Below are 72089 nucleotides of genomic sequence, written 5' to 3' on the forward strand. Positions count from 1 at the left end.
AACCCTCTGAAACGAGTGTACACGCCCAAGTGAAGCTCCCCGAGCGAGGAATCGAAGACTGCTTCGCCGGAGAGGCCAGTCCACGGTCGCCGGAGTTCTCAACCCCGCCGGAGTACGTAGACTGGGTAATCCACTCAACCATTTTCCGATTCCTTGTGCACACGGTCACTAAGTTACCCCGTGAAGCTCACCGTGCCCTTGGATTGAACCAGATCACCGTGGTTTGGCCGGTACACTCGCCGCCGACGAGAACACCCGCCTGCGCACGTGGACCGAGCGATTCCGGCCATCACCGCCGTCGAGCCGCACCTCGCTGTGACCGCCAGAGCCTCCCCGAGCCAACCCTGCCCTTCGCCGGACCTATCTCGCCGCCGGTAAGCCGCGCCACCCTTTTCTTTCCCACGGGTACTGTTTACATTGGGGGAAGGACCGCGGGTGAGAGGAAGAGAAGGTCAGGGGGCTTTTTGAACTGTCAGCGACCCAGGGGAATAGTGGCGCAGGGGTAGATTTGTGCGGGTTGATTTAGTTTAAACCCAGGGACCTCGGTGTAAACTGCTTTTCCAGAAAACCTTTATTAAATCTGAATTTAAATTTGAACAGAAACTTTAAAAACTCATAACTTCTGTTTAGTTCATCTAAATTTGGTCAAACCAATTTTGCCAGACTCTAATTAATGTGACCTACTTAAGAAAAATATAAAACTCCCTAGGTACTATCAAAAACTTTAAGGTTCTGATTTAATTATAGTTTTAGCCAAAAGCTCAATAATAGAAAGAAAAATAGTTGTACTATTTGACTAGGGTTAGAAAAATTTGGAGAAGTTTATATCTACCTACTGACCTAATTAAAAATGCTAAACCTCTCTGACCAACCCATTAAGTTAGTTTTTACCCCATATTTTAAAATATGCTTAAGGTTAAGAAAAATAGAAAATGTGATTTAAAGAATGAACCAGAGGGCACCCCTATTTTTGTTAAGGTACTTATTCAATATAGTTCACTGGAAAAATCTATCATACCCTGGTTTAGTATAAAATAAGTGGGATACCTTTTATTTGAATAAAACAAGGAAAACTTAGAAAAACCCTACAAAAATAACCCCAAGGTGAAAACACCCCCACTCTTGGGATAGTTAATGTTTTGTTATTAAGAACTTAGGAAAAATATTAAATCTGCTGTTTGACATTTTTCAAATAACCATGTAGTGGAAAGTGCCATTTAGGCATTAAACTTTAGAAAATCATAACTAAATAACCACCCCTTGGCTTTCTGTGATTTTTGGCACAGAAGCCTATTTTTACTGTTAGATGCCAACAAAAATAACCTTTAGGATAGAACCCACCTCTAATTAAGAGTTGTAGTACAAAGTGGCCCATTTACCCAACTTTTATTATTTTTGTCTAAAGCACAACATTTTTATTTTGAACCTCAACTTCCTAGAAGGGGCTATAGTGACCAATGGCAACCCACTGTAATTTTTACAGAATTTTTGGAGAAGATTAAACTACTGTTGTAGTTCAAACCCCCACTAGAATTCATAAATAGAAATTAAAGAAAGGAAAATGAATAATGGAAATTAGTGCCATCCTATAACCCTTGTAAATTGTCCACTGAAATATATAAATACAATACAAATCCACTATGTTTATCCTCAATAAAAACCTAAGCCTAAAAAGTAATAAGCATAACCCACTGGAAGCCCCGCATGACTAAGAAACCCTAAGTTACTTCTTGACTTAGTTTCTTTTTAGCATAATGTTATTAAATCCTGCATAATCATGACATACATGTTCATTGCATTTCGATAGACTGTAACCTTGCTGACGGAGAGTACATCCTCGTGCCGGAGCAAGGAGCTGCTCAGGAGGTAGCCCCAGATCCAGCACCAGAGCCTGCACCAGAGGACCTGCCTGCCACTGCTTTGGAAGGCAAGCCCCGGTTTTATGCATAACCGTTATATATGCTATTTTACTGCACCTAAAGTTTGTAGGCTTGTATTGTGCACTTAAGTGTAGGAGTTGCCTGAAACCCTAGTTCTATTACCTCAGGATTTCCTTTGAGATGGATACTAGTATGCTAGGTCGAGTAGCTACTTCGCTAATTAGGGATCTCGGTAGAAGTCGAGTGATTTTTCTAGCACTCGTGCGAGGTCAGGAATTGGTTGTATCCACTTTGATAACATAATGATGATGGTCTGTGGACACGGGTCCATGGGGACGCGTGGTCTACGAGACGGAAATTGGAATAAGGATTAACGTGCGGATACCTGTGTCAAGCGTTTGAACGTACTAAACATATGCCGAGAAATATGGTAAATCGGTAAGCCTAGTACCTGATTGAACCTGGCAGTGGACTTTACCCCTCACACGACCTGAGACGTGGTCTCCCATTCCGGTTATGGTGGGTACAAGTGCGGTCACTGCACGACGGCAGTCGGGGTCAGTGAGGCATTGTACGCCAAGGCGGTGAGCCCTGATCTGCTGACGGGGAATTGATGGGGACGGTTGATATGTGTGGGGACGGAGTGCCCCTACATGTCGTGTGTTTAGGTTTACCTTGCAAGGATAAAAAAACTCGATTCGAATCGTCTGCTTCTCGCAGCTAATGAGACTGCTTGATCCATTGTACTGCATTGAGTAACAAGTGGAAATATGATGAGTTGATATAAAATGTTGATTTCTAATAATGTTTGCTACTATGTCTGAGTAGATAGTACACATTTAGCCTTAAGAGAGTCACACTTAAATTGGCAAGTTAAAACTTGACTTAGAAACTCAGCTAGTGCTTTTGGCAACCAAACCCCACAGCCAAACAGCTGTATGTCTAGAGGTAGAGGAGTAGACTCCTCACACCGGGTAAGTCTAGCTGAGTATTAGTATACTCAGCCTTGCTTGTGGCATAATTTTACAGGTTCTCTGGAGGACTGTTGAGTGGGACCCCGCCTCGGCTGAGGAGGAGCATGAGGAGTGATGGGACAGGCTTCCCCATCCCTCTGTTTATTTACCATTAGTTTTATTCCGCTGCATTTCGAACAATGATGACTACTTTTGCAAAACTCCGATGGTGATGTAATAATTTTAATACTCTTACATGCATGGTTTTATGCTTTATTGTATTTGCTCTGTGACTCACCATCGAGTGAGATTGTGGTACTTGATCCTGTCAGTGGCCGTGTCGGACTAGATCCGAGGGATTGACGGGTTATTCCCATTTAAGTGTGGTCTAGCCTATAAGGCGGGGCTTAGGCACTTAAGTTGGAATAATTCGGGCAGTTCCGCCACAACTGGTATCGGAGCTTGTACCACCACAGAGGAATCAATAAAATGTGAATACCATCATTTTCCAAAATAAAATTTGATAGAAACAATGTTGGATAGATAGTAGGACGAGCAGGATAGACCTAGGACGTGAAGCCTTAGGGTGATAGAAGGGTAGCTAGGTGGCTACGTAATTAGGCCCTATAGGCCACCTTAAGGGATGGGAGTTCTTCCCTATCCCCTTATATTGGTGAGGTCGTTCAGGACGAGCATGCATGCATTTCTAAATTAAACAAATGGATAATTGAGTAAAGACTTAAAAACAAGATAATAACCAACTAGGTTCCCAGTACCTTTTTATTTAACTAGAGAAAGGCTGAGTTTTATTTTTCTTGTTCTTTTTATAATTTTTTTCTTTTACTTACGCTTAATCGTACACAGATGACTTCCCACGGATCCTCAGAGGACGGAAATGCAATATCCCACACTGACGGGCTTGCACGAGAGGGCTTTCCCCGCATTTTGTGGGAAGTACTTCAGGGGGCTGGATACACGACACCCCCTCAATACACGGTGCAGCAGTTTGAGAAGCATAGAGTGCCCCGCTGTAGGGTGAGGATGACATTGGAGCCTCATCCCCTGCAGCCAGGCTGGCGCTCGCTGGACTCTGAGTCTTTTGGATACCGAGCTGAGGACACGATCGAGGCGATCGCTCTGCATGGGTTGACCACTTTCTGCGGATTCCATCCTTTGGAGCTGGCTACCCACCCCATTGGCTTGTTCCCCGCCGAAAGGGAGGACGACCCAATGTGGAAGGATCGGGTGGAGCATGCCAAGGATATTTGGGCCATCTACCCAGGACAGACTGCGCACTTGACCTAACGATGCATGAATGCTCTGTACCGTCTGCAAGTGATGCGCGGCGAGGCGATGTCCCATCTGATGGCACTATTGGAGGCGACAAAGATTACGTTGGACAATAGGCAGGAGCTTGTGGTTGATTTGTCTACTGAAATGGTGGAGAAGGACTTGCAGGTGGAGCAGCTATCCAATGATGTCCAAGAGTTGGAGGAACTAGTGGGCACCAGGGAGAACACCATTGAGGTTCTCGAGGATCAGCTCATTAACACCCAGCAGCAGCTTGCCGAGGCTAATGAGCACCTGGATATGCATCACCAGGAGATCCAGGACATGGAGGCCAACGAGGACGTCGACATTGAGGGAGGAGAGGAGCCTGCCTCCAGTGTGGACACTGCTGGCTCGGGGAGACCACCTTCCCCCGAGTCGAGTGTTGCCTCGTTCGCTCACTAGATGTCCGGGATAGAGTTAGACGTTGGTGATGGTAGGACTCCTCGCAGCTAGCTTAGCTTTTGCACCCTTGGGGTACTAGGCTAGATAGAGTTGAGTCTTCTTGGGACAAATGGTGTAACCGTGATAAACTCTTTTGGAAGCATGTTTGATGGATGTTGTTATTAGTTTTAAATTTGGAAGGAAAAATTTATGCCTTTTTAAATCCTTTTGTTGAAGTTGGAGTCTATCATTTTGCTTTTGACTCTTTTCGCCGCGATTAAATCTTGAACTTGGAGGTATGGTGCTAAGTATGTATGTGGTTTTTCAGATGGCCGGGAGGCAGCGTCGTGGCCAGAATGAGCGCGCTCCTCCACCGCCGCCACCGCCTCCCACTCTGCAGGAGCTGATGGCTCAGCAGAATGAGATCTTGAGGCAGCTAGCTCAGCGTCAGCCACCACCTCAGCACTATGGTGGTGGAGACCATCAGCGTCACCCCGCGGCAGCTACCTACGAGGAGTTCCTCAGTACCCAGCCACCATTGTTCACAAGGGCAGAGGACCCACTTGATGCAGATGTGTGGTTGCGAGTGGTGGAATCCAAATTTCCGCTACTCCATGGAGCTTGCTCAGAGGTCACTAAAGTCAGGTTCGCCACCCAGCAGCTTCGCGGACCCGCAAGGACTTGGTGGGACCATTTTCTTGCCATGCAGCCAGAGGATCGAGAGGTGGAATGGAGGGAGTTCAAGGCAGCTTTCAGGGGACACCACATACCAGCCGGGATTATGGACCAAAAGCTCAACGAGTTTCTGGCACTCGCTCAGGGCAACAGGACAATGTTGCAGTATGCCCAGGCTTTTAATGACTTGTGCCAGTATGCTGGATATCACGCAGATACGGATGAGAAGAAGAGAGACAGGTTCAGGAGGGGGCTCAACACTAAGCTCCGTGATCGTCTCAACACCGTCAGGGCCAACAGTTACAATGAGTTGGTCAACATGGCTATCTCCCAGGAGGACTGCATTACAGCTTGACAGGCAGAAAAGAAGAGGAAGACCCCTGTGGTAGGACCCTCAGCTCAGCCACAACGCTTCAGGATTGTGTCCGACACTCAGAACAGGGGACCCCAGCAGCAGCAAGGGCGATGGGTGATCCGATCACAGCAGCAGCAGCAGCAGGCACCCAACCGCACCTAGTTTCCAGCTTAGAGGAACAATCAACAGCAGTAGTACCACCAGGCGAATGACAACAGGTGTTTCACGTGTGGCAACACCGGACATTTTGCCAAGAATTGCCCCCGAAACCAGCAGAGGCAGGGGCAGAATGTCAATCAGAACCAAGGCAAGAGACAGAAGGTGCAAGTGAGGCAGGGCAGGCTAAACTTCACCACCATGGCTGATATTCCAGAGGGAGCACCCGTCATGACTGGTATCTTTACAGTTTTAAATTATCCTGCTATTATTCTTTTTGATTCTGGTGCGTCGCATAGTTTTATCAGTGCCAAATTTAGTGCCAAGTGCCAGTTGCCTTTTCACCACACCAATGGGGGTATCACAATTTCAACACCAGGAGGCAGGGTTGCCACCTATCAAGTCAACAGGCATGTGCCCATAAAGTTTGGTAGCCTTGTAATTAAAACCACCCTCCTCATTTTAGGGTTGGATAGCATGGATATTATATTGGGAACTGACTGGTTAACCAGGCACCAAGCAGTTATTGATATTGCAGCCAGGGCCATTGAGGTGCACTCACCAACTTGTGGTGTAACCACACTATATCTGCCTGACCAGGGATGCACCCGTTCTTGTGCCTTTGTTATGATAGAATCCCCAGTGGAAAAGATCCCAGTGGTCCGTGACTACCCGGATGTGTTTCCGGATGAGTTGCCAGGGATGCCACCTGACCGAGACATTGAGTTCGCAATCGAGTTACAACCCGGGACTGCTCCTATCTCCAAGAGACCCTATAGGATGCCTCCCGCGGAATTGGCAGAACTGAAAAAGCAATTGCAAGAGTTGTTGGATCCGTTTTGCAGAGCTAAGGAGGCAGCTTGTTTATGGCTTAATCATATTTGTAATAGTGCGTAGAATCATGGGCATGCAGGAGATTGCACTCTGCGCACCATGACCACGTCAAGGGCCACTTCTCCGTCATGCAGCCCAATTGAATCATGGACAGACAAAACAGATACACTGATTCTTGCAGAATGCAGATGTCCTTGAGAGCTCATCCCACACGGTCCAAGAGAGCGTCGAGGCAAACTCGAGCCTGGTCAGCGTGATTATCTAGCATAAGCTGAAGGTCGATGGGATCATGGGAACCAGAGTTCACCAATCCGATCCAGTGGAGCATGCTAGTGAAAGCCCAAAACTGTGATTCTATTCTATTGTTTTAAAAAGGATCAGCAATTAATTGAATTGGACTTGGTCGGAATGGACTTCCCCCCACTAAATTTGAGCATTTCCCAATTGGAATTAAATGTTTTAGTCCATTGTTATACCATTTTTCATTCATGACAGTGCCAATACAATAAAGAAATGGGGACATGCTACAAAAGGGTTGAAAGATGACTGACAAATGAATCCTGCTGTGAGCCCATTACTCAAATTGCACATTTGCCCAATGTCTTACAGATATATGGATAAGCAGAGAGAGGTCTATTTTTAATCCAACTCTACACTTATACACAACTATATATGAAGAAAATATTTACCTGCTGCTGTAGAACCTTGGATCAACGTTGATTGTTTGTTACGACTCATCTAAAAATACAGAACATTAGAAGCTTGTTCCATTAATTACATAAATAAAATACAAGGTTGTAGTATTACCTTGTTTGTTGGCCATGCAACGGGCATAAAAAGAGCATCCCCCATACTCTCTACACCTAAGTATGGTCGTGGCAGAGTACTTTCCCTTTTTAGCACGCGAGTCACAAAAACTTGTGTGAACTCCCTTCCAAGAGGAACATCTCCCACCTTAGTGGTTGGGTCGGTTGAGATAATATTTGCTATTGCAACAGGAACTTCAGATCTCATCATAGAATATAATATCACTTCTTTACCAACCTAATAAAATATGTGAAGTAATATTACAAAGTTTAAATAATGAAACATAAATATGAAGTGATAGATGAGAAAATTATAGGATTATCATCTGCATTTTGAGATGATCCATGATTTCTTTGAGGTACCATTGTTGCAATGTCTCGCCTGCGACTTTGCTCTTCAATAGTATTAACATCTTCACGATTCCTTGGACGACCCACAGTGCTTGCAACTCGCCTAGTAAGTTGCAAGTCATCTTGAACCATATTTTGTGAATGGTCATTACCATTGTAATCATGTGCCACCTCATCTGAACGATGCACCCTTAAGTTCTAAAGAAAAATAAAAATAAAAAGTGTTAGTGAGATAAAGGAAACAAGCCTAATTAACATGATAGACGCCGAACTGCTCGATATATGCTACAAAGGCTAAATATATACAATATTATATCACCTGTCAAGAATTAGACCCATGTTGTGATGGGCTTTCTATATGTTGCACCCCTTGAGATGCTACCAGCATTTGACAAATTTGATCCATTTTATCTTTCATCTGATTCATATCCTGTCTTAAGGCTCTAACCTCTTACTCAGAATGATTGCGAGCTTGCAACGCCATTTGAAGCTTTGTTGATATTTTCATTTGAGTTCCAGGGGTGCCTACATCTTGTGGAGTTGGTCCTAAGCCTAAACCACGAATACGACCTCTTGGTTCTTTCTCTCCAAAAACATGTGCATATAAATCACCATCTTGAATACTTCTATCCTTCAATTCTGGCTTCGCAGCAAGAACTTCTTCAAATTTATTCTTAAGAGAACCACATATATATTATCTTTTGTTCACCTATATTTTAATTATTACAGGAATCATAAATAAAAGTACTCACAATAAATATTTCTGCTCCAGGTAGAGGTACAATATCCCCTTCTTTGTTCTTACGCGTGTGTGTTTTAACATATATTTCATCTCTTCTCGCAGGACGTCCTTGTTGTTCGGCCTACAAGAAAAAATGAATTGGTCAAGTAATTGACTAGATTTTTCATAAATAAAACTAATGATTATACAAACTAGTGATTATAAGTTTTTTACCAGTTCATGCCCCACACGAGCATAACTTTTGCTGCCAGCTGCATGTGACATAGTCAACTTTGAACGGTTATCTTTACCTCTGTTTGTACGAACCTACAACATAAATAATAATCAGTCAAAACAATAAGACAAATTCATTCGTACAACAATGTAATGAAGGTTTATATATCAAAAAAGCAATTAAAAACAAATTAGCACGTACTTCAGCTTCTGGAGACATCCAATAAGTTATCAACCACTCCCAATCAGATTCTTTCACCCTTTGATCCCTTTTAGCAATAAGCTCTTCAAAACTCAATGTTTCATCAAAGTATTTCATCTTTAGGTCAGCCTTAAACTCTCTCCACTTTTTTGCTGCAGATGTTATAACATAATCTATACCAGATTCATCCAACTCATAGTATTCCTATTTCAATAAAATTGTAGTTGATTACCAAATCTACTCATAATAGGCTAAGTCAAATTAACTCAATAAATCAGATTACCTTCACTTTTGTCCATAACTCGAACTTCTTTTTAGAATCAACTAGTCTCCAATCCTCAGAAGAAACCGGGATATTTTTCCTCACCAAAGTTCCTATGAAATTACCAAACTCTTTGATGTTCCTACCAACAGGTTGGCCATATTCATTAAGGGTAATGGAGATTTTAGGCCCACCACTATTTGAATATATGTTCTTCTTCAAGGTTGGGCCCCTTCCTTTCCTTATATTATGATGCCCAGTAGGTTGCTCTGCTTATTGCATGAGATAAAAAAGATGAAAACATTTCTTGATAACTATTTTCAAAAGTTATACAGTGAATTTAAAGTTTGTTTGATTGTTACCTTCATCATTGATGGGATATTTAGATTCTCCATAACTATTTTCAGAAGTACTATCCTCATGGTTATCGTCAACAATATCCCTTTGAGTCCTTGATCGCAAAGTAGGACCATTAGTTGAATATGCTAATTTCCTTGTCTGCACTCAAAGAAGTTGAAAACATTCAACATACAGGTTCAAAACATGAACTTATTAAATAGGGGAATACATTAACCTTGTGTTTCTTGCTGGCTCGATGTGATCCATTTGCTTCATTAACCATAGTACTAGGTACAGGGAGATTAAGAGATCTCATCCTCTTCATATTTTCTCTTATGTTGGCAGCCCTCTGTAGTTCATATTCATTGACCTCTGTTTCTTTACCCATTCCTCTTCCTCTTATGAACTTTACTCCTGAATCAAGACATAAAGAGATTACAATCACACATTATAATGTAAAAATGAAACATTTTTGCATACAAAAAAAACATATCTTACTTGCTAGGTTGGTTTTCGTCAATCATTATTCCATCTATATCAGTCCTAACACAACTACTACCACCAATAGAAACATTAACTTGTGTGTTTGCATCCAAATCTGGCAAGAAAGAACTTATTTCTGTACTATTGCCTAGCCTTTCATCCATGTCATACATGTCACGTTGTTTTGACTTTAAAACAGTAAACCAATCAGCATCAATAGGATCTTGCACATAGTAAACTTGAGTTGCTTGAGATGCAAAAATAAATGGCTCATCTAATTCGTTGTCACCAGTATTGAATAAATGCTTGAAGTTGACCATTGTCACCCCAAAATTGTCTATTTTGACCCATTTGTCTCGTACTCGGTTATCAATCCAATCACATTTGAACAATACTAATTTTCCTTGGTGATGGTAGTTCAGCTCAAGAATGTCTTTTATAACACCATAATAAGTTTTGCTCATTGATATTGGGTTATTGTTGTTTGTCCCATCAAAAATTGTTGCATGTGCAACTAGGGCTACACCACTACACTGCACTGACCTACCCACATCATAAGAATGTATATGGAAATTTATCCCATTTATAGTATAACTGTCGTAAGAATGTGCAACCATGTTAGGCTCCTTAGCTAATATTGTTATCTCCTCAGGTACTTCCTCACCCGTTGTTTCCACCTGACGATATTGAAGATTGTTATTGCACTACAGAAATAATGTGGAACTAGATGTTGTATAAACCATTTTCATAGATACTTACGTGTGACTTAAACCACTCGTGAAATGTCTTATAGTGTAAACGACTGATTGTTCTTTGATTTTGATGGCCAGCCAAATGAAGATATTCTATATGTTTACTGAACATACATTATACTTTAGTAATCATGAAATAAATGGATGATACTGATTATAAGAAATATAATGGAAAACTTACTTCAAGTAAGGCTCTATATGGTCATAGTTGAACAAGACATATCTATGTGCTTGAAGCCATGTTTTGTGGTCTAATGTGACACTATGCTTACCAACTAATCCTCGACCTACGCTATGGAAGAAAGGGGTGGTATTGATTAAATCAACATCCAAGCCATCATCATTTCTTTTTTTCCGGTTAAATCTAGTTTCACCATGTAAATAGCGAGAACAGAATGTGAGACTTCCATCAAATAGATAGCTTTCCGCAATTGACCCCTCTGGGTGACTCCTAGTGCGAACATAGCCCTTACATCTCATTAAAAACCTATAAAGGAGAATGCCATATATGTTAAACCTTCCTATGAGTAAAACTAAGTTTAATTTGTTGCTAAAATATATTAAAATTTACCTCTCCACTGGGTACATATTACGAAATTGAACAGGGCCAGCAATTCTGACTTGAGTAGGAAGATGAACCATTAAGTGTACAATAATATCAAAAAAGGATGGTAAGAATATAGTCTCAAGAATGCTTAGAGTCTCAGCTATTTCTGACTCTAGCTTATGCATATCGCTTATATGAATAACTGGCGAATAGATTTGCTTAAAAAAATTGCTCACACGAATCAGCGCACCACTAACTTTTTCTGGTAATATCCTTCTCACGGCAAGTGGAAGCAAATATTGTAACAAAACATGGTTATCATGGCTCTTTAGCTCAACAAGCTTCTTCTCCTTCACGTCCACATTGTTTCTTATATCTGATGCATAACCATCAGGAAATTTTACTCCTTTTAGTAGTTCACAAAATAATGTCTTCTCAGACGCACTCATAGTATATGATGCTGGTGGTAAATAAAACTTGTCACCCACTGGAACAGGATGAAGCTCAGTTCGGATGCCTAGGGACTGAAGATCCAAACGATATTTCAAGTTATCCTTGGACTTTTGGTGAATGCCTAGGATGGTGTTGACAATGTTGTCACACACATTCTTCTCGATATGCATGACATCTAAATTTTGTCGTAACATTAAATCCTTCCAATATGGAAGCCTAAAAAAATAGACCTCCTTTTCCAAATGACAGTAGGCTCCCCTTCCTTATTTTTTGCTTTCTTTTTATGTTGGCAACCTTTCCCATGCACTGCGTGCATATTCTCTGTTTGCAATAAAACTTCCTCCCCAGAAAGTGGTCTAGGCGCTGGCCGGTCCTCAACTTTACCATCAAATGAATTTGGATCAAATCTATATGGATGGTTGGGGTCCAGGAATCTACGATGTCCCATATAACAATTTTTTGTACCTTGTTTCAATCGTAGAGAACATGTATATGAGTGGCATTCAATACATGCTACTTGACCTGATGTAGTACATGCTGCAATGTACCCTAGGCCTGGATAATCAGATATGGTCCATATTATTGCAGCACGCAATTGGAAGTACTCATGCTTTGCGAAATCATAAGTCCTTACCCCTTCAACAAACATATCCAACAGATCATCAATTAGTGGCTCAAAATAAATATCTATATCACTACCAGGAGATCTACGACCTGGAATCAACAATGAGATAATGAAATTTGTTTGCTTCATACACAACCATGGTGCAAAGTTATATGGGATGAGAATAACAGGCCAAATGCTATAGCTAACATTCATGGACCTGAACGGATTAAAACCATCTGTAGCTAAAGCAAGTCTAATGTTGCGACTGTCAGAAGCAAACACTGGGTGCTTTTGGTCAAAATCCTTCCAGAGAGGTGAATCTACAGGATGCCTTAGTAATCCATCTTGTATACGCTCCTCATCATGCCACCTTGTGTCACTTGCTGTCTTAGATGATACAAATAACCTCTGAAGCCTTCTTTTTATTGGAAAATAGCGAAGAACTTTGCATGGAACCTTGTGTACACGTTTTCCATTTAAACTTCTCCTTTTTGATTTCCAGCGTGACTTTTCACATGTGGGACATGCATCACAATTAGCATACTCCTTCCTAAACAAAATGCAGTCATTTTCACATGCATCAATTTTGATATACCCGAGTCCTAGACACTTAATTACTTTCTTTGCTTCATTGAAATTTTTTGGGAATGCCAAGCCATCAGGGAAAGCCTCCATTAGTAGATCTAGTAGCATATCAAAACTTTTATCTGTCCACCCTCCAAGCAATTTCAAGTGAAGAATTCTTATTAAGAAATGCAACTTTGAGAACTTCTTACACCCTGGGTATAGCTCTTGGGTATTATCTATCACTAACTGATTGATGGCTTCTAAATCTACATCAGTTTCATCTAAACCATCAGATACTTCAAAATCCCCTTTATCATCTAGACCACCAGCCATGTCTTGAACCAAATTGGCTATGTCATCTTCATCTGAATTGTTTGCAGCCTCTATATCATTATAGTCATGACTATTAATAGGCATAGAGTATGTTTCTCCATGATAAGTCCACCTTTTGTATCCCTCTTGAAAACCATCACATATCAAGTGCGAACGAACTTCATTTTCATCTTTCCATAGAGAATTAACACATTTTCTACAAGGACATAGAATTCTATTTCCACCTATAGAATTGCTAAATGCAAACTCAATAAATCCAGCTACCCCATCTATGTAGACCTTTGTGTGCCTATAAATATTAGGTACAAAAACGATATGTTGGTCAAAGGTGATTACTACAAAATAATGGTTTATAGTACATTGTCAGAAATATACCTAGGTTCATTCATCCACCTTTTATCCATGTTGTACCTTAACAAATAATAAGATGAAATAATGACACATATAAACTCCATTTAAATACAATAATTACAATTTAAGTAAAATTGACTTAAACAAGTGGTTACTTATTCATGGAAATGATATGTATGTCTCAGCGTTCAATTCAGTTGCTTTCAAGAATAATAGAATGATTTTCTAAAATTAAATAATATTACGTTATTGCATATATAATCAAATACAATCAATGACAACAAACTATTTGTAGCCGCTACTAGCAAACAAGGACCAGCAGGCTAGCACTACAAGCCATAGCCCCTACACCTCTACCTGTAGGCTGCACCACGAGTACACATAGCTAAGCTAGCACATGAGGCAAGAGCAAGAGGAAAAGCTAGAGAGATGGTCGGGAACAAGAAAAAAACGGCGTAGTCGACTGCTGGACTTCTAGATGAGCTCGTCTAAGCAGAGATGTTGCGTCGCGCTAGAGCCCTACGAGTACCTGGAGGCTGCAGGCTGTAGGTCGCACTCCACGGCGTAGTCGCTTGCTCGCCGCACGCCGCCGCTTGCTCGCCGCACGCGTCGCCTCTCGCGTCCCTCCTCCGTGCCACCGCTCTAAACCTAGCAGGCTCAGCCGCTCATACGCATGATACATGACCGAGGAAGGCAAGCAGTTTTCATGATGTAGGGAGTTTTTTGGGCCGACAATAATACCTGGGTATAGCATTTTTTGGCCCATGAGTAGGGCCCAGGAGTAGCATAAAGGAAACCATAGGGATAATAATTTACATTTTCTAGGATGCAGCTGGACGTCAAGTTCACTTGTACTACGTACCGGAAAGAATTTTCTTGTCTCATCCTAGCTAGTATTCACGAGTGAAGCATGCAACTTGCATGGATTTTAAAATAACAAGTATACTAAATACAAACAATCTGAATTAATGACATCGGTAGATATAAGCAAACAAAACATGTTAGGCAATGAGTGTGTTCTAGATTATACGGTGGGTTGTGACACAATGGACCTTGTATACGCACTCCTAAGATTTTTGCCAATAAACTAATGAAATAAAAGTTTATTAGAAAATATACCGAAAATAGAGCATATAATCCTCACTAGTGCAATGGAGATGTGCTCCTTTTTCCAAAGGGTCACGAGTTTGATTTCTCGTAAGCTCACATTAAAAAGCATTTTCACCTGGCCGGTCAGGACATCCATTTGCCGACAAATGGTCCGATGCACATTTTTTCCGACAGACGCTGTGCCACGCATAATCATTTATGCCGACAAATGGACTTCCACGATAGTGCGACATTATTGCCGACAGATTGTTTGACGCCAACACAATAAATACCGACGAATGGTGCGATAGTAATATTTTGCGACATAATGGCTGTCGCCACAAGTCTTTTTTTACCGACAGATGTTTGACGCTAATTTTGTGTCATGGTGTAGTGTCTAAAATATGAAACATTGGGCTTTTTATCGGTTAGGAGTTCATAAGATGTCTTCTTGAGGATTCGGTGAAGATATAACCGGCTGATGGCGTAGCAAGCGGTGTTGACCGCCTCGGCCCAAAACCGATCCGAAGTCTTGTACTCATCAAGCATGGTCCTTGCCATGTCCAATAGAGTTCTATTCTTCTTCTCCACTACACCATTTTGTTGTGGCGTGTAGGCAGAAGAGAACTCATGATTGATGCCCTCCTTCTCAAGGAAGCTTTCGATTTGTGAGTTCTTGAACTCCGTCCCGTTGTCGCTTCTAATCTTTTTGATCCTTAAGCCGAACTCATTTTGAGCCCGTCCCACGAATCCCTTTAATGTCTCTTGGGTTTGTGATTTTTCCTGCAAAAAGAACACCCAAGTGAAGCGAGAATAATCATCCACAATTACAAGACAATACTTACTCCCGTCGATGCTTATGTAAGCGATCGGGCCGAATAGGTCCATGTGGAGTAGCTCAAGCGGCCTGTCGGTCGTCATGATGTTCTTGTGTGGATGATGAACACTAACTTGCTTCCCTGCTTGACATGCGCTACAAACCCTGTCTTTCTCAAAATGAACATTGGTTAGTCCCAAAATGTTTTCTCCCTTTAGAAGCTTATGAAGATTCTTCATCCCAACATGGGCTAATCGGCGATGCCAGAGCCAACCCATGTTAGTATTAGCAATTAAGCAAGTGTCGAGTTCAGCTCTATCAAAATCTACCAAGTATAGCTTACCCTCTAACACTCCCTTAAATGCTACTGAATCATCACTTCTTCTAAAGACAGTAACACCTAAATCTGTAAAAAGACAGTTGTAGCCCATTTTACACAATTGAGAAACGGAAAGCAAATTGTAATCTAAAGAATCTACAAGAAAAACATTGGAACTAGAGTGGTCAGGAGATATAGCAATTTTACCCAATCCTTTGACCAAACCTTGATTTCCATCCCCGAATGTGATAGCTCGTTGGGGATCTTGGTTTTTCTCATAGGAGGAGAACATCTTCTTCTCCCCTGTCATGTGGTTTGTACACCCGCTATCGATGATCCAACTTGTGCCCCAGGATGCATAAACCTACAAAACAAGTTTAGGCCTTGTTCTTAGGTACCCAAACAGTCTTGGGTCCTTTCACATTAGAAACAAGCACCTTGGGTACCCAAACACAAGTCTTGGAGCCCTTGTGTTTGTCCCCAACATATTTGGCAACTACTTTGCCTGATTTGTTAGTTAAAACATATGATGCATCAAGAGTCTTAAATGAAATGTTAGGTTCATTTGATGCAATAGGAGTTTTCTTTTTAGGCAATTTAGCACGGGTTGATTGCCTAGAACTAGATGTCTCACTCTTATACATAAAAGCATGATGAGATCTAGAGTGAGACTTCCTAGAGTGAATTCTCCTAATTTTGTGCTCGGGATAACCGGCAGGGTATAAAATGTAACCCTCGTTATCCTGAGGCATGGGAGCTTTGCCCTTAACAAAGTTGGACAATCTTTTAGGAGGGGCACTAAGCTTGACATTGTCTCCCTGTTGGAAGCCAATGCCATCCTTAATGCCAGGGCGTCTCCCACTATAAAGCATGCTACGAGCAAATTTAAATTTCTCGTTTTCTAGTTCATGCTCGGCAATTTTAGCATCTAGTTTAGCTATATGATCATTTTGTTGTTTAATCATAGCAATGTGATCATGAATAGCATCAATGTTAATATCTCTACATCTAGTGCAAATAGTAACATGCTCAACGGTAGATGTAGAGGGTTTGCAAGAATTTAGTTCAATAATCTTAGCATGTAAAATGTCATTCTCATCTCTAAGATTGGAAATGGAAATATTGCAAACATCTAAGTCTTTAGCCTTAGTAATTAATTTTTCATTCTCAATCTTAAGGCTAGCAAGAGAGGCATTCAATTTATCAATCTGAGCAATTAAACTAGCATTATCATCTCTAAGATTGGTAATTGAATCATCACATACATTTGAACTCTCAACCTTAGCAATTAATCTAGCATTTTCATTTCTAAGGTTTGAGATAACATCATGGCAAGTACTTAGCTCACTAGACAATTTTTTCACATTTTTCTACCTCTAGAGCATAAGCATTTTTAACCTTAACATGCTTTTTGTTTTCTTTAATTAGGAAGTCCTCCTGGATGTCCAAGAGTTCATCCTTCTCATGAATAGCACTAATTAACTCATTTAATTTCACCTTTTGTTGTATGTTTAGGTTGGCAAAAAGCGTTAATAAATCATCCTCATTATCACTAGAGCTAGCCTCATCACTAGATGTTGCATACTTAGTGGAGTATTTAGATTTTACCTTCTTCTTCTTGCCGTCCTTTGCCATGAGGCACTTGTGGTCAACGTTGGGGAAGAGGAGGCCTTTGGTGACGGCGAAGTTGGCGGCGTCCTCGTCGGAGGAGGAGTCGGTGGAGCTCTCATCGGAGTTCCACTTTCGACAAACATGGGCATTGTTGCCCTTCTTCTTGTAGTACCTCTTCTTTTCTCTCCTCTTTCCCTTCTTGTCGTTATCCCTGTCACTATCACTAGACAAAGGGCATTTAGCGATAAAATGACCGAGCTTACCACATTTGTAGCAAACTTTCTTGGAGCGGGGCTTGTAGTCCTTCCGCCTCCTTTGCTTGAGGATTTGGCGGAAGCTCTTGATGATGAGCGTCATCTCATTGTCGAGCTTGGAGGTCTCGATGGGGATCCTACTTGTTGTAGAATCCTTCTTTTCTTCTTCCGTGGCCTTGAATGTGACGGGTTGCACCTCGGGTGTTGAGGTGGAGCCTTGCTCAATGATTTTCTTGGAGCCTTTGATCATTAATTCAAAGCTCACAAATTTTCCTATTACTTCCTCGAGAGACATTAGTTTATATCTTGGATCACCACGAATTAATTGAACTTGAGTAGGGTTAAGAAATACGAGTGATCTAAGAATAACCTTGACCATCTCATGGTCATCCCATTTGGTGCTCCCGAGGTTGCGCACTTGGTTCAACAAGGTCTTGAGCCGGTTGTACATCGCTTGTGGCTCCTCCCCTTGGTGAAGCATGAATCGACCGAGCTCCCCCTCGATCGTCTCCCTCTTGGTGATCTTGGTCACCTCGTCTCCTTCGTGCGCGGTCTTGAGCACGTCCCAAATCTCCTTGGCGCTCTTCAATCCTTGCACCTTGTTATACTCCTCTCGACTTAGAGAGGCGAGGAGTATAGTGGTGGCTTGGGAGTTAAAGTGTCAGATTTGAGCAACTTCGTCCGAGTCATAGTCTTCATCCCTCGGCGATGGTACCTGTACTCCAATCTCAACAACATCCCAAATACTAGTGTGGAGTGAGGTTAGATGGTGCCTCATTTTGTCACTCCACATATTATAATCTTCACCATCAAACATGGGTGGTTTGCCTAATGGGACGGAAAGTAAAGGAGTACGTTTGGAAATGCGAGGATAGCGTAGGGGAATCTTACTAAACTTCTTGCGCTCATGGCGCTTAGAAGTGACGGACGGCATGTCGGAGCCGGAGGTGGATGGCGATTGTCGGGGACCATAATTAGGGGTACCCTCAAGACTCCTAAATCTCAGCTGGTAACCCCCATCAGCACAAAGCTGCAAAGGCCTGATGGGTGCGATTAAGTCAAGGATCGATCCATTCGAGGGACGCGATCGCGCCTCGCCCGAGCCTAGCCTCGGGCAAAGGCAGCCGACCCCGGAGGATTTACGTCTCGCTCGAGGACCCCCTACGGCAATGAACACACCTTCGGCTCGCCCGAGGCCCAGTCTTCACCAAGAAGCAACCTTGGCCAAGTCGCCACGCCAGCCGACCAAATCGCACGGGCATTTAATGCAAAGGTGGCCTGACACCTTTATCCTGACGCACGCCCTCCAGTCGACAGAGCCGAAGTGACCGTAGTCACTTCGCCGCTCCACTGACAGGCCTGACAAGAGGACAGCGCCGCCTACGCCACTCCGACTGTCGTGCCACTCGACAGAGTGAGGCTGACAGCAGCCAAGTCCGGCCTCAGGCGCCATAGGAAACTAAGCTTCGCCCGACCCCAGGGCTCAGACTCGGGCTCGGCCCCGGAAGACGACGAACTCCGCTTCGCCCGACCCCAGGGCTCGGACTCGGGCTCAACCCCGGAAGACGACGAACTCCGCTTCGCCCGACCCCAGGGCTCGGACTCGGGCTCGGCCCCGGAAGACGACGAACTCCGCTTCGCCCGACCCCAGGGCTCGGACTCGGGCTCAGCCCCGGAAGACGACGAACTCCGCTTCGCCAGACCCCAGGGCTCAGACTCGGGCTCAGCCCCGGAAGACGAAGAACTCCGCTTCGCCCGACCCTAGGGCTCGGACTCGGGCTCATCCCCGGAAGACGACGAACCCCGTTTCGCCCGACCCCAGGGCTCGGACTCGGGCTCAGCCCCGGAAGACGACGAACTCCGCTTCGCCCGACCCCAGGGCTCGGACTCAGCCCTGGCCTCAGCCGACGGTCTCCGCCTCGCCCGACCCAGGGGCTCGGACTCGACCTCGGCCTTGGAAGACAGACTCGACCCCGACCTCGGAGGAGCCTCCACCTCGCCCAACCCAGGGCTCGGACCGACCACGTCACAGGAGGCGCCATCATTACCCTACCCCAAGCTGACTCAGGCTACGAGGAACAAGACCGGCGTCCCATCTGGCTTGCTCCGCCAAACAAGTAATGATGGCGCCCCGCATGCTCTATGACGACGGCGGCTCTCAACCCCCTTACGGAAGCAAGAGGACGTCAGCAAGGACCCGACAGCCCCGACAGCTGTCCTTCCGCCAGGCTCCGGCGCTCCTCCGACGGCCACGACACCACACGAACCGGGTGCCAAAACCTCTTCGGCTGCCACGATGGCATGTACTTAGGGCACTAGCTCCCCTCCGCTAGACACGTTAGCGCACTGCTACACCCCTCATTGTACACCTGGATCCTTTCCTTACGCCTATAAAAGGAAGGTCTAGGGCCCTCTAAGAGAGGGTTGGCCGCGCGGAGAAGGACGGGACGGCGCTCGCGCAGGGCCGCTCGCTCCCTCCCGCGTGGACGCTTGTAACCCCCTACTGCAAGCGCACCCGACCTGGGCGCGGGACAAACACGAAGGCCGCAGGATTTCACCTCTCACGCCCGTCTCCCTCCGGCTTCTTCCCCCTTTCGCGCTCCGTGTCGCGCTGACCCATCTGGGCTGGGGCACGCGGTGACAATTTACTCGTCGATCCAGGGACCCCCCGGGTTCGAAACGCCGACAGTTGGCGCGCCAGGTAGGGGCCTGCTGCGTGTTGACGAACAGCTTCCCGTCAAGCTCCAGATGGGCAGTTTCCAGCAACCTTTCCAGCCCGGGACGGTACTCCGTTTCGGGAGTCTTGAGTTCATGTCCCTCGACAGCAGCTACGACATGATACTCCTTCTCCCGCCGCGCGACAGCGACAATGGCGGCCGACAACCCGCCCGCCGGCGACGGAATCGACGACGTCTTCCCCACGAGGTGGAGGAACAATATTCGAGCTTGTCCCGTCCCCTCCCCCGCTGACGGAGGAGGAGGCGGGGCAACCGAGGCCAAGCAGGAGGCGGCACCTCATCGGCTGTCGAGCGAGTCAATGGCGTCGGCGCCCCAACGGGGGGCACGTCGGGCATCGACCTCGCGTCTAAGACGAAGACGAGCGCCGTCTCCCCGCAACACGCCAACCCCAAGCAAACGGACGGCGCCAGCACGCTCGCAAAGGACTTGCTAGGCGTCACCCTCGTACCTGAGACGGCGGTGCAGTCTACCCCTGACGTGACTTCGTTACCGACCGTCGACCAAGAGGTACCGACCGATTCCCATCTCACGCCTTTTGGATCCAGCATCAACCCACCAAGCGACTTCGCTTTGGTGGACGCTCTCATAGAGGCGAGTCCAAACCCTCTGGGGTATCGTATGCGGTCACCCTGGGACCGACTGACGGCCGTCTTGACCTACGGGCACTCGGGGTCCGAGGAAGATGACGAGCCCGACTTCTGTTGGGATTTCTCCGGAATGGTAACCCCAGTGCCATGTGGGACTTTATGACCGCGTGCGACTACTGCCTTTCCGATTGTTCCGACGGTAGCTGCAGCCTCGGCGACGAGGACTGCGGCCCAAGTCGTGAATGTTTCCACGTCGATCTAGGGGGTCCCGACGAAGGCAACCATCTTGGTATGCCGGAGAACGGTGACCTCCCTAGGCCTGTGCCTCGCGTTGACATCCTTCGGGAGCTAGATGTGGTCCCCGTCCCGGCTGGGGGTCATGACCCACAGCTCGAGCAAATCCGCGAGATGCAGGCCAGGCTCGACGAGGGGGCAGGAACACTTGAGCCGATCCGCCGGGACAATGGGCAAGAATGGGCGGGCCAACCTCTGGCCGGAGAAGTGCGTCATCTACCCAGGGCATCTAGCACCGCGTCGCCGACGATGTCAGGCTAAGGCCGCCACCGGTTTCCAGTGGGGTCGGCCAGAACCTGGCTGCAGCGGCAATACTTCTCCGCGCGATGCCGGAGCCATCAAGCACCGAGGGGCGGCGTATCCAGGGAGAGCTCAGGAATCTCCTGGAGGACACCGCGGTCCGATGAGCCAAAAGCTCCGCCTCCCGAAGGCAGGGGTGCCCCTCGGAACATCGCGCCTCGACTTCCCGATTCATGCGGGAAGCCTCGGTCCACACCGAGCGCACGCGCAACACAGCACCTGCGGCCCCGAGTCGCCTCGGCAACAAGCACCAACACCGCAACCGTCGGGCCCACCTCGACGAGAGGGTGCACCGAGGCTACCACCTCAGGCGTGGGGGACGCTACGACAGCGGAGAGGATCGGAGTCCTTCGCCCGAACCACCCGGTCCGCAGGCTTTCAGCCGCGCCATACGACGGGCGTCGTTCCCGACTCGGTTCCGAACCTCGACTACTATCACAAAGTACTCGGGGGGAGACGAGACCAGAACTGAGGCTCGTGGACTACCGGCTGGCCTGCCAACTAGGTGGAACGGACGATGACAACCTCATCATCCGCAACCTCCCCCTGTTCCTTTCTGATACCGCTCGCGCCTGGTTGGAGCACCTGCCTCCGGGGCAGATCTCCAACTGGGACGACCTGGTCCAAGCCTTCGCCGGCAATTTCCAGGGCACGTACGTGCGCCCTGGAAACTCCTGGGATCTCCGAAGCTGCTGCCAGCAGCTAGGAGAGTCTCTCTGGGACTACATCCGGCGATTCTCGAAGCAGTGCACCGAGCTGCCCAACATCACTGATTCGGATGTCATCGGCGCGTTCCTCGCCGGCACCACCTGTCGCGACCTGGTGAGCAAGCTAGGTCGCAAGACCCCCACCAGGGCGAGTGAGCTGATGGACATCGCCACCAAGTTCGCCTCTGGCCAGGAAGCGGTTGAGGCCATCTTCCGGAAGGACAAGCATCCCCAGGGCTGCCCACCGGAAGACGTCCCCGAGGCGTCAACTCAGCGCGGCGCCAAGAAGAAAGGCAAGAAGAAGTCGCAAACGAAGCACGACGCCGCCGACGCGGACCTTGTCGCCGCCGCCGAGTACAAGAACCCTCGGAAACCTCCCAGAGGAGCCAACCTCTTCGACAAGATGCTCAAGGAGCCATGCCCCTATCATCAGGGGCCCGTCAAGCACACCCTTGAGGAGTGCGCCATGCTTCGGTGCCACTTTCACAAGGCCGGGCCACCCGTGGAGGGTGGCAGGGCTCGCGACGATGATAAGAAGGAAGATCACAAGGCGGGAGAGTTCCCCGAGGTCCATGACTGCTTCATGATCTACGGTGGGCAAGTGGCGAATGCCTCGGCTCGGCACCGCAAGCAAGAACGTCGGGAGGTCTGCTCGGTAAAGGTGGCGGCGCCAGTCTACCTAGACTGGTCCGACAAGCCCATCACCTTCGACCAAAACGACCACCCCGACCACGTGCCGAGCCCGGGGAAATACCCGCTCGTCATCGACCCCGTCATCGGCAACGTCAGGCTCACCAAGGTCCTCATGGACGGAGGCAGCAGCCTCAACATCATCTACGCCGAGACCCTCGGGCTCCTGCAGATCGATCTGACCTCCGTCCGGGCAGGCGCTGCGCGTTTCCATGGGATCATCCCCGGGAAGCGCGTCCAGCCCCTCGGACGACTCGATCTACCCATCTGCTTTGGGACACCCTCCAACTTCCGAAGGGAGACCCTCACGTTCGAGATGGTCGGGTTTCGAGGAACCTACCACGCAGTGCTGGGGAGACCATGCTACGCCAAGTTCATGGCCGTCCCCAACTACACCTACCTCAAGCTCAAGATGTCGGGCCCCAACGGGGTCATCACCGTCGGCCCCACGTACTGACACGCGTACGAATGCGACGTGGAGTGCGTGGAGTACACCGAGGCCCTCGCCGAATCCGAGGCCCTCATCGCCGACCTGGAGAGCCTCTCAAAGGAGGCGCCAGATGTGAAGCACCACGCCGGCAACTTCGAGCCAGCAGAGACGGTTAAATACGTCCCTCTCGACCCCAGCAGCGACGCCTCCAAGCAGACCCAGATCGGCTCCGAGCTTGATCCCAAATAGGAAGCAGTGCTCGTCGACTTTCTCCGTGCAAACGCCGACGTTTTCGCGTGGAGTCCCTCGGACATGCCCGGCATACCGAGGGATGTTGCCGAGCACTCGCTGGATATCCGAGCTGGAGCCCGACCCGTGAAGCAGCCTCTGCGCCGATTCGACGAAGAAAAGCGCAGAGCCATAGGCGAGGAGATCCACAAGCTAATGGCGGTAGGGTTCATCAAAGAGGTATTCCATCCCGAATGGCTTGCCAACCCTGTGCTTATGAGAAAGAAAGGAGGGAAATGGTGGATGTGTGTAGACTACACTGGTCTAAACAAAGCATGTCCGAAAGTTACCTACCCTCTGCCTCGCATCGATCAAATCGTGGATTCCACTGCTGGGTGCGAAACCCTGTCTTTCCTCGATGCCTACTCGGGGTATCACCAGATCATGATGAAAGAGTCCGACCAGCTCGCGACCTCTTTCATCACACCCTTCGGCATGTACTGCTATGTTACCATGCCGTTCAGTTTGAGGAATGCGGGCGCAACGTACCAATGGTGCATGAACCATGTGTTCGGCGAACACATTGGCCGAACGGTCGAGGCCTACGTTGATGACATCGTAGTCAAGACGAGGAAAGCCTCCGACCTCCTTTCCGACCTTGAAGTGACATTCCGATGTCTCAAGGCGAAAGGCGTGAAGCTCAATCCCGAGAAGTGTGTCTTTAGGGTTCCCCGAGGCATGCTCTTGGGGTTCATCGTCTCCGAGCGGGGCATCGAGGCCAACCCGGAGAAGATCGCGGCCATCACCAGCATGGGGCCCATCAAGGACTTGAAAGGCGTACAGAGAGTCATGGGATGCCTTGCGGCTCTGAGCCGCTTCATCTCGCGCCTCGGCGAAAGAGGCCTACCTCTGTACTGCCTCTTAAGGAAGGCCGAGTGCTTCACTTGGACCCCTGAGGCCGAGGAAGCCTTCGGGAACCTGAAGGCGCTCCACACTAACGCGCCCACCTTGGTGCCCCCCGCTGCCGGAGAAGCCCTCTTGATCTACGTCGCCGCGACCACTCAGGTGGTTAGCGCCGCGATCGTAGTTGAGAGACGAGAAGAGGGGCATGCATTGCCCGTCCAGAGGCCAGTCTACTTCATCAGTGAAGTACTATCCGAGACCAAGATCCGCTACCCACAAATTCAGAAGCTGCTGTACGCGGTGATCCTAACGCGGCGGAAGCTGCGACACTACTTCGAGTCTCATCCAGTAACTGTGGTGTCATCCTTCCCCCTGGGGAGATCATCCAGTGCCGAGAGGCCTCGGGTAGAATTGCAAAGTGGGCGGTGGAAATCATGGGCAAGACGATCTCGTTCGCCCCTCGGAAGGCCATCAAGTCCCAGGTCTTGGCGGACTTTGTGGCTGAATGGGTCGACACCCAGCTCCCAACAGCTTCGATCCAGTCGGAACTCTGGACCATGTTTTTCGACGGGTCGCTGATGAAGACAGGAGCAGGCGCAGGCCTGCTCTTCATCTCGCCACTCGGGAAGCACCTACGCTACGTGCTACGCCTCCACTTCCCGGTGTCCAACAATGTGGCTGAGTACGAAGCTCTGGTCAACGGGTTGTGCATCGCCATCGAGCTGGGGGTCCGACGCCTCGACGCTCGCGGTGACTCGCAGCTCGTCATCGACCAAGACATGAAGAACTCCCACTGCTGCGACCTGAAGATGGAAGCCTACTGCGATGAGGTTCGGCGCCTGGAAGACAAGTTCTATGGGCTCGAGCTCAACCACATCGCCCGACGCTACAACGAGACTGCGGACGAGCTGGCTAAAATAGCCTCGGGGCGAACAATGGTTCCCCCGGACGTCTTCTCCCGAGACCTGCATCGACCCTCCGTCAAGACCGACGACACGCCCGAGCCCGAGAAGGCCTCGGCCCAGCCCGAGGCACCCTCGGCTCAGTCCGAGGCACCCTCAGCTCAGTCCGAGGCACCCTCGGCTCGGCCCGAGGCACCCTCGGTTCGGCCTGAGATACCCTCGGCTCGGCCCGAGGCACCCTCGGTTCGGCCTGAGATACCCTCGGCCCCCGAGGGTGAGGCACTGCGCATCGAGGAGGAGCGGAGCGGGGTCACGCCTAATCGAAACTGGCAGACCCCGTACCTGCAATATCTCCACCGAGGAGAACTACCCCTCGACCGAGCCGAAGCTCGGCGGTTGGCGCGGCGCGCCAAGTCGTTCGTCTTGCTGGGAGACGGGAAGGAGCTCTACCACCGCAGCCCCTCGGGCATCCTCCAGCGATGCATTTCCATCACTGAAGGCCAGGAGCTCCTACAAGAGATACACTCGGGGCTTGCGGCCATCACGCAGCACCTGCGAAGGGTGTCAGTTCTACGCCTTCCGACAAGGTTTCTACTGGCCGACGGCGGTGGCCGACGCCACTAGAATTGTCCGCACCTGCGAAGGGTGTCAGTTCTACGCAAGGCAGACCCACCTGCCCGCTCAGGCCCTGCAGACCATATCCATCACCTGGCCGTTTGCTGTGTGGGGTCTGGACCTGGTCGGCCCCTTGCAGAAGGCACCCGGGGGCTACACGCACCTGTTGGTCGTCATCGACAAATTCTCCAAGTGGATCGAGGTCCGACCCCTAAACAGCATTAGGTCCGAACAGGCGGTGGCATTCTTCACCAACATCATCCATCGCTTTGGGGTTCCGAACTCCATCATCACCGACAACGGCACCCAGTTCACCGGCAGAAAGTTCCTGGACTTCTGCGAGGATCACCACATCCGGGTGGACTAGGCCGCCGTGGCCCACCCCATGACGAATGGGTAGGTAGAACGTGCCAACGGCATGATTCTGCAAGGACTCAAGCCTCGGATCTACAACGACCTCAACAAGTTCGGCAAGAGATGGATGAAGGAACTCCCCTCGGTGGTCTGGAGTCTGAGGACAACGCCGAGCCGAGCCATGGGCTTCACATCGTTCTTTCTAGTCTATGGGGCCGAGGCCATCTTGCCCACAGACTTAGAATACGGTTCCTCGAGGACGAGGGCCTACACCGACCAAAGCAAACAAGCTAACCGAGAAGACTCACTGGACCAGCTGGAAGAGGCTCGGGACATGGCCTTACTACACTCGGTGCGGTACCAGCAGACCCTGCGACGCTACCATGCCCGAGGGGTTCGGTCCCGAGACCTCCAGGTGGGCGACCTGGTGCTTCGGATGCGACAAGACGCCCAAGGGCGACACAAGCTCACGCCTCCCTGGGAAGGGCCGTTCGTCGTCGCCAAGGTTCTGAAGCCCGGAACCTACAAGCTGGCCAACAGTCAAGGCGAGGTCTACAGCAACGCTTGGAACATCCAACAGCTACGTCGCTTCTACCCTTAAGATGCTTTCAAGTCGTTCATACGCCTCGTTCACACACCAAGTCTAGTCATCAAGGAAGGGTCAGCCTTGCCTCGGCATAGCCCGACCCTCCCTCGGGGGCTAAAAGGGGGGAACCCCCTCTGCGTCGAAATTTTCCTCGGAAAAAGATCTTTTCTGCCAGAATGTCTTTCGTGCTTTTCGACTAGTTCGAAAGTGGATCCTGAAAACGACGGAGTACACGTAAGCAGCCAAGGCTGACCGAGTCGAGGGACTCCTACGCCTCCGGGATACGGATACCTCACTCATCACCTTCTGCGATAAGTAACTCACGCTCGGATAGGTGATTCCGCGGACCGAACAAGTCTTCACGCTTGAAAGCTCCTCTGCCGAAACGATTTTTTGAGCCTTCTCGACTGCATCGGTGACAGAACCCTATGGACGAGTAAGAGTGCGCGTAAGCGGCAAGGCCGACCGAGCCGAGGGATTCCTACGCCTCCGGGATACGGATACCTCACTCATCACCTTCCGTGAAAAGTAACTCTCGCTCGCACAAACAATTCTGTTACCGACAAATAAGTCCAGATACTCGAAACAAGGGGAAAAGAAACGCAACTTTACAACACGACGATGGTGTGTTTGGGCCTCGGCGGCCGCAGAAAACATACACACACTACAAGATAATCCGATCCTGCAGACTCGGATCTTGACAGTTGAAGGGAGCAGCAGCACCCTCGGCGTCAACTACACCTTCGGCGAGGTCCGACCTAGCCTCGGGCGGCGACGCGGTCGGAGGATCTCCACTCTGAAGGACGACATCAGCACCACGCCCGGGCCATCGCTGCCAGGGCCTCCTCCAGGAATCCGGCTCGAGCAGATGGCTCGGGCCGGTCACCCTGAAGCCTCAGCCAGCTGTCCCCCGAGGACATCGGCTCGGTTTGTGGCCTCGGCAACTCAACTCCGACATCGGTCCCGCCAGTGGACGACCCGGCCAGGCTCTGGCCGACCAAGTCTTCTTTTCGAGCCAACTTAGCATCTGTCCGTGCTCACACCGCTACCTCCGGCTGCGGCTCATCGAAGAGCGGCCGAGGGTTTTCTTTAACTAAGCAAGAGAAGCCTCGGACAGCAAGGCCGACCGAGCCGAGGGACTCCTACGCCTCCGGGATACGGATACCTCACTCGTCATCTTTGCACGAGGCAACTCACGTTTGGTGAAGCGGTTCAGATAGCCGACAGGCGAGTCTTAGTGCTCGAAATGAGGAAAAAACATGGCTCCGCGCCAAAAATACATACATGTTCAGGCCCCGACAGCCGCAATGAACAAAACACCGGCATTCAAGGTGCCATTACAAACGGAACTCCGGTTCCACCTCCGCAGGTACGAACAACCCCACACGATAGGGGGGCCTGCGGAGCAACATAAGGCCGACGGATGGCTCGCCGTCGCCCGCTCCAGCAGCAGCGACGACGACGACTTCTACTCCGGGGGGCCGAACAGCAGCAGCAATGACCTCAGGGCGGATGCTGCTGCCATAAGGCCCTCGCCCATGCCCTCACTCGAGAGGCAAGGACGAGTAGAAGGTCGTAGAGTTGGAGGTCAGTCCGTGGGCGGCACCGGCTATCTCATCGGCGGAGAAACCTCTTCCGCCTGCCATGGCGGAAGGCGGCGCCGGAAGCGGCTCCGAAGCCACTCGGGTCAGAGAGCCGGGCACGCGGCAGCTGCCAGCGCCACGAACGGCGAACGCCCTTCCCCCCGATCGCTGAGGGAAGGAGCGGGTCACCGCCCGCAGAGGGACCGACCCCAACTCGGCGCACTCCCCTCCCCAGCACTGATGATGAACATCCTTGAAGCTGAGGGAGGGGCAGAGGCCGCAGCCTGGCTTGCTTCTCCCCACCCAGGGACTGGTGGTCACCGTCTTGGGTGACCACCGGCGAGGGGGTGCAGCCGGGCTGCCTGATGAAAATCCTTGAAGCCGAACGATGGCTATGATGCGGACATCAACACCAACACGAGCACATCTACACCAGCAGCACCTTCTCCAGCCCAGGCGCCACCCCTTCCACCTGGGCCAGTGACTCGGGCCCGTGCAAGAGAATTGAACTACATCATATTGTTAAAGAACGAAGGCCCGGAAGAATAGACGACGAGCCCAATTGCGGCCCATAATGGACGACCTAGGGTTGGCCGCCCCTAGGGGCTGCGCCCCCTCTCTATTTATTCAGGAGCTGCGCCTCCTTTATTTCCTGAGTTTTGTTTTACGTTAGCCTTAGCTACTCTCGAACACGCGCTAATCTGCGCTGTCTTCGTGTATTCAGAACTCCACCCTCGAGTAATAGATTAGATTGCTCGCATCTTGTTCTTGTTCGTTCTTCGATTGCGCACAGGAAACGATCTTCGTGATCAGGCCGATCTCGCATCAGCAAGGTCGGTAACCACAGGGAGTTGGTTCAGCGATTGCATTGGCGCCTCGGGCTTGCTCATCGTAGTCGGATCGCAAGGGTCATCTTCCGCCAAATCGGAATTATCTCTACTCGCCGAAAGATCGGGCACCTCAGCTACATCAATTGGTATCAGATTTCCAGGTTGATCGGTGAGTTTATCGAGCGTTTTTTTTTCCTACAGTCCACAAAACCACATAAAAATTCAGGTTAGATCTTATCCCAGCACCCTTTTGAGCCTCGCACTTTCTTTCAATAATCTGCATTGTTGAATTTGTGTGCTTTCGCGTTTCCTTGTTGCTGGTTGCATTGTGTTCTTCCACCATTCAAATCCTAGCGCCGCCACCATCTCCCGTTTGATCACGCCACAAACCGAGTCAACATCGTCTCCTTGTTTTTCTCCTTCGGTTACGTCAAAAAGAAAACAGAAAAAACAAACCGAGTCAACGGCCGTTTCCTTGATTTTCTCCTTCGGTTACGAAAAAAAACAGAAAAAAAAAGAAACAAACCGAGTCAACGACCGCTTCCTTGTTTTTCTCCTTCGGTTACATCAAAAAAAAACAGAAACAAAAAAAAAGGGAAAACGAAGGAGCAAGGATACGGTTGTTTCATCCCGGTCGTTTTTAGAACATAACTTGAGGTACCTTCCGTAAATCGGGCATAACTTTTCGCTCGGGTGTCCAAAAAATCTGAAATTTTTACAGGAGCTAGTTGACACCATTCTGAGCCCGGCCAAACTTACCTTCGGTCTGTTTGGTTTCGACAAAATTGTCAAAAAAATTCAGGAAAATAAAGAAAAAAATCCATCAAAGTTCTCGCACGCTTTTCAGAGAACTTCCTGATTTTCTGTAGACCACATCTGATATCTGTTTTAGGTGAAACTTCGTGTAGCTCCTATCTTGTTGCTTCCTGTGCTGAGAAAAATATCGAAAAAATCATACAAAAAAGAAAAACAAAATCACCTGTGATTTCTACTAGTGCCTTTTTGGCATCACTAGTACAATATTTACGGTACTGCCATTCTGCTAGTTCCATCCATCTTTTGCACCTGTGGCCAGCAATATAGTTTCGTGTTTTGCACTATAATTCAACTTTGCATTATTGTTTGATCGTGCTAATCCTTGACTTGAGTGCAGCCTACCCACAACTCCACATATTTCTACGACGAGCAGGTTTCTGTTTCTCCACGCAATCGCTCATCCAATCTTTCACCGGTTCCACCTGTTGATTGCAGTTCACCACTGTGGCTTGGTAAGAACGGATAAGAACTTGATAACAGCACTAGTGTGAGCGCCTTGTGAGCAGTACACCCCTGTTTTGTCGTAGGTTTTTCTCCTTTTGGTGTTTGCGCTAACTATGTCAGGAGCACACGACATGGTGGATGCCCAGTTGCAGGAAGTAAGGGGACAAGTTGATGGACTTGCTGCTGACATTAGGACGATGCATGAACGGCTTGATTCAACGATCACTTCGACGACCGAGCGTTTCAACCAACTTGACCTTGCTCAAACGGCGACTCGCACCACACTCGACACCATCCTGGCACGCCTTGATGCATTGACCACAAAGATGGAGCAGGAATACGGCGGTGACACTGAGCAGGACGATGGAGATCGCCGTGGTCATGCACGTCGTGTGGTTCGTCATCCCCCTAATGACTTATTTTCTAAGATTAAATTTAAAATTCCATCTTTTAATGGTAAATATGATCCTGCTGCATATCTTGATTGGGAATTAGAGGTAGAACAGAAATTTTCATGCCATGATATTCCTGCTAATAGCCAAGTGAAGGCTGCCATTAGTGAATTTACTGATTTTGCTTTAATTTGGTGGCGTGAGTATAAACAAAAACTTCCCATTAACAGTGTCATTACTTGGACCCAATTAAAAACTGCCATGCGCCACAGATTTGTTCCTTCCTATTATGCTCGTGATTTGCTTAACAAAATGCAGCGTTTTCAACAAGGTTCACAATCTGTTGAGGAATATTACCAGGAGTTGCAAAAGGGTATGCTTCGTTGTGGTTTGGTTGAGTCAGATGACGCTGCTATGGCGCGTTTTCGTGGTGGTTTGAACAGGGAAATTCAGGATATACTTGATTATAAGGATTATTTTGATATAACCACATTGTTTGAATATGCTTGCAAAGCTGAACGTGAAGTGCAGGGACGACGATCAAAGACATATACTAACTCTTTTGCAGGCCGGGGTCCAACACACAGCTCAACTCCTTCCAGCCCTGCACCTCCTACGCCTAGCACTACATCGCGCACAGGGCCGGCCAAGCCAGTGGCGCCCCCTGCCAAAGGCGCCGCTTCTTCCACAGGACGTACACGGGATATTCAGTGCCATCGTTGCAGAGGGTTTGGGCACATGATTCGGGACTGCCCAAACAAGCGTACCTTGCTTATACGTGACAATGGTGAGTACTCTTCAGCCAGTGATTCTGAGGAAACTAGTCATGCTATGATTGCCACTAACCATGCAGAAAATGAGGAAGTCCACGTTGATCCCATCGACGCCGATAGGTATGAGAGTCTTGTTGTGCAGCGTGTTCTCAGCACACAGGTTGCCCAGGCCGAAAAAAATCAGCGACACACTCTATTCCATACCAAGGGCGTCGTGCACGAACGATCGATTCGCATCATCATCGATAGTGGCAGCTGCAACAATTTGGCAAGTACAGCGTTGGTCGAGAAATTATCCTTGCCCACTCGCACACATCCACATCCGTATCACATTCAATGGCTTAATGATGGTGGTAAAATAAAGGTAACACGTTCGGTACGTGTCCCCTTTTCACTGGGTTCTTATTCTGATTATGCTGATTGCGATGTTATTCCTATGGAAGCATGCTCTTTGTTATTAGGTCGACCTTGGCAATATGATACTGATAGTTTACATCATGGTCGTTCAAATCATTATTCTTTCATGTTTAAAGGCCAGAAAATAATTATACATCCAATGACCCCTGACCAAATTTTGAAAGATGATCTTACTAGGGCTGCTAAAACTGCACAACAAGTCAAATCGACATCAGCCGCACCTATTAAATCTGAAATCAAGTTGCACTCTCCTGTTTTACTTGCTACACGTGCTGATTTTGATGATCTCCATGAAGCTCATATGCCCTGTTATGCACTTGTATGCTCACGAATGCTTGTTCCGCTTGATGATGCACCGTCTTTGGATATACCCCCTGCTGTTGTTAGCCTTTTGCAGGAGTATGCTGATGTTTATCCTACGGACTTACCACCGGGTCTTCCTCCCCTCCGTGGCATTGAGCATCAGATCGATCTCATCCCCGGCGCTTCTCTTCCGAACCGCGCCCCGTACCGTACAAATCCAGAGGAGACGAAGGAGATCCAGCGCCAGGTGCAGACGCTGCTTGATAAGGGTTACATTCGTGAGTCTCTTAGCCCTTGCTCGGTTCCTGTTTTACTCGTCCCAAAGAAAGATGGGTCATGGCGTATGTGCGTAGATTGTCGTGCTATTAATAACATCACAGTTCGTTATCGATATCCTATTCCACGCCTTGATGATATGCTAGATGAGCTTAGTGGTGCCGTTATTTTCTCTAAGGTTGATTTGCGTAGCGGTTACCATCAGATTAGAATGAAACTCGGTGATGAATGGAAAACGGCTTTTAAAACGAAATTTGGTTTATATGAATGGTTGGTTATGCCATTTGGATTGACTAATGCTCCCAGCACCTTTATGCGTTTAATGAACGAAGTTCTACGGGCCTTCATAGGTTTGTTTGTTGTTGTTTATTTCGATGATATCCTTATTTACAGCAAGTCTATAGAGGAGCATTTAGAACATTTGTGTGCTGTTTTTGACGCTTTGCGTGCTGCTCGCTTGTTTGGTAACATGGAAAAGTGCACATTTTGCACGCAACGTGTCTCGTTTCTTGGTTATGTGGTTACTCCGCAGGGCATTGAGGTGGATAGCAGCAAGATTGCTGCCATTCGGGAGTGGCCTACACCGACGACGGTCACACAAATTCGGAGCTTTCTTGGACTTGCCGGTTTCTACCGCAGATTTGTTCGTGATTTTAGCTCCATTGCAGCGCCTCTACATGAGCTTACAAAGAAAGATGTGCCGTTTGCTTGGAGTGATTCGCAGGAGGTAGCGTTCAGCACTTTGAAAGATAAGTTAACCCAAGCTCCCCTTTTGCAATTGCCTGATTTTAATAAAGTTTTTGAGCTTGAATGCGATGCTAGCGGTATTGGGCTAGGTGCTGTTTTGTTACAAGAAGGAAAACCAGTTGCTTATTTTAGTGAAAAATTAAGCGGTGCTAGTCTGAAATATTCTACTTATGATAAGGAGCTTTACGCTTTAGTGCGCACTTTGCATACATGGCAGCACTATCTTTGGCATCGTGAGTTTATAATCCATTCTGATCATGAGGCTTTAAAACATATTCGTACCCAAACAAATCTGAACCGTCGTCATGCTAAATGGGTAGAATTCATTGAGTCCTTTCCTTACATTATTAAACACAAGAACGGGAAGGACAATGTTATTGCTGATGCTTTGTCTCGTCGCTATACCATGCTGTCACAGTTAGATTTTAAAATCTTTGGTTTGGACACTGTGAAGGATCAATATGTTGACGATGCTGATTTTAAAGATGCTTTCGGCCATTGTATTAATGGGAAACCATGGGGCAAATTTCACATACAGGATGGGTTCCTGTTTCGCGCTAACAAGCTGTGTGTTCCAGCTAGCTCGGTTCGTCTTTTGTTGTTACAGGAAGCGCATGGAGGCGGTCTCATGGGGCATTTTGGCGTCTACAAGACACATGAGGTGTTGGCTGCCCACTTCTTTTGGCCTCGGATGCGCGCTGATGTGGAGCGCCTTGTTGCACGCTGCACTACTTGTCAGAAAGCTAAGTCACGGTTGAACAACCATGGTTTGTATATGCCTTTGCCTGTCCCTTCTTCTCCTTGGCTTGATATCTCTATGGACTTTGTTTTGGGCTTGCCTAGAACTAAGAAGGGGAGGGATAGTATTTTTGTGGTTGTTGATAGATTCTCTAAAATGGCTCACTTTATACCTTGTCATAAAACTGATGATGCTAGCATTGTTGCTGAATTGTTCTTTAGAGAAATTATTCGTTTACATGGTATTCCAAAAACAATAGTCTCTGATCGCGATGCTAAGTTTCTAAGCCATTTTTGGAGATCTCTTTGGAATAAATTGGGAACTAAATTGTTGTTTAGCACTACTTGTCACCCTCAGACTGATGGACAAACTGAGGTAGTAAATAGAACTTTATCTACCATGCTTAGGGCTGTTTTAGACAAGAATTTGAGACGTTGGGAGGATTGCTTGCCTCATGTTGAATTTGCTTACAATCATGCCACGCATTCTTCTACAAAGATGTGCCCTTTCCAGATTGTTTATGGTTACATTCCTAGGGCACCTATTGATTTGATTTCACTTAATGCTGCGAACGCCCCACATGTAGATGCTTCTGCACATGTTGAACAAATGATTACCATACATGAACAAACGAAACAGAACATTGCTGCTACTAATACAAAAAATCAGGTTGCTGGTAGTAAAGGAAGAAAACATGTTACTTTTGAACCTGGTGATATGGTTTGGTTGCATTTGAGAAAGGATCGTTTTCCTACTTTGCGCCGTTCTAAATTGATGCCTCGTGCTGCTGGTCCTTTTAAGATACTAACCAAGATTAATGATAATGCTTATACCCTCGACCTACCTGCGGAGTTTGGTGTTTCCACTAGTTTTAATGTTGCAGATTTGAAACCGTATGCGGGAGAAGATGAGGAGTTGCCGTCGAGGACGACTTCAGTTCAAGAAGGGGAGGATGATGCGGACATCAACACCAACACGAGCACATCTACACCAGCAGCACCTTCTCCAGCCCAGGCGCCACCCCTTCCACCTGGGCCAGTGACTCGGGCCCGTGCAAGAGAATTGAACTACATCATATTGTTAAAGAACGAAGGCCCGGAAGAATAGACGACGAGCCCAATTGCGGCCCATAATGGACGACCTAGGGTTGGCCGCCCCTAGGGGCTGCGCCCCCTCTCTATTTATTCAGGAGCTGCGCCTCCTTTATTTCCTGAGTTTTGTTTTACGTTAGCCTTAGCTACTCTCGAACACGCGCTAATCTGCGCTGTCTTCGTGTATTCAGAACTCCACCCTCGAGTAATAGATTAGATTGCTCGCATCTTGTTCTTGTTCGTTCTTCGATTGCGCACAGGAAACGATCTTCGTGATCAGGCCGATCTCGCATCAGCAAGGTCGGTAACCACAGGGAGTTGGTTCAGCGATTGCATTGGCGCCTCGGGCTTGCTCGTCGTAGTCGGATCGCAAGGGTCATCTTCCGCCAAATCGGAATTATCTCTACTCGCCGAAAGATCGGGCACCTCAGCTACATCAGGCTAAAAGGTACCAACTTCCACGAAGTTGCGTTCCTCCGATGACAAGGCGGAAGGATTGCGGGTGTTCCCCATCCGGGGCTCGGAAGGTGGAAAGACACGATGCATAAGGGAGCGCGAGGACATGGTCGCCTTTCAAGGGGGTCACCCTCCTTTTAAAGGCGACTCTCCCCACCTGCGTCCCCAGCCATTGCGGGCTGAGTCTTCTCCAACACGCTCCAAGGTCCTCCCCCTACGGCGCGGGGGCTGGGTCCCACGCGTCATGCAAGCCGGCCCAGGGCAAAAGAAGCCAAACCGCCGCGCGCGGTGCATGCGACTGCCCAGCGGTTAGAAGTGTTCCTCCACTATCGCCCAGACCAGCGGGTGAAAGGGCAGACAGCCATGCAGGCGGCATGCAACCGCGCCAAGTGGGCGCACCCCTCCGACTTCCAACGCACCCAGCATGGAGGCCCGGGCCCACACATCATGCAACCGGCGCGCCGGTTGCTATGTGCGAGCAACTGCACCGCCACTCGCGTCACTACCGCGCCTCCTCGACTGTGGAACCAGTACCACGACTCGAGGCAACCCTGCGTACGACCCAACAGTGCCAGCCAGGCGCGACGGTCAATACGGCCAAAAATGGGCCGGCAGTAATGGCGGTGGCAGGCGGGCGGAAGCAGCGGTCACGTCGTCAGCCAAGCTTACGTCCCATCCAGGGACAGCAAGGGAACCCTCTCCCACGGCGTGAAGACAGCGCGCCCGTGTTTCGTTCCTCGAACGGCTCGCGCACGCGCAATGGCCGCCCCACGAACCACTCGTCCCGTCGCATTAACTCTGCAGCAGGACAGGCGACATCTTTGGCAGGAGAAGCGGGCGACGCTTCGCCTTCGCCATAATGACCGCGTCAAAAAAAAGGTACGCCACGTCATTCTATTTCGTATCCTTTTCCTTTTCCTCTTTCTCTCTCTTACAACAGGGACCGGGAAAGGGGGATACCCTGAAAGGGATCCTTCTCCGCGAAGGAAACAGGCCTCGAGCCTCCCTACTGATCATAGGTTCAAAGGCTGGCCCCTCGGAGGGGTTCAACAGCCGCCTCAGAGCGCTCGGGCTCCGCGCCCACTACTGGTCAGAGGTTCGAAGGCCGGCCCCTCGGAAGGGTTCAACGGCCGCCTCAGGCCACTCAGGCTCCGCGCCCACTACTGATCAGAGGTTCGTAGGCTGGCCCTCGAAGGGTTCACAGCCACCTCAGACGCAGAGCGAGGGATGACCCTGGGTACGTTCGATACATAACCAAGGCTCGGGCTACGCTCCCGAGGTACCCTAGGACATTTCCGAGACCAGCGGGAACGATCTTGTAACGGAATCCCATCAGAGGGAGGCACCGAGCCCTCGGACCCCGTCAAAAGCGGACCGGGTCCGGCAGATCACCCGCAGGTACTTTTGGAGCGCGCCTCCGGGCCTCTAGCCGACCCCTAACAAATGGGGCACGAGCGTCCACTCGGATTACCCGTCAGCAGCTCACTGGAGACACCATGTTCGGCGCCCTCCAAGGGCAACATGGCGCTTTCCCCCCCCCCCCCTCCTCCTTGCGGAAAGGCGACGCAGGGGCGTATGTAAAAAAGTCGAGTCTGTCCTTGACCGTCCTCTCGCCCTGTGCAGAGGCTCGGGGGCTGCTCTCGCAAACCCGGCTCCGGCCAAACCGTTAACAACGTCAACATACCAGCCCAAGAACTTGGGACCCGACCGTGCACCTGGGCTACGGCCAGCTCGCATGAGGGAACGACCAGACCGGCCGAAACATTGTTAAATGCATTAAGACCTCGAAGGAGTCAAACCACTCCTCCGAGGCCTCGGGGGCTACACCCGGCGGGTGCGCTCGCGCGCACCCACCGGAACAAAACGCAACCGAGAAAGGCTGGTCCCCTTGCAAAAAAGTGTGACAAAAGCCTCCAAGCGAGTATTAACACTCCCTTCGAGGCTCGGGGGCTACTGTCGGGGACCATAATTAGGGGTACCCTCAAGACTCCTAAATCTCAGCTGGTAACCCCCATCAGCACAAAGCTGCAAAGGCCTGATGGGTGCGATTAAGTCAAGGATCGGTCCATTCGAGGGACGCGATCGCGCCTCGCCCGAGCCTAGCCTCGGGCAAGGGCAGCCGACCCCGGAGGATTTACGTCTCGCCCGAGGACCCCCTACGACAACGGACACACCTTCGGCTCACCCGAGGCCCAGACTTCACCAAGAAGCAACCTTGGCCAAGTCGCCACGCCAGCCGACCGAATCGCAGGGGCATTTAATGCAAAGGTGGCCAGACACCTTTATCCTGACGCACGCCCTCCAGTCGACAGAGCCAAAGTGACCGTAGTCACTTCGCCGCTCCACTGACAGGCCTGACAAGAGGACAGCGCCGCCTACGCCGCTCTGACTGTCGTGCCACTCGACAGAGTGAGGGTGACAGCAGCCAAGTCCGGCCTCAGGCGCCATAGGAAACTCCGCTTCGCCCGACCCCAGGGCTCAGACTCTGGCTCGGCCCCGGAAGACGACGAACTCCGCTTCGCTCGACCCCAGGGCTCGGACTCGGGCTCAGCCCCGGAGGATGACGAACTCCGCTTCGCCCGACCCCAGGGCTCGGACTCAGGCTCGGCCCCGGGAGACGACGAACTCCGCTTCGCCCGACCCCAGGGCTCGGACTCGGGCTCAGCCCCGGAAGACGACGAACTCCGCTTCTCCCGACCCCAGGGCTCGGACTAGGGCTCAGCCCCGAAAGACGACGAACTCCGCTTCGCCCGACCCCAGGGCTCGGACTCGAGCTCAGCCCCGAAAGACGACGAACTCCGCTTCGCCCGACCTTAGGGCTCGGACTCGGGCTCATCCCCGGAAGACGACGAACCCCGGTTCGCCCGACCCCAGGGCTCGGACTCGGGCTCAGCCCCGGAAGACGACGAACTCTGCTTCGCCCGACCCCAGGGCTCGGACTCAGCCCTGGCCTCAGCCGACGGTCTTCGCCTCGCCCGACCCAGGGGCTCGGTCTCGACCTCGGCCTTGGAAGACAGACTCGACCCCGACCTCGGAGGAGCCTCCACCTCGCCCAACCCAGGGCTCGGACCGACCACGTCACAGGAGGCGCCATCATTACCCTACCCCAAGCTGACTCAGGCTACGAGGAACAAGACCGGCATCCCATCTGGCTCGCTCCGCCAAACAAGTAATGATGGCGCCCCGCATGCTCTATGACGACGGCGGCTCTCAACCCCCTTACGGAAGCAAGAGGATGTCAGCAAGGACCCGACAGCCCCGACAGTTGTCCTTCCGCCAGGCTCCGGCGCTCCTCCGACGGCCACGACACCACACGAACCGGGTGCCAAAACCTCTCCGGCTACCACGATGGCATGTACTTAGGGCACTAGCTCCCCTCCGCTAGACACGTTAGCGCACTGCTACACCCCCCATTGTACACCTGGATCCTTTCCTTACGCCTATAAAAGGAAGGTCCAGGGCCCTCTTAGAGAGGGTTGGCCACGCGGAGAAGGACGGGACGGCGCTCGCGCAGGGCCGCTCGCTCCCTCCCGCGTGGACGCTTGTAACCCCCTACTGCAAGCGCACCCGACCTGGGCGCGGGACAAACACGAAGGCCGCAGGATTTCACCTCTCACGCCCGTCTCCCTCCGGCTTCTTCCCCCCCTTTGCGCTCCGTCTCGCGCCGACCCATCTGGGCTGGGGCACGTGGCGACAATTTACTCGTCGGTCCAGGGACCCCCTGGTTCGAAACGCCGACAGCGATGAAGAGTCAGTCTCATAGTAGACCACTTTCTTCATCTTCTTTTTCTTCTCGCCGCTCCGACGCGACTTGTCGTGTGAAGGGGATCCCTTCACCTTGTTGCCGGACTCTCCGGATGGAGCCTTCCCATGGCTTGTGGCAGGCTTCTCGCCGGTCACCATTTCCTTCTTGGCGTGATCTCCCGACATCAATTCGAGCGGTTAAGCTCTAATGAAGTACCGGGCTCTGATACCAAATGTCAGCGTCCAACCCCCGGCCTAGCCCACACTCGACAGCTTCGGGTGTTCATGCGCTCGTGGGCCAGCCCAGCCAAGAGAGCCCACCACTCACATCCCAAAAGCCAGGCTACTGAGAGGAGGGGGAATCTCCCTTTTTTAAGCTGCCCATGGCCCCCTTGGCTAGCCGATGTGGGACTAAAGCCGAGGCACTAACTACTGGCCCCTGACATCCCACCCCCCTTGGGAAGCCCCCCAAGGCAGGCACCTTTCAACAATGATCTTGTCATGAACAATAATTAAAACAACAGTATAATTGGAACATGATCATAATGTAATATTAATCCCAAAACCAAATAGAGCAATAGCATAACTACCCAAAAGTTCAGTGGTAAACAAGGTGTGAGATAAACAAATATAGGGAAACCTATTAGGTCCCATCAGATTAACCTGAGCATGTCACAGTGATTAACAGAAACATTATTGGGTAAAGAAATGTGATCAAGGGCACAACTTGCCTTAGACTTGAGATTCCCCGGTACCAAGTTAGTCTTTGAGTTTCTTGTGACATCGCTGCTACTCGTAGCAATACATATGATCAAGCAAACAATGTATATGGTAACATAACACCAAAGCGAGTGAACAAACAACGTAATAATATTCTAAGCGATGCTACGAGATCGTAGGTTTGAGAGTAACTAAGATCGGAGTTATGGTTAAAAAGATATGGTTTTCGAAAGTTCCATGTGATTAAGCGGAAAACTGTGTTTTGAGTGGATGTTAATATAAATTATGTGAGAAAGATATTCCAAAGGAATAACTATTTTATTTTTAATATAAATTATAAATTGAATAGAAATAGTATTTTAGTTAGATTATAATCATGGACCGAATTAAAATATCACTTCACCTTTAATTAGAAAAGTTAATCATCTGATAAACAAATACCTAAATATTTTTGAAAAGATGTTACATGATAAAATAACGTTGTTAATGCGTGGGCAATATTAATACGAGGGTAGTGTGACTTGAACGGACTAAAACGGAGTTAAAATGAATAAGTTATAGGTAAAACAAGATTTTGGATACAATATATCTAACAGAGGGGATTTAAGAGATGGGATCTTTCACATATCTAATAGACAGAGGCGGATCCAAGGGTGGGGCAAAGGGGGCCATGGCCCCACCTCAATTTTTATATGCTATTATACCTAGATTTAGATATACATCAAAATAAAAAAACTTTTATATAGTAGGTACAACCAAATCTAGTGAAACCTAGTTTTAATCTAACTTTTTCTCGACAGTCCATTGCTCAGCCCGCTCTCCATACAAGTAGTTCGATTCCTTCCTCTAGCGGCTAGCTACTCGACCTACTCGTGGCTCGATCACTCCTTCGGTCATGACTAGATCGGTAGTGGGTGGCTAGACCCGTCCGCTATCAGTGTCACCTTGTCTTCTCGTCACTCGTTAGTTCATCGCATTGTCGGGATCCCACACGCAGCGCCGCTACTTTGCCTCCTATTCCGCATCGACTGGTGGGCAAGCTATTGGTGGGATCCTGCCTTGGCACCATGGGACCACCACCATCTACCCTCACTATGTCACCAGGGTCCCACCACGTCGTCGCAATGCAACAATTGTTGTCGCTTTCCACTGCCTACAGCCGCTTGCCCTCGCTGCCCCTCGCATGTTGCTGCCTCATCATCGCCATTTTAAGGCAGACTCACCACAATGACGCGTCGATGTGGCCGCTTCACCCGCCTTTCTGTAGGGTGACCAAAATGATTTTCTAATATTCATATCATTTTAGAACGCTCCTAGTATTATCACCTAACCTTGTTATTATCATGAAGCTGTTTTTATCTAGTCGTCTAGTATCGTGGTTTGTCTCTTACGGTGTCGCCCCACCTAAAATTTTGTTCTGTGTCCGCCACTGCTAATAGATAAGTTTTCACAAATAAGATTTATTGTGGTTACATTTTTTCTCCACTACCAATTTATCAACAACGAACAGGAAAAGGGCCATGCCCACGAGCTGTGGTGGCCATCACGCATCAATAGACAGAGACACAAACTGCTTGTGGGGGCCACGCCATGGCCATGGGCCTCACCGAAGCACGCTGCCTGGGTGCACGTGCTAGTGGCCACGGCTGGTGTAATACCCAAGTTGTGAAGTGTAAAGCCCAAAATTATTAGAAAAATAATAATAATAATAATAAGAATAACAATAATAATAATAATAATAATAATAATAATAATAATAATAATAATAAATGAATATATTTAAGATAGTGTTTTAGGGATTTTTGAAACCTTTGGATATTATTGGGTTTCTCATGCTTTTGAATGTCTAATTGAATAGAATTAAGTTAGCCAAATAAAAAATAAATAGATATATAATCATGCACCTCATGATGGAGTTCTTGCATTTTACCTTTGTACTAAAAATTTTGAGACAAGTTTAAGTTTGAAAAGTAGTATTTGTAGCACCCAAAAATATTATATGGAATTCTAATAAAATAATACGAACCATCTCACCTTTTAAGTCACATCTTCTAAAATAAATATAGCTAATAATAAAAGATTTAATGATCTTATATAAATTAAGTTATCCTTTTGGATAAAATTTTTAGAGATATTATCTGAAATGGTTAGGTTAAACTAACTCTTAATAAATTTGCGCAAGAGAAATAATTTCATTAAGACATATATTTGGTGTGTATAAAATATACACTTAGAAGTATTTTCTTAAATGAATAATGCAATGAATATAAACAAAATAAACCTTGCACTCATGCTTGGATTTGTATATGTGCATTTAAAGTTAAACTCAAACTTTGATGAGAAGTTGAATCCAAATGAAATCTGAATTTGAATTTAAATAGAGAAGAGAGAATGAAAATCAGAAATAGAAAAAAAGTAAAAGAAAACAGGAAGAACCTATCTGGGCCAAAACTAGTTGTAGTCGGCCCATAAAGCCCCTCTGCGCGCCCTTCTGACACCGTAGACCCCGCTGCTCAGCCTCTCAAAAGCGCGCCCTCCCAAATCCAGTGTTGATGACATGTGGGGCCCTTTTGTCGGACTGGTCTTCTTCCTCGTCGGAACGAACACCGAAGCTAACGGAGATCGCGACTTCGGTGGGTAGTTGGGATCCTCCGATTCTCCAGTTGCCCCTCCGCCCCGGCCATAAATATTGCTTACCGCGACCTTCCCTCGACCCAGAGCCATGATAGGAACCAAGCCGGGCGGCGTGCGCGCCATATCGAGCAATGCATTTGAGAAAGTTGTCGCTGTCGTCGATCTGTGCCAGCAGCACCATTCGGGGTTAATGCTGAAGCCGCAGGGCATGGTCGATGCTCGTTAGATCTCCCCTAGGGGTTTGTGTGCGCGGTGGTGGGCGAAATTGCGCTTGGTTGCTCGTCGGACCTCATGGAACATCGTGGTGCCGCGCACACCGTGGACCACTCTCTGGTCGCCATCCCCACCTCTGGTGAGTGACCTCCTTGCTAGCTCGATTTCATCCCCTCTGGGCGTAGCGCGGTCTGGGTCAAAGTTCGAGCGCGAGGAACATAGGTATGGTGTGGGCAGCTATGGTGCCGCCGTGGGGAGGTCCTGGCGCCGCCTCGGGCCGGCGAGGGAAGTGGGAAATGTTGGGGCCGTTGAATAATAGATCAACGATCAGGATTGCTCCTGCGTAACGCTTCGGCCAGATTCGTTCTGGACCATCGATGGCGTGATAAGCGATCGCAGATTAGATCAAGGCGTGGGGCACTCCTGACCGTTTGATCTGATCGGACGTCTGTCATCGCGTACCCGTTCGGAGTCATGGTGATATGATCTTGGCCGTTGGTTCTGATCTGGCGGTCGATATCCACTAATACCCCTTCGCGTGTGACTAGTTTCAAAAGAGTCCCTACAGAATCATGTATTCAACCCGCGGTTCTTCCACCATTAAGAATCATAACAAGCGGGTCCTGGAATTTGTGTTCTGAACCCTAAACTTGATAAAAATAGTAACCACAGCCCAAACGAATTCCAGGAAATAACAAATAAATACAGAAAATGAGTTTTAGTGTATAAGTAATTCCTACAAACTTAGAAAATTCATAAATAATTAATTTTAACTCCTTTTTAATCCGTTCAAGTTGCATTAATTTTGTTTCAATATTGTTTATCACCTAGTACCTTTGTTTAGCCATGAAACTGGATTTAAAATTATTCACTTGAATTACTCTATTCTATGTACTAAATAACTCCGGAAATTCATAACTAGAGAAACGTAACTCCGATTTGATCCATTCAAATTGCGTTAGACTCGTATTAATATTGCCTACACTTTAGTAACCTTATTTTATCATGTGACATATTTTCCAAAATACATATTTGTTTAACCTATAAATATAGTAGATTAGACTTGATAAACAAAGTTAATCTGTCTACAGTTATAGTTTGGCTAGAATATAACCTCTAAGCAAGTTGTGGTTTAGGATTAAGGTTGAATTAGTCATTTCTTCATACAATTTCTGACATGATTAATGCTACTTAACATAGAATGTATTTCTACTATTTAATCACCTAAGACTTCAGAAAACCATAACTTCTTAACCGCAACACCGAATTTAGCGATTCTCGAACCCACGATCTTGTAGCATCGCGTAGAATATTATTATGCAGTTTGTACTTATGTTTGGTGTGATGTTAATTAGCCTATACCATGTTTGTTTGCATTGCTACGTTTAGCGGTGAGGTCACGAGTTACCTGAAGAGCATCCTGGTACGTGGAATCTTGAGTCCCACGCAAGTTGTGCCCTTGATCACTTCTTTTTACCCAATAATGTTCTTATTAATCATAATGATCTACACAGGTTAATTTTGATGGGACCCAATTGGTCACCCTAGTTTTGACTATCTTTATACCTTGTTTACCACTGAATGTTTGGGTAGTACCTGTTATTGCTTTATGTGGTTTTGGGTATAGAGATATACGTTATTCATGATCACACTTTTATTATCAGTTTGTTATTTACTGTTCATGATAAGATCATTATGTTAATTGGAACATGGAGAACCACCTTGGAAAACAGTGCTACCACAAGGGTGTATGGGACGCCCTTTGCTGACTAATTAGGAAAGCTAGTGGAGGACTACCTTACCCGAAAGGGGCAAAGGCAGTAGGGGAGTGGTCAGTGTAGGGAGGCCCTTGGGTTGATTTTGCTGCGATGGCGGTCAGGCGAGGGGTCCCTACATTAGAGCTTCCTAGAAACTGTAGCGGGTTTTCTGAAGCTAGTGGAACTTTGCAAAGGCCTCGTTTTGTTACCCTGCCTCGCCTCCTAGGTAGAGGTGTATGGAAGTCGCTATCCCTTGGCAGATGGGTAACATGACTTGTGGATAAAGATGTGTAACCTCTGTAGAGTGTAAAACTGGTATACTAGCCGTGCTCATGGTCATGAGCAGCTCGGACACTCACATGATTAATTTATGGAACTAAATTCAATTTGTCATATGCATTGCATCGCAGGTGTTGTTATCACTTTTTTTCTACTACTTAATTGGGTTGGTATTTACTTATACTTAGGTGCCGTTTAGTTCACATATTGGTAACGTAATGGGTAACCGATAACATTAAATCATGTTTGTTTTAGTCCAATCGTAATCGATATTATACTATAAATGGATACCGCCTTATTCAAATTTGTTACCGCCAGTATTCGAGTGTGAATGTTACCATTACCATTTACGTTACATTTCGTGAACCAAACGGCACCTTAGTGATTGCTAATAAAAATTTTGACCAACTTTAAAAGCAATGCTCAGTTCTAACCATCCTCTTTGGTAAGCCTTACACTTCGCATGAGCTCCCACCTTTGGCGAGTTCATGCACATTATTCCCCACAACTTGTTGAGCGATGAATGTATGTGAGCTCACTCTTGCTGTCTCACACCCTCCCACAGGTCAAGAACAGGTACCGCAGGATGAGGTGCATGGAGGATGTTGTGATGAGTTCGTTAGTGGTCTAGGCCGTCATCTCCCAGTCAACTTTGGGTTGCTGGATCATTGTATCCTTATGTTGTATTTATTTATTTATTTATTTTGTACAGAACTCCTATTATATAGTAATGATGTGACATTCATTTTTGTACCACTATTCATCATATTTGTGAGACTTGGTCCCAGCACACCTGGTGATTATGTCCGCGCTCGGGTCCCTAAGACTCGGGTGTGACAGAAGTGATATTAGAGCAATGTTGACTCTAGGACGAAACCTAGATAGAACTGGACAACCCTTACATACTTACCTTTGCTACTTTAATCCTTTCTAAGCTTTCCTTAATCTTTTCTCATCCACTGCTCCTTTACTCTGATTACTCTTACCTTTTCACTCTAAAGACAAAAGTGGATTTTACACTTTGAAATTGTGTACCTAAAGTGACCTTTAGGAATTGGAGACCTAATCTTAGGAACAAATACAAAACTATTTTTGTAGGTATCTATACACTTGAATGCTTGTTCTTATGATATTTGTCTGATTTGGATCTTTAATTGAGTGTGATGAGTTGTGGAGTAATATCCACAATTACATCTACATATGCATATAGGTATACAAAAAAATATGTAAAAAAGAAGAAGAGCAAATAAAGTAAATAAATTGATCTATATTGTAGACCATCCTATCTTGAAAAGATTCTATCTTACCTCATCTTATGCTACACCCTATACTCATCTCATCCTAGTGTAACAACCATGATCTAATTAAAATTAATGAGATTCTATCTAGTCTAATCTAGTTATACCAATCTAACCTAAAATTGGTGCCCTAGACCAACTTTACCATATGCAACTACCTTAACCACCCGATAGTTGCATAACCCCTCTGTGTTAACCTAACAGAGATTCTAACCTACCTACACCATATGATCCATCCTATCTCAAAAAAATTCTAACATATCCTAATAATATTTATCCTACCTTAGTAGATCTATCTAGCCTAAACTAGTCTAATCTATTCATATCCAATCTAATCTAGACCCTATCTAATCTAATATGATTTAACCTAGTGGGTGATTCTTAATGTTGGTACAAAAGATAAGGCCATACTCCTAATTCACTTAAGACTAAATTGGTGACTTAAATCAACTCGGTCATACCCAACAACTTGACCTACATAACAGGTTACATAACTAATCCCATCTAGCATATAGCTACTGTCGGCGTTTCGAGACCGGGGGGTCCCTGAGCCGACGAGTGAGTGTGCCGTGTGCCCCAGCCCAGATGGGTCGAGCGCGTGGGCGAGCGCGAAGGGGGGAAGCGAGGCGGCCGGAGACGGGCGTGAGAGAGGTGGAAATCCCGCGGCCTTCGTGTTCGTCCCGCGCCCAGGTCGGGTGCGCTTGCAGTAGGGGGTTACAAGCGTCCACGCGGGTGAGGGAAGCGAGCGGCCCCAAGAGAGCGCCTGCCCCGTCCTCGTCCCCGCGCGGCCAACCTTTTCTAAGGAGGCCCTGGTCCTTCCTTTTATAGGTGTAAGGAGAGGATCCAGGTGTACAATGGGGGTGTAGCAGAGTGCTACGTGTCTAGCGGAGGGAAAGCTAGCGCCCTAAGTACATGCCAATGTGGCAGCCGGAGAGATCTTGGCACCCAGCTGGCGTGATGTCGTGGCTGTCGGAGGAGCAACGGAGCCTGGTGGAGGGACAGCTGTCGGAGCGGTTGAGTCCTTGCTGACGTCCCCCTGCTTCCGTAAGGGAGCTGAGAGCCGCCGTCGTCACAGGGCTAGCGGGGCGCCATCATTGCCTATCTGGCGAAGCTGGCCAGATGGGACACCGGTCTTGTTCTCTGCGGCCCGAGTCGGCTCGGGGTAGGGTGATGATGGCGCTTCCTGTTGACGTGGCGGGCCTGTGCCCTAGGTCGGGCGACGTGGTGGCTCCTCCGAAGCCGAGGTCGAGTCTGTCTTCCGTGGCCGAGGCCGAGCCCGATCTCCTGGGTCGGGCGAGGCGAAGGTCGTTCGGCAGAGGCCAGGGCGGAGTCCGAGCCCTGGGGTCGGGCGAAGCGGAGTTCGTCGTCTTCTGGGGCTTAGCCCAAGTCCGAGCCCAGGGTCGGGCGGAGCGGAGTTCGCCGTCTTCCGGAGCTTAGCCTGAGTTCGAGCCCTGGGTCGGGCGGAGCGGAGTTCGCCGTCTTCCGGGGCTTAGCCCAAGTCCGAGCCCTGGGTCGGGCGGAGCGGAGTTCGCCGTCTTCTGGGGCTTAGCCCGAGTCCGAGCCCTGGGTCGGGCGGAGCGGAGTTCGCCGTCTTCTGGGGCTTAGCCCGAGTCCGAGCCCTGGGTCGGGCGGAGCGGAGTTCGCCGTCTTCCGGGGCTTAGCCCGAGTCCGAGCCCTGGGTCGGGCGGAGCGGAGTTTGCCGTCTTCCGGGGCTTAGCCCGAGTCCGAGCCCTGGGTCGGGCGGAGCGGAGTTCGCCGTCTTCCGGGGCTTAGCCCGAGTCCGAGCCCTGGGTCGGGCGGAGCGGAGTTCGCCGTCTTCCGGGGCTTAGCCCGAGTCCGAGCCCTGGGTCGGGCGGAGCGGAGTTCGCCGTCTTCCGGGGCTTAGCCCGAGTCCGAGCCCTGGGTCGGGTGGAGCGGAGTTCGCCGTCTTCCGGGGCTTAGCCCGAGTCCGAGCCCTGGGTCGGGCGGAGCGGAGTTCGCCGTCTTCCGGGGCTTGGCCCGAGTCCGAGCCCTGGGTCGGGCGGAGCTTCTTATGGCGCCTTTGGCAGGGCCTTCGCGTTAAATGGTCCTGCAACTTGGTCGGTTGGTGCGGCGATTTAGTCAGGGTTGCTTCTTAGCGAAGGCAAGGCCTCGGGCGAGCCGGAGATGTGTCCGCCGTTAAAAAGGGGGGCCTCGGGCGAGACGGAAACCCCTCGGGGTCGGCTGCCCTTGCCCGAGGCTAGGCTCGGGCGAGGCGTGATCGAGTCGCTCGTATGGACTGATCCCTGACTTAATCGCACCCATCAGGCCTCTGCAGCTTTATGCTGATGGGGGTTACCAGCTGAGAATTAGGCGTCTTGAGGGTACCCCTAATTATGGTCCCCGACAGCTACCTACTAAACCCTCTACCCATCTGTTACCTACAGATCTATCTTAACCTCCTGTCCCAAACTCGGATTGATACACCAAAGCTCAAGAAAGAAGAGATCAATCTCATTAAAGAAGAATAGGAATCAAGCTAGACCCCAAAGGAAGCTAGATTATGCCACGTCAACACTCATTTTATGTGACCTACCTACTAACCATATGTCCCTACCTACAAGCCATCTTAACTATATGTCCCCAACTTGGGTGACGATTCCAAGGCCGAAGATCGAAGATGATCAACCTCATCAAATCAAGGAAGGATAGGATTTAAGCCAGATCTTCAAAGGAATCAGGATCCACAAGTCTTGGATGGAGTCTTTCCTTACCCTACTATGTTCTACCCAAGCCTATCCATGCTTTAAAGACATTTTTTTACACATTGGATGGCTATACATATATATATACCCGTGCCTTTAAATTTTTTTTTGATTTTGGAACCAATTAGAAACTGAAAGCTGAATTACAAACCATTCCTTCTGTATCCCTTTTCTCACAAATCTCGAGGACGAGATTTCTGTTAAGGGGTAGGATTTGTAAAGCCCAAAATTGGTAGCAAAATAATAATAATAACAATGAAATAAATAAATGAATATATTTAAAATAGTGTTTTAGGGATTTTTGAAACCTTTGGATATTATTGGGTTTCTCATGCTTTTGAATGTCTAATTGAATAGAATTAAGTTAGCCAAATAACAAAATAAATAGATATAGAATCATACACCTCATGATGGAGTTCTTGCATTTTACCTTTGTACTCAAAATTTTGAGACAAGTTTATGTTTGAAAAGTAGAATTTGTAGCACCCAAAAAATTATTATGGAATTCTAATAAAATAATAGGAACCATCTCACCGTTTAAGTCACATCTTCTAAAACAAATATAGCTAATAATAAAATATTTAATGATCTTATATAAATTAAGTTATTCTTTTGGATAAAATGTTTAGAGATATTATCTGAAATGGTTAGGTTAAACTAACTCTTAATAAATTTGCGCAAGAGAAATTTATTCATTAAAACATATATTTGGTGTGTATAAAATATACACTTAGAAGTATTTGCTTAAATGAATAATGCAATGAATATAAACAAAATAAACCTTGCACTCATGCTTGGAGTTTTATCTATGCATTTAAAGTTAAACTCAAACTTTGATGAGAAGTTGAATCCAAATGAAATCTGAAATTGAATTTAAATAGAGAAGATAGAATGAAAATAAAAAATAGAAAAAAAAGTAAAAGAAAAAAGGAAGAACCTATCAAGGCAAAAACTAGCTCTAGTCGGTCTAAGAAGCCCCTCTGCGCGCCCTTCAGACACCGTAGACCCCGCTGCCCAGCCTCTCAAACGCGCGCCCCTCCCAAATCCAGTGTTGATGACATGTGGGGGCCCTTTGTCGGACTGGTCTTCTTCCCCGTCGAAACGAACACCGAAGCTAACGGAGACCGCGACTTCGATGGGTGGTTGGAATCCTCCGATTCTCCTGTTGCACTCCGCCCCGGCCATAAATATTGCTAGCCGCGACCTTCCCTCGACCTAGAGCCATGATAGGAACCAAGCCAAGCGGCGTGCGCGCCATATCGAGCAATGCATTAGACAAAGTTGCCGCCGTCGTCGATCTGTGCCAGTAGCGCCATTCGGGGTTAATGCTGAAGCCATAGGGCATGGTCGGTGCTTGTCAAATCTCCCGTGGCGGTTTGTGTGTGCGGTGGTGGGCGGAATTGCGCTTGATTGCTCGTCGGACCTCATGGAACGTCATGGTGCCGCGCACACCGTGGACCACTCTCTGGTCGCCATCTCTGCCTCCGGTGAGTGACCTCCTTGCTAGTTCGATTTCATCCCCTCTAGGCATAGCACGGTTTGGGTCAAAGTTCGAGCGCGAGGAACATAGTTATGGTGTGGGCGGCTATGGCACCGCCGTGGGGAGGTCCTGGCGCCGCCTTGGGCCGGCGAGGGAAGGGGGAAGTGTTGGGGCCGTTGAATAATAGATCAACGGTCAGGATTGCGCCTGCGTACTGCTTCGGCCAGATTTGTTATGGACCGTCGATGACGTGATAAGCAATCGCAGATTAGATCAAGGTGTGGGGCGATCCTGACCGTTTGATCTGATCGGACGTCTGTTATCGCGTACCCGTTCGGAGTCATGGCGATATGATCTTGGTCGTTGGCTCTGATCTAGCGGTCGATATCCACTGATACACCTTCGCCTGCGACTAATTGCAAAAGAGTCCCTACAGAATCATGTATTCAACCCGCTGTCCTTCCACCTTTAAGAATCATAACAAGCGGGTCTTGGAATTTGTGTTCTAAACCCTGAACTTGACAAAAATAGTAACCGCAGCCCAAACGAATTCCAAGAAATAACAAATAAATACATAAAATGAGTTTTAGTGTATAAGTAATTCCTACAAACTTAGAAAATTCATAAATAATTAATTTTAACTTCTTTTAATCCGTTTCAGTTGCATTAATTTTGTTTCAATATTGTTTATCACCTAGTACCTTTGTTTAGCCATGAAACTTGATTTAAAATTATTCACTTGAATTACTCTATTCTAGGTACTAAATAACTCTAGAAATTCATAACTTGAGAAACGTAACTCTGATTTGATCCATTCAAATTGCGTTAGACTCGTATTAATATTGCCTACACTTTAGTAACCTTATTTTATCATGTGATATATTTTCCAAAATACATATTTGTTTAACCTATAAATATAGTAGATTAGACTTGATAAACAAAGTTAATCTGTCTACAGTTATAGTTTGGCTAGAATATAACCTCTAAGCAAGTTGTGGTTTAGGATTAAGGTTGAATTAGTCATTTCTTCATACAATTTCTGACATGATTAATGCTACTTAACATAGAATGTATTTCTACTATTTAATCACCTAAGACTTCATAAAACCATAACATCTTAACCGTAACTCCGAATTTAGCGATTCTCGAACCCACGATCTCATAGTATCGCGTAGAATATTATTATGTAGTTTGTACTTATGTTTTGTGTGCTGTCAATTTGCATATACCATGTTTGTTTGCATTGCTACGTTTAGCAGTGAGGTCACGAGTTACCTGAAGAGCATCCTGGTACCTGAAATCTTGAGTCCCAGGCAAGTTGTGCCCTTGATCACTTCTTTTTACCCAATAATGTTCTTATTAATCATAATGATCTGCACAGGTTAATTTTGATGGGACCCAATAGGTCACCCTAGTTTTGACTATCTTTATACCTTGTTTACTACTGAATGTTTGGGTAGTACCTGTTATTGCTTTATGTGGTTTTGGGTGTAGAGATATACATTATTCATGATCACACTTTTATTATCAGTTTGTTATTTAATGTTCATGATAAGATCATTATTTTAATTGGAACATGGAGAACCACCCGGGAAAACAGTGCTACCACAAGGGTGGTATGGGACGCCCTTGGCTGACTAATTAGGAAAGCTAGTGGAGGACTACCTTACCCAAAAGGGGCAAGGGCAGTAGGGGAGTGGTCAGTGTAGGGAGGCCCTTGGGTTGATTTTGCTGTGATGGCAGTTAGGCGAGGGGTCCCTGCATTGGAGCTTCCTAGAAACTATAGCGGGTTTTCTGAAGCTAGTGGAACTTTGGAAAGGCCTCGTAGTGTTACCCTGCCTCGCCTTCTAGGTAGAGGTGTATGGGAGTCGCTATCCCTAGGCAGATGGGTAACATGACTTGTGGGTAAAGATGTGCAACCTCTGCATAGTATAAAACTGGTATACTAGTCGTGCTCACGATCATGAGCAGCTTGGACACTCACATGATTAATTTATGGAACTAAATTCAATTTGTCATATGCATTGCAACACAGGTGTTGTTATCACTTTTGTTCTACTACTTAATTGGGTTGGTATTTACTTATACTTAGTAATTGCTAATAAAATTTTGACCAACTTTAAAAGCAATGCTCAACTCTAACCATCCTTTTTGGTAAGCCTTACACTTCAGGTGAGCTCCCACCTTTGACGAGTTCATGCACATTATTTCCGCCAACTTGTTGAGTGATGAACGTATGTGAGCTCACTCTTGTTGTCTCACACCCCCCACAGGTCAAGAACAGGTACCGCAAGATGACGCGCATGGAGGATGATGTGATGAGTTCGTGAGTGGTCTAGGTCGTCATCTCCCAGTCAACTTTGGGTTGCTGGATCGTTGTCTCCTTATGATGTATTTATTTATTTATTTTGTACATAACTCCTATTATATAGTAAAGATGTGACATTCGTTTTTGTACCACTATTCATCATATGTGTGAGACTTGGTCCCAGCACACCTGGTGATTATGTCCTTGCTTGGGTCCCTAAAACCTGGGTGTGACATGAAGAATAAGAAAAGAGATAATTTTTTATATGATTTGCCTCTACCTACTATCGCATATGAACACCCAAAACTAAAAGAAAATATTTAACAAATGACACATTATTAAATTATGCATCATGTTGGCTCTTATTTGTGAGTGCATTTAATAATAATAATAATTTTATTAATGGAAATAAATTAGTATAAAAAATGGGAATTTAAGCCCTAAATTGGAGAATTGAAAAGGGAGAAAGAAAATCATATATAAATAAAAGTAAAATATATACAAATAAATAGTATTTATGCTAGGATTTGAATTTGTGCAATTGGACAAAGTGTGAAACCCACAACCAAAGTTAAATTCAAATTTGAAATAAAAAATTAGAATAAAAAGAAAAGAGAAGAAAGACCTAACTGGGCTCGGATTCCTAATTCGGCCCATTCACTGTGAGCCTCCGCGCAACCCAATTACGTGTGTCGGTGCCGACAGGCAGGCCCTGCCCGTCAGTCCCACTGTCACTCGAGTGACCGGTTCTCCACTGGCGTGTGGGCCTGGCGCGTCAGACGGACTCACGCATGTAATTGCTGGTCGCTGCGGTGCGGGACCCACGGGTCAGCCAGCCCTCCACGAATGACGAGCGTTACTCTACGGGTGGGACCGCACTCGTAGTGACTCCCACCGCGCGTCCGAGTCGCACTGTAGATCCTCTCCAACGAATTTCGGCAACTCACGTCCTCCGTGTGATCATGCCCCGGTCGCTCGCCTCGCGCCCATAAATTAACCGAGCCGCAGTGCTCGCTTCCCCGTTTGCCAACCGTAGAACCCGACAAAGTTGTCGCTGTCGACCCACCTCCGGCGTGAACCGAGTGAACTCCGGGTGAGAGCGCCGCCGCACCCATAATGGGTCCACGGTGTCATCCGACTTCCCGGCTGTGGGGTGGGCGCATCGGTTGCGAGTGCGGGATCTGGACAGGACGACTCCGCGGGCGGTGGAACGGTGGATCTGCGTGAATTGCTCACCGGCAGCAACGCTCCTCCGCGAATCGGTCCCTCGTCGGGGTCAGACGCACTCACCGACCTAAATTCTGGTACACTGCCGTGATTAGCATCGCAATTCCCCACCCATCGTTTTGCACTAGAAATCGCGTAGTGGTGAACTTGGGTGGGCCGTGCAGTGCGCGCAGCGACGAAGCTCCGTCGTGCGGATGTCGCGCCGCCGCTCTGACAGTTCTGGCATCGTCACTATGCGGGGATAGGTTGGCTGCCATTGGATCTTGGTCCAACGCGCGAGATTAGGTCAAACATAACAATTCGGCAGGGTGATTGGTGGACCGTTGATCTACGATCGTATGGTCGGGTGCCTTGATCGGAATTCGGAAGTTAGTAACCATTAGATCAACATCTTGGGGCTCTGGTTACATACCGATCTATTGCGACGATGATCTAATCATGGCCGTTCATTTGGGATCGTGCGGCTCTCGGCGTTGGATACCCCTTCGCGGTTGTAACTTTGCGTAAGAGACCCTGCAAAAGATTGATATCAACCCGTGGTACTACGACAGAGTAGACTAAGTCTGGGACATTTTTTGCGTGGTTGCCTCTAGATTATTTAGATATCTTGTGCGCAGTACAAGAAGCTGGTAAATAGAATAAAAGAATTATAGGAAATGATTTTCAGTGTTCAAATAATTCTAGGACTTGTTTAATTCATATAAAATTTATTTTAACTCCTTTTTAGTATATTCCAGTTCCTATAATTTTGTAATAATATTGTTCATCACATAGTATCTCTTTTTTAACATGAAAATTGTGTTAAAAATGATGTCTTAATTAATCTTATACCAAACACAAAAAATCTTCGGAAATTCATAACTCGAAATCCGTAACTCCGAATTTAGTGATTCTTTTTCCTATGATCTCGTTACGGTGCTTAGATTATTATTATGTATTTTGTTTACATGTTTGGTGTGATGTTAATTTCTTCTTTGTACCATACTTGTTCGTATTGTGGCGAGTAGAAGAGGTAGTGGCCGACGATCCGGGTGTTCAGCAGGTAGAAGTTGCTGAGCAGGAGCTCATTGAAGGCAAGTTGTACCCTTGACCACTTTTATTACCCAATAATGTTCTTTATAATTATTTATTCATGCATAGACTTAATTTTGATGGGACCCAATAGGTTGCCCTAGTATGATTAACTTTTTCACCTTGTTTACCCCTGAATTTTTTGGGTAGTCATTGCTATTGCTATACATGGTTTTGGGTGTTGAGATAACTATTACACATGATTATTCTTTATTATTGTTCTATTTTTATTCATGATAAGACTATTACTTTAATTGGAACATAGAGCTTAACTTGAGAAACACGTGTCAAGGGTGGAATGGGACGCCCTTGGCTGACTAACTAGGAAAGCTAGTGGAGGACTACCTTACCCGATAGGGGCAAGGGCAGTAGGGGAGTAGGTGTGTAGGGAGGTTCCCAGGTTGATTTTGCTGCGATGGCGGTCAGACGGGGGATTCCTACATTGCTCTTCCTAGAAACTGTAGCAGGTTTTCTGAAGCTAGTAGAATTTTGTAAAGACCTCGTAGTGGATCCCTAGCCATTCACCTCGGTAGTGTCTAAGGGCCTTGCAAACCCAGGCAACATGGGATACACGACTTGTGTGTACATGGTACAACCTCTGCAAAGTGTAAAACTGGTATACTAGTCGTGCTCGCGGTCGTGAGCAGCTCAGGACTCTCGCATGATTAAATTATGGAATTAAATTCAATTTGTCATTTGCATCGCATTGGGATTTATTATTAATTTTGATCTATTATTATTCTGGTTGTTATTTACTTACATTTAGTAACTACTAATAAAATTTGACCAACTTATTAAAAGCAATGCTCAGCTTTAACCCTATTGTTGATCAGCCTTACACTTCACATGAACTCCCACCTTTGGTGAGTTATGCACATTATTCCCCACAACTTGTTGAGCTATGATCTTTTGTGAGCTCACCCTTGCAATATATAACCCTTCCCCCCACAGGAGAAGAACAGGTGGTCCAGGTGGAGCCATACAATGAGGAGTACGAGTTGATTTAGGTGGCGTCTCCTAGTCAGCTTTATGACGCCATGGATGGATATTTAGTTTGCTTTATATTTATCATTTATTTTTGTAAGACTTCCGTTATGTAATAATAACATTTATGATATTTGTGACATTTATTTATATACACTTTGTTATTACATGTGTTGTTCTTATTTAGCGCACATATGAGACACACCCAGCTTTATCCTTTAAATCATGGTGTGACAGCTGACCAGGTCTACATGACAGGCCGCCAGCCGCATGCTACACCGAGCGGAGAGGACAGGGAAAAACATGGAGGATTGGTGACCATGGCTGACGTGCGACATCACGCTACTCCGCTGAACCCTCACCGAACGCAGGGACAACCTCTAATGATGGAGAATTAGTTGTTGCTCGTACCTCAAAAGCAGTTCCTCCGGCGATCCCCCAAGCAGAAGATGTAGTGTCCGGATGTAGATGATGGTGAAGTGGTTAAGTCCGACGAGCTCTCAACCGATCTTGTAAGCTGAACAACGACGTAATCGAGGGCGACGGTAGTGGCTAGCCTCTCCCTTTCTCTATTTCTGACGTCAAGGCTCTAGCCTCCCTGTTTTGTGGCTTGGCTCAAGGAGACGGCTTTGGGTTGTATTATATACACACACGGGTGAAGGTCGGATCAATATCAAATCCTAACAAACCTTAGCTGGCATCGTGCGTTCTGTGACGATGTTTCATGCAAATCTTAACTAATTTGCTTGTTAGAGATCACGAAAGAAACGAAACTGTTCAGGCGGTCCACGACTGAAAGGCTCTCATCTAAGCTGCTTTTATTTGCATGTTGATATCACTGCGATGTTATAGTGATTCAGTATACGGTTTGAGAATTAAAGAAAACAAGAAATATACCCATGGCATGGTCACGTGAAGGGAGTTGGAAAATAAATGGCCCGTTCAAGTGCTTTTGGCCGACGTGATACCAGGTGAGTTTTCTTCGCCTCTTTTTTCTGTTGTTTTCTTATTTTATTTTCTATTTCGGTTTTCGGTTCAAATTTGGTTCAAATTACAATTTCAACTATGTTTTAAATTTGTAAACATAAGTTCAAATGCACAGATTAGAAACACAGCATAAGATGCAACTGTATTCATTTATCTATTCAACCAAATGAAAATCAGTAGAATAATTCATGTAAGATGTTTTACAATAATAATTATTAAAGAAAATATTTCAAACACATAGCCATATTTTAGAAGTACAATAAAGTAAATCTATAATTTTCATATATTCCTTTAAAATGATATAATTTCTTTTGTAAACTCTATATTAAGAAATAGTTTAACTAAATTTTTTTAGAGAATATATTTTTAACACAAAGGATAGTTCACATAAGAATCATTTAGATAATTTATTATTTGAAAATACATTTATTTAAATAAAAAAATGAGTTTTCTAATTTATTCAGAATGTGATTTTGGAGTGTTACAATTTTATTCAAATCACCTTGCACAATGAATAACAATATATTCACAAATAATTTCATGTCTAAAAACACATAAAACTTACATATGCAAATAGAAAAACGCAATTTGAGTGCAACATACATTAATCGAAGGTTATAGTCATGTTGTGTTATACAGTACATGTTGGGGGTCTGCTTCGTCGCCGAAGGTACCATAAGAAGAAACACCTTCGGAAGATTGACACAAAGCTGAAGCTATCGATCAAAGAGCTTCGGAGTACATTTTCAGAAGCACCGACTTAAAGATGAAATGACCAATCGACCCGTGATAGCTTGTGTTATGATTGTAAACATTTGTAAAGGGCATGAATGTAATTTCTCACAGGCTGTGTCCTATGCCTATAAATAGATGAACAGTACCCCTGTACTGTTCAGGCTATCTTGTATTCGCTTGTGTACAACGCTCGGATTTTGCCTTCTGTCAAGCCGAAGGTACAAATATAATTAAATATTGTATTTAAATACTCAAGTTTATATAATGAAAATGTGTGAATGATATTATATGATTATTCATGTTATCTTTCATGTTTCATAAACTTTGTCTTTCATTATCGCATACCATGATGATGAAGGAACGTCCTTCATGACCTTCGTCCGAAGATCATTATATCCTAAGGGAAATAATGCTTCGAAGGACGAAGGATATTAACATTTAATACTTTGTGTTGCCTTGTTATTGACTCATAGCATTTGAGAACAAGTCCCCAACGGTACATATGAAGTTTTCTATTACACATATTGCCCAATAACACAGATTGCAATGCAAATGATAGTCGAATGATAATGCATCCACATATTCAATTGGAGCCATAATATTCAGCTATGTTCGAAGCATCTGGGTGTAGACCTATTCCATATACATCTCTACTACTCTATAAGGACCCAATGTGGGCATCCACATTGCTTCACCATGCCCCCGCCACCTCTCCCAACGTCCGATATTCACGGCTGCCACGCCCCCATCCTCGCCCCCGCATGCCACACCCAATCCTCGTCCTCACCCCTCCCACAAGCCCCCACTCACCCCGCCTGCCACCGCCCACGCTCGCTCTCCTGCCCCCGCCCCCGCGCCCCCGTCTGCCCCCGCGCGATGCCAACCCCCTGCCCCAACCCCATGTCGAGCGTCGCCCCACTCCGCTCGTGGTTGGCGAAGCCCACAGTCGTCGCGACACCATGCCCCGACCCCTGTCTGAGATCGGTGCCCCCCACCTCCTGACCACTGTCATCGCTTTCCATCGCATAAGGAGCTCAGCGACCCGCGCCCACTTCTTCACCGGCAAATCGGGGAGGCATTTCCCCTACTCCCTCCCACCATCTGTGATGCTTGCCGCTCGGCATCCGCATCCGCTATGCTCGTCGCCTCGCCTCCCCCACTTGTCTGCAATACTCGCCGTCCCTACTCCTCCACGCCGCGTGCCCCGTGCCCGCCATCCACCGCCCCGACAAGTGCTGCACCCGCATCCACCTGAGAGCCGAGACCACCCCCTCCGCTGCCCCTCCATTCCCGACCATTTGTCGGTGCTGCCTTCCGCGGTAACAGGTGGGATCTTGCATCTGTTGGTGGTGGCATTGCCGGATCTAGCAATCTCTGGTGGCGGCCTGTGCATTTCCGTGGCCGACCTGCGCGCGGGTTGTCACACCCAGATTTAAGGGATAAAGCTGGGTGCGTCTCATATTGTGGCGGAACCGCTCGAATTATTCCGACTTAAGTGCCTAAGTCCTGCCTTAAAGGCTAGATCTCACTTAAATAGGAATAAACCGTCAGTCCCTCGGATCTAGTCCGATAAGGCCACTAACAGGATCAAGTACCACATACTCACTCCAAGGTGAGGCACAGAGAAAAGGCAATAAAGCATAAAACCATAAACTAAAGAACTACTTAATGTTATTACATCATCATCGGAGTTTTGCAAAAGTAGCAACCATTGTTCTTGATGCAGCGGAAATCGACTAACGGTAAAGAAAAATTGAGGATGGGGAAGCCTGGCCCATCACTCCTCATGCTCCTCTCCTGCTGAGGTAGGGTCCCACTCGACTGTCCAACCCGGTGGCAAGGTGGACGACCAAGTCACTCCAGCAACCATATCCTCCAGCGAACCTGTAAAAAATACGCCACAAGCAAGGCTGAGTATACTAATACTCAGCTAGACTTACCCAGTGTGAGGAGTCTACTCCTCTACCTCTTGACATGCAGCTGTTTGGCTGAGGGGTTTGGTTTGCCAAAAGCACTAGCTATGTCTAAAACCAAATTTTATCTTTTCAAGTTTTAGAATAATAAATTAAAACTAGATGAGTACCTAGCTATTCATACATGGTATCAAACTTTATATCAATCAACATATTGTGCCAGTCATCTCATTTCCATTATTACTCAATGCAGTACAAGGGATCAAGCAGTCTCATTAGCTGCGAGAAGCAGACGATTTGAATCGAGTTTTAACCTTGCAAGGTAAACCTAAACACACGACATGGAGAGGCACTCCGTCCCCACACACATCAACTGTCCCATCGATTTCCTGGCAACAGAAAGAGGCTCACCGACTTTGCGTACAATGCCTCACTGACCCCGACTGTCGTCGTGCAGTGACCACACTTGTACCCACCATAACCGGAATGGGAGACCACGTCTCAGGTCGCGTGAGGAGGTCAATCCATGGGCTGGTTCACTCAGGTACTAGGCTTGCTGATTTACCATATTTCTCGGCATGTGTTTAGTATGTTCAAACGCTAGACATAGGTACCACACCTTATTCCTTATTCCAATTTCGTCTCATAGACCACGCATCCCCATAGATCTGCGTTCACAGACCATCATCATTTCATGATAAAAAATGGATACAACCAATTCCTGACCTCGCGCGAGTGCTAGAAAAATCACTCGACTTCTACCGAGATCCCTAATTAGCAAAGCAGCTACTCGACCTAGCATACTAGTATTCATCTCAAAGGAATCCCGAGTTCATGCAGCTAGGGTTTCAGACAACTCCTACACTTAAATGCATAGTACAAACCTACAATCATTAAGTGCAGTAAAATAGCATATATAACGGTTATGCATAAAACCGAGGCTTGCCTTCAAAAGCTGGGGCAGGTAGATCCTCGATAGCAGGCTCTGGTGCTGCCTCCTGGACTCCTTCCTGAGCAACTCCTTGCTCCAGAATGAGGATGTACTCTCCGTCAGCGAGGTTACAATCTATCGAATGCAATGAATAAGATACATGCATGTTAATGATATGCCGATTTAGTAAACACGATGTATGGTGAAACAATATTAAGATAGTGAGTAAACTAGGGTTTCTTTATCATATGATGTTCTTAGTGCCTTATACTTACCTATTTTAGGTTTTGAGTGGAATTAAGAATTTAATCATCTCATTAGAGTTTTAGTGGGCACTTAGGGAGACCTAGTTGTGTAATATTAATTCCTTCCACAATTCCCCTTTTTATTTTCTATTTATGCTTTTAAAGTGAGCTTGAACTACCATAGTGATTTAAAATTTTCCAAAAATGTTGAATAAAGTACAGTGGGTTAATATTGGTCATTGTAGTCTATTATACAAATTTCAGGTTAAGAATAATTGGGATAAACTCTATGCAAAAATAACAAAAGTGAGGGTAGGTGGTCACTTTGCACTACAACTCTGATTTAGGTGGGGGTTCTATACTAAAAGTTATTTTTGCTAACATCTATGGGTAAGAATATGCCTCTGTGCCAAAAATCATAGAAGGTGACTTAAAGATTATTTAGTTGTGCTTTTCTAAAGTTTAATGCCAAAAAGACACTTATAACTAACTTGCTATTTGAAAAATATCAAACAACAAAACTTGTATTTTTCCTAGATTCATACTAGCATAATAGTAGTTATTCCTAAGGTTGGGGTGGTTCCTCCTTAGGGTTATTTTTCTGGGATTTTTCTAAGTTCTCACTGTTTTTATTAAATAAAAACTGGTGCATTTTATTTATACTAAAAGATGGTTCAACAAAATTTTCTTATGAACTATATCACCTAAGCAAGCTGGGAAAAATATGGTTGCCCTCTGGTCCTTATTTTAAATTCCCTTTTTTATTTTCTTAAGGTTTGGTTCAATACAAGTTTTAATGGGTAATCTTCCCTTAACCTAGTATACTGGGGAGTTTAACATTTTTAAACAGTGTAGTTACTAGTTAAGTATATGTCCAATTTTTCTTAGCCCTAGTCCAAAAGTATTTTTATTTTTCCTCTGTTTATTAAGGTTTGGGCATTATATTTGTTTAAATCCAAACTATAAAAAGCTATGCTAAAACCATGGTGTTTATCATTTTTGTTGGGTATTTCATAATATTTAGGACCTAGCAAAATTGGTTTGACCAAATTTGGTTAAATAAAACTCAATGTATGAATTTTTCTAGTTCTCTGTTCATTTAAAAAGAATAACTCTTAAAGTTTAAAGGAAATAGGCTTTGCACCGAGGTCCCTGGTTCTTCCTTAACTAAATCGTTCAAACTGTGCCCCTGGGGAACTATTTAACCGAGTCACTGACTTCGCGAATACCCCCTGGCTTTTCCCTCTCTTAACCCGAGCTCCCTCCTCGTCGGAATAGTAGCCGCAGAGAAAAAAAGCGGTGGTGTGGCTTACTGGTGGTAGGAGAGGTCCGGTGGAGGGTCGGTTGAGGTCCAGGGGCTTCTGGCGGTCATGTCGAGGGGCGGATCGCCGGCGGTGATGGCCGGAGTAGGGCTGGCCGCGTGTGCAGGCGGTCAGGCTCGTCGGCGACGCGTGCTCCGGCCTGCTCATGGCGGTAAAGTTCAATCAAACCGCTCAGGGAGCTTCACTGGAGGTCAATGGTGATCTATGTGCAAGGAATCGGCAAGTGGCTCACCGTGTGGCTCGGTCTACGTGCGCCGGCGGTCGGACAAAGTCCGGCGACGTCAATCTGGCACCTCCGGTAATGTGGTGTTCGATCCAAGGGCTCGGGGAGCTTCGCTTAGCTCTAGGGAGGCTAGCCGAGGGTTTGGATGGGGTGGAGGAGGGCTGGAGTGGCTGGTCCACGGTGGTCGGGACTCTGGCGGCCGCTGGCACGCCGTGCGCAGAGCGAACGCCGATGAACTTGCGCTTGGGTGGGGCTGAGAGCGAGCGGGGGTGTACGGTCAAGGCCGTGGTTGGCTTTATAGGTGCGGGCGTAGGCACGGGGTCTGGCGTTGCATGGTGCGGCGCGCGCGGGGCCGAGCGCCGGGGCATGCTCTAGCATTGCTAGGGCGCGTCGAACACGTGGCCATTTTTTTCTGCCCGAGTTCTAGCTCTTGCTGAGCGGCCAAACGTGCGAATCTCGCCATAAGAATTTTGTGGGATCTCTTCTCTGCACCTAGGGCTACCTAGTTCATGTGAGTTCCAAGGGAAGATCGGGTCTGGTTTGGGAGATATGGTGGCGCCAAGTCAGAGTTGTCGGCACTGTTCAACCCGAGACAAAACTTGTGTCAAACCGTGTCAAACGGTTCTAGTTTGGTTTCAAAATTTTCAGGGGTATGCCTTGGGTAATTTGGCTCCTTTTTGTCAATTGGATCTTGTGGATTTGTTGCCAGCAACTAAGTGAACATCTCTGATCTTTAGAAGAGGGCTGATTTTTGACTTAGAGAAAATTTGGGTTGCTCTATAGTGCTCTCCACTTGGGACTGAATTTGGGGGGGGGGGGGTTTGTGGGACCTTTTTGAAATAATTCCCTTATTCTTTCTTGTAGATATAGAAATGCACTTCAACTTTGGTAAAGGGTTTAAGTCATGGACATTTGCATAGTTTTTCCACTAATCCAATGTTTGGGGGTCTAATGGCTCAAGAGGGGGTTCTAGGGTTTGAGCATCTTTTTCCAAGGTGAAGATACATGAAAAGCTAGGGTATTCCTTCTATAATGTCATTACTTAATTAATCCATGGTTTCAAAAGTTTTGGTGCCCCTTCTCCCCACTCAAACATATGTGATAATAGGCCATAGGTGCATGTATTGAGCCAGGGCCTTGGGTAACACCTACGGTGTTACACATATGTGCGTCAAAGAAGAACATCACATATAATGACAAAGTTTATAGAGATAAATGTCACAAGTATCATTATTACATAGTGGAAGTCTTACAAAAATAAATGATAACAATAAAACGAACTAAATAATTATTCCTTAGTGCCATCAAGCTGACTTGGAGACGCCACCTAGATAAGCTCATATTCCTCATTGTAGGGCTCCTCTTGGACCACCTGCTCTTCACCTATGGGGGATTTATATATCGCAAGAGTGAGCTCATAAAAGATCATAGCTCAACAAGTTGTGGAGAATAATGTGCATGAACTCACCAAATGTGGGAGTTCATATGAAGTGTAAGGCTGATCAACAAATAATGGTTAAAGCTGAGCATTGCTTTTAATAAGTTGGTCAAATTTTATTAGCAGTTACTAAATGTAAGTAAATACCAAACCAGAGTAATAATAGATCAAATTAATAATAAACCAAAATGCGATGCAAATGACAAATTGAATTTAATTCCATAAATTACTCATGTGAGGGTCCGAGCCGCTCATGAACGTGAGCATGACTGATATACCAGTTTTACAATCTGCAGAGGTTGCGCATCTTTACCCACGAGTCATGTTACCCATTTCCCAAGGAATCACGACTTCCCATTCCTATCTACCAAGGAGACGAGGCATGCTAACACTACGAGGCCTTTACAAAGTTCCACTAGCTTCAGAAAACCCGCTACAGTTTCTAGGAAGCCCCAATGCAGGGTAAGGTAGTCATCCACTAGCTTTCCTAATTAGTCAGCCAAGGGCGTCCCATACCACCCTTGTGGTAGCACTGTTTTCACGGGTGGTTCTCCATATTCCAATTAACAATATGATCTTATCATGAACAGTAAATAACATATTGATAATAAAAGCATGATCATGAATAATGTGTATCTCAATACCTAAAACCACATAAAGCAATACTAGGTACTACCCAAAAGTTCAGTGGTAAACAAGGTATAAAGATAGTCAAACTATGGTAACCTATTGGGTCCCATCAAAATTAACCTATGCAGATCATAATGATTAACAGGAACATTATTGGGTAAATAGAAGTGATCAAGGGCACAACTTGCCTTCAACGAGCTCCTGCTCTGCAGTCTCCACCTACTGGACACCTAGATCCTTAGTGGCTTGCTCGTCTACTTGCAACAATACAAACAAACATGGTATAGGAGAAATTAACATCACACTAAACAGCAGAACAAAATGCATGATAGTATTCTATGCATCGTAACAAGATCGTAGGAACAAGAATCACTAAATTCGGAATTACAGTTATCAAGTTACGATTTTCCTAAGTTATTTAGTGCTTGGTGTGGGATAAATTAAGTAGACAATTTTAATCAATGGTTCATGTCTAAATAGAGTTACCAGGTGATAAACAATATTATAACAAATTAATGCCACTGGAATGGATCAAAAATGATTTAAGATGAATTTTCTATTAATTAAATGAGTTCTAGAATTATTTTTACACTAGAAATCTATTTTCTTTATTCTTTTTCCTATTTTCTCTGTTCCTTGGACTGCGTGCAAGATTACTGAAGAGTACCGGGGCTAGTCTGTAAAATTCCCAAGACTCAGGCTACACCCAAGATGGACCGCATGTTTATTCTTACAAAGTGTAAGGGCTTCTTTACAAATTCTATGATCGAACTGGTAAGAGCAGATCTTGGCCGCCCGATCGCCAGTGGACGGCACGGATTAGGGCACCAACATTTGAACCGGTATGCAACACAGGCGCACGAAACAAGATCCAACGGTGCAGATTTGATTAGATATGATAAGATCCCCACCCTCCAATCTTAGACCTACGGTTCCTCTCTAGTGTACTCAAGGAGTCTGCGCCAGGATCGTCCGATAGGGGATCGACGATCGCCACGCGCCTCGCTCCCCAGGCCCGATGAAATCGGTGGCGTGCCAGTCAGCTATGGTGGCAGCGGCGCCGGCGTACAGCCCCGATTCCATCACACAGTTATGAACATAAATGGCGGCGGCTAAACGTACGGGAAAGCAGGGTAAGTCGACTGCGAGGGTTATTACCGTCAACGGCATTGTGAAGGAGGGGTCAGCCACATAGCGAGGCAGACCGCCGTAGAGGACCAACTCCGGCGAGCAATTCCAAGGCGCTGTCGCACGAATCGCCTCTAGCAAGTCGCTGACCACACACCCCAGGACCTGGCGAATCCAAATGAACACTCGTCAAGAGTCCTGTCGCGTTGAGCTTGAGGTTCCCGTGCGGCGGCGATCTACAGAATCTACGGGCTGTTCCTCTCAACTCTCTCTTGGCCGGCACTAGTGTGTGGAGGGGTAAAATGTGAGGCGAAGACCCCCGAAGCCCGCTTTATGGTCTTCGGGAGGTCAGTTCGAAGTGTGCACAACAGCCACCAACGATTCCGCCGTGGCAAGTGCTTCCCCGCAGGTGGTTGTGAGGGAAGAGCTATAGCACCGCTGGCTGACAAGTAAGACCCGCAAATCGGTGGGTGATAAGTCACGGCACGCCTTCGTTAAACCGCTGACGAACGGGCCCCACAACACAGTGGGCGCAACTGGTCACACGGGTGCGGAATGAGGCTGACGCGCAAGAGCCACGGATCGGCGCCCGTTAGGTGGGGTTGGGCCACGGGAGAGGGACTGGGAGAATGGGCCGACATTGGTGATTTGGCCCAAGCGGTCCTTTCTTCTTTTTTCCCTTTTTCTTTCCTTCTTTCTCCTATTTTCCCAAATTCAATAATTCAAAATAGATTTGAATTGCTGGTTTGAATCTCAAATTCTCAAATCTTAATAGCACTCTAATATGAATAATACTACCAATGTTTTGCCACAATCTCACTAGTATTATTAATATTATTGTTTTTATTCATTCTTCAATTCCTTTGCTCCCATATTTTAAAACCTCAAACTGGATTTTGAAGTTATACTTGTTTTACTTATTTGTTTGAGTTTTAATGCACAAACAAAGGAAGTCCAACATGATGCACGAGTTCATATGTTTATATTTGGTATTTATTTGCAAGAAAACATGTCTCATGAATAAATCACATAACCCAAAGGGTTCCTTTTCTTATTCTCAATGACATGAGCCATGGTAACTGTATACTAGGGTTTAAAAATCCTACCCCCTTAAAAGGAATCTCGTCCTCGAGATTAAGATGAACTAGGGAAGAGGTAGGGAAATTATATTCGTAGCTCTTCTTCTGTCTGCCAAGTAGCTTCATCTTCACTGTGATGACTTCATTGCACTTTGCACATTTTGATCACTTTACTCCTTGTAACACGAGTCAAAGTATCAAGGATCTTGATAGGATACTCAGTATAAGTCAGATCGTCTTGTACACTGAGATCTTCCATAGGTAGTTGCTCCTCAGACACCCTGAGACACTTCTTCAACTAGGATACATGGAAGACATCATGTACATCCGCAAGATGGTCGGGTAATTCCAGTTGATAGGCAACTTCCCCCACTCGCTTTAAAATCAATAAGGGTCCAATAAAGCGAGGGGACAACTTCCCTTTAACTTTAAACCTCCTCATACCCTGGATTGGTGACACCTTCAGATAAACGTGATCACCCTCCTTAAACTCTAACAGTCTTCTCCGGGTATCTGCATAGCTTTTCTGTCTTGACTGCGCAGTTCTCAAGTTCTCCCTTATCAATTGGACTTGTTCTTCTGCCTCTTGTATAATTTCTAGCCTAAAGAACTACCTTTCACCAGTTTGATCCCAATATAAAGGGGTCCTTGTCGGTGTTTTGGGTCCGACCACACACCCAGGGTTGCCCCTCGAGGTGTTTTAGGAGTAGGACGGTGTCGACAACTGTAGCAAAATGGTTCGTGCCGATCGCACGAGGGACAGTGGACAAGGTTTACAGGTTCGGGCCGCTTGGAGATGCGTAACACCCTACGTCCTGGTGAATATGCTTGGTGAATGTGGTTACAAGAGAGCTCTCTGGATTGAGAATAAAGAGAGTCGACGTGGGTGGCTAAGTAAAGGGTCCCCTGTTCTGAAGGGGTGCCCCCTAGGCCTTATATACTCGACCGTGGGGCAGTACACATGGATAAGATAACAACAAGTAGCTAAAAGATAGTGAACCCCTTGAGATTATCCCTACGTAACCCTCGCTGACTTATCCTCGTATGGCTTCGTTGCATGGAGGCTCCAGCGCGGGAAAGTCGGATCTCTGTTGCGGTCATTCGCTCGACGCTGAGGGCCGTCCGTGTTTGCACCAATCCGGCCTCATGTCTTTCTGCTTTGCTGGTTGTTTATCCCCAGGCCCACGAAAGAATGACCTTACGATTTATTGGGCCCTTGGGCCTTTCGTGAGGTCCTTTACTCTTTTAGTGGACCCGGGGGATATCTATCCCCCACAAGCCCCCGATCTTTGGGTTAATTTAGAGGTAATCAACCCGAAGATCCCAGGTCCAGCTTGCAGGTAATTTGAAGAAAGGTGGCTTCCTGTTGTCTTCTCCTGCTCTGATCACTCGTTTACCAAAACCTAGTTTCGTGCCTGTGCCTTAGAGGTCGGCATTCCAATTTGTAGGATCCTGAACTTCATTGGGTGCACCGGAGGTGCACCCAATGGGTGTAGCCCCCGAGCTTCGAGTAGATTTTAGAAAATAATCTATTCGAAGGTCTTCAGTAGAGATTATTTCCATTTGTATTCATTCATTTTGGTTGAGGGTTGGCTTTTTTAATCTTGTCCCACACTTTAGAAATCGGCACTATCTCGGCTTGGAATGATAATCCATGGGGTGCACCAGAGGTGCACCCAATGGGTGTAGCCCCCGAGCTTCGAGTAAATTTTTAGAAAATAATCTACTCGAAGGTCTTCCTTTTGCGTCCTTTTGCTGAAGATTATCCTTTCTGCTTGTAAAAAATTGGCATGATGTCATCCGCTCTATGTCATCAATATTATGCTTCAGAGGTCAGCATGTATTTTGTCTTTTGCAGCCGAGTTCGCAATCCATTCATATCTTGCTAGGTAGTGCAATTTATTTGCTCTGTGACTGATTGGACATTTGATGGACGTTATCTGTCTAGTCTTCAAGTCATTTTTGTCGACCATATTTTGTACTCCACTGGCTATATTTGGCTTCCCTCTAACTCTAACTGATATCTCATTTTTGTCTTGAAGCATTCACTGCGTGCCCTGCACAGATGTGACCATTTTGAAAAATATACTAATAATTCCTGAGCATCCCCCCCAATGGGTGTGGGCAAGGGACGGCTTGGTACGCTGAGTGTTTTAGCCGGCTGCTTCTGAGTAGTAATGTGATGTGACGGCGAGTGTAATTATATCCTTTGCGCTGTTGACTGGAGTCCCAATGGGTGTAGAGTTGCATGAAACGGCGTCATCCGCCTGACGTGTCTTCAGACGGGTGGAAGTGCTTATTGAATGCTTTGCGACTGTTCAGTGACCGCGTTTGGAGGAGAGCGGTTGCCTTCTCCCTCTATAAATAACGTCGTTGCCCCTCTAGTTTTTTCACATCTCCTGGCTGTTCTTTACTGCTTCCTTCTCTTCTCTCCCGTCTTCTTCCGCCATGGGCAAGAGCAACAAGCGCAAGCGCGAACCGACTCCTCCATCAGAGGATTTCGGTGACTCGGAATACTCGGAGGAGGAGTTCTCCTCCGAGTCCGAGCGATCTCCGGCTCCCGTCTCTCCCCCGGCGTCGTCCGATGACTCGGATGACTCGGACGACTCCCAGGGGATAGCCGCGGAAGTCTGGACATACATCCGGGCCGTCGAGCGCTCCGGGCTCGAAGGCTCGGATGAGTCGGAGTACTCCTCGGATGAGGAGGACTCGGACGGCGGCGGCGAGGACGAGGACGACGACGACGACGACGGCGACGACGACGACGGTGGCGACAGTGACGGCAGCGGTAGCGGCAGGGGCAGCGGCGACGGCGGCAGGGGCGGTGACGACGCCAGCAGCAGGGGCAGCACCAAGGGCGGCAGCAGCAAGGGCAGCACCAAGGGCGGCGACGGCAGCAGGGGTAGGGCCAGTGGCTAGACGCCACTGGTCTTCTTAGATATTAGTATAGTTTAGTATAGTTAGAATAATGTAGTAGTAATGTAGAGTAGTATAGCGTAGTGTAGTAGTAGTAATGTAATGTAGTAATAGTAGGGGAGTATCAACTCGCGAAGAGTTGATTTGTAAGTTTATTAACTTCCCTTTGAATGAAAGAATGACGTTTGGCTTCTCTTTTGATGACTGTCCCACTTACTTGTGAGCCTAATTCCTTTGAAAAAGTAAGTGAAATACCCGGGCATTGAACTGATGTTTTCTGAAATGGTTGTCGAGTAACTTTGTAGGTAGTGTCGGCGCTTGTAGAAGTAACTGCCGGGTAACTGAAGATTGTGTCAGCGTTTTTAGAAGCAACGCCGAGCAACTGATCATTGTATCAGTGTTTTAGAGGCCACGCCGAGTGATTGAATATGATATCAACGTTTTAGAAGTAACATCGAGTGACTGGAGGTCGGCATCGGCATTTTAGAAGTAATGCCAAGCAACTGAACATGAAAACAACGTTTTAGAGGCAACGCCGAGTGACTGGAGGTCGACGTCGTCATTTTAGAAGAAATGCCGAGCGACTGAATACGAAATCAGCGTTTTAGAAGTAACGCCGAGTGACTGGAGGTCGACGTCGTCATTTTAGAAGTAATGCCGAGCGACTGAATATAAAATCAGCGTTTTAGAGGTAACGCCGAGTGACTGGAAGTCGACGTCGTCATTTTTAGAAGTAATGTCGAGCGACTGAATACGAAATCAGCGTTTTAGAAGCAACGCCGAGTGACGGCAGGCCGCCCGAGCCACTTTGAGGATGGTGGCCGAGTGATGAGGTGGCGCATTGGTGTTCTGGGGATAACTGTCGGGTGACCACGTGGCACGCTGGTTTTGGAAATAACCGCCGGGTGATGACTGGGCACTTTTTGAAACGGTATCTAGCTCGAGAATATCCCTTAAGAGCTGCGCTTTTAGCCGCCTTTACTTTCCGTGCCCTAGTTCTTGCATTCCCGCTTCCAAATCCTCTCTGCCGCTTGCCTCCGCTCTGCTCGCTGGTAGAATCGAGATGGCGCCTAAGAGGAAGACCGCGAGCTCGTCTGCTGTGGTGATTCCTCCAATCGATCCCAACAGCCAGTTGCCTTTTGCAGGTAACCACATGTCCATCATTTCCGAAGCTGAACTCCTCCACCTCGTGTCCATCGGGGTTCTTCCTTCGCGGGAGCTCTGTTCTTGGCGGATTTGCCACGGGACTACTGTTCCGACAGAGGATACCCACGAGTCTGTAGTTTACGCCCCTTTTCTTCTCCGCGGCCTTGGCCTTCCCATCTCTCCCTTTTTCCGCGGTCTCCTTGATTTCTACCACATTAACCTGACCCATATAAACCCTAACTCAATTCTGCAAATCTCCATCTTCGTTCACTTATGCGAAGCCTTTCTTGGCGTGCTACCGCATTTCGGCTTATGGAAATACCTGTATCATTGTCGCCCTGGGATGGCCGGGGGACAACATCAGTTGGTCGGAGGTGCCAGTTGGAGATGCGCCGCGGGCGGAAGACTGAGTATCTTGAGATTCCCCTTAAAGACAGTATTAAGGGGTGGCGTCTAGAGTGGTTCATAGTTGATAATTATGGAAATTCTCTCCCGTCCCGGTCGGGAAGACAGCCAGACGTCCGCACCCCAAGCTGGACCGAGTCTCCCACAGATGAGGAGGTAGCTGAGGCGGGTGTGCTGCTAGCTGAAGTTGGACTGCTGAAAGAGAGAGGTCTAACTGCTGAAGCTGTGGTCACTAACTTTGTTTTCAAGAACATTCAGCCACTGAAAGATAGGGCCTACCCAGCTTATCTGTATCGAGGGCTAGCCAACTCAACTCGGGTTACCAACAGGAGAATCCCTTCTGCAGACTTGGTGAGCCGACTTGAAATGATTCTCAGGGGCAAAGTGTCTAATGTTGGTGCTCCAGTGGCGTACTCGGCCTGGAATTTGCCTCCTCCCAAAGCCTTCACTCTTTTCGTGTCAAATCCACCTCTGACTGATGGCAATTTGGGCCTTAGAGTGCGACCCTCTGCCGAAAAAGTCAGTGCTTTGGTTGCTTCGCTTGGAGAGATTCCTGATGACGAACGGTAAGTCCATTTTGAGGTGCCCCTGAACCCTAGTGATGCAGATATAAATGCCATGCTTGATCTGTTAGCTGAGGATTCTTCCGACGCTGCTCCTGCTGGTACATTGGCAGTGGTGCCCCTT

The 72089-nt window shown here is 47.3% G+C and overlaps 1 protein-coding gene across 1 annotated transcript; it reads right to left on the bottom strand.

Annotated features, from left to right (window-relative positions):
• Nucleotides 1-7113: 7113 nt before the first annotated feature.
• Nucleotides 7114-59048, bottom strand: LOC103648812 (uncharacterized). The gene is made up of 13 exons (XM_020548936.1): nt 58837-59048; nt 14104-14222; nt 9717-9895; nt 9505-9640; nt 9337-9411; nt 9164-9255; nt 8881-9084; nt 8679-8771; nt 8476-8586; nt 8043-8396; nt 7736-7921; nt 7374-7610; nt 7114-7304 (listed from the first exon to the last, which is right to left on the bottom strand). Exons 1-10 carry the CDS (start codon nt 59046-59048, stop codon nt 8175-8177), a joined length of 1443 nt encoding a protein of 480 aa, XP_020404525.1. The 3' UTR covers nt 7114-7304; nt 7374-7610; nt 7736-7921; nt 8043-8174.
• Nucleotides 59049-72089: the final 13041 nt, after the last annotated feature.

The sequence above is a fragment of the Zea mays genome, chromosome 2 (assembly GCF_902167145.1).
Source record: "Zea mays cultivar B73 chromosome 2, Zm-B73-REFERENCE-NAM-5.0, whole genome shotgun sequence".
Taxonomy (NCBI): domain Eukaryota; kingdom Viridiplantae; phylum Streptophyta; class Magnoliopsida; order Poales; family Poaceae; genus Zea; species Zea mays.

Bases quoted from the DNA above. Each gene is read 5' to 3' on its own strand.
- LOC103648812 (XM_020548936.1), bottom strand. From the start codon at position 59,048: ATGGAAAGCGATGACAGTGGTCAGGAGGTGGGGGGCACCGATCTCAGA. The intron at 9,256-9,336 runs GTGGGCCTAAAA...GTAATTTCATAG, and splicing joins GAACATATATTCAAATAGTG to GAACTTTGGTGAGGAAAAAT. The intron at 8,397-8,475 runs GTGAGTACTTTT...GGTTCTCTTAAG, and splicing joins CTGGAGCAGAAATATTTATT to AATAAATTTGAAGAAGTTCT.